Consider the following 72,089-nt stretch of genomic DNA (forward strand, 5'->3'; position numbering starts at 1 on the left):
CTACACTAGTAATTCTACAATCTTTCATGCTAAAGATATCACTAGTACCTAAGTTCAACAACATAAGATGTGCTTTTACAAAAGCTAAAACTTCACTACAAATAATTAAACCGACTAGCTACTCAAACTGGCTAGTGAGAAAAACCTGATTTGACCAAAGTTATCCGTTTTAACAAACTTCATTAGCACTTACATTGACATTCAGAGGGTCTGGATTAAATTAACTCATACAAATGTGCCTTCACACCTCCTAATTGGGACCGCCCCTGCTTCGTCCCCTACAAGACATTGCTTTCTTATCCAAAACACACACACATACATACAAATGGACATTTAAGTATTGATTGACGATTCACATTTTAGTATTTGAAATTTTGACTCAATTACTCAAAATCTCAAATGGACATTTAAGTATTAGACAATGGACAGTTAGTGTTGGATTTCAATTCTAATTACTTAAATGAGCTCTATTTGGATCTTGGACCAAACATTGTTGATGTTGGTCTAGAGTCATTTCATTAAAAATGATACACACACAAATATATATACATATTAAAAAATAAACCGAGCCAACCGAACTGAGCGGACCTTTGCTCGTGTTCGGTTCGTTTACAAACCGAATCGATCCGAACCGGGCAATTTTTCAATCGAGCTGAATCGAACGGGCAAATTCCGAGCATCTTTCGAGCGAGTATCGAACGAGCGTCGAGCGCCAATCAATATGAACAGCCCTACTCACCCCCCACACCCGATGACGTGGCCGCCTACGTGGTGGATCATCCCCAAAGGACTACCCTTCTCCACACCCACTACCTTATTGATTAAGTAAAAATAGAATTACAAGACCCTATATATAAATGACACCCCTCTATAAACTAAACAATTTTACTATTAAATATATACCCTGATAAAAAAAATGCAAACTTAGTCATCTCAGCCGTCTTACTAAAGTAGACAAAATAACAGTCATATTAGTCGTCTCACTAAAAATGTAGACTACATTCTATCCGTCTTAGCTGATAGTTGACAAAGCTCATACACCAGCTTCTGATTTTATGAAAATAAGGTTTGAGTATTTTAGTGAAGACTAAAAAAGGACGTGTTTATCAAAAACCTTTTTTTTCAATAATTTAGTGAAGACTAAAGAAGGATGTGTGTATCATTTTTTTCATTTTTTTTCAATAATGTCACTTTGTTATTTCCTATATTATGATTTTATTGTATTGTAATAAATTTAGTATTATAATCTTCTATTATATATAATAAATGAAAGTTATTTGGGCCATGTGTCACTTAATTAGGGCATCCTCAGTTCTCTTTTCCCGTCCAACAGTACCACTGTCCTTATCCTTATATATCTATCTTCTCATTTCTCCTTTTTCTTTACAAACTAGGTTTTTACAAATGCCCATGGTTCCTTCTCTCTCTATATTCCGGCGATTCAAATTTCACAAACGCTGTAAATTAGATTTGGCGTACATCCTTCATTTGTTCATCCATTACTTCATCAAAAGGTTTGTTCTTCTTTTTTTATTGAAATACTTTCATGATTTCCTCTTATTTACAGTAATCCTTTGTGTTTTGGGTCTTTTCATGTAACCATTGCTAGGGTTTCGTTCGAGAGTTACATCAAGAGATGGGGCACCGGCTAATGGTTTTGCGGTGTTTCTCTTACAAGATTGTTTCATCTTCAGGTTTTATTTGTATGTTTATAGATCTGTGTTGATTTTTCTTAATGGTTATGATATGAGTACAACATCTGTTGATTATTGATCTGTGAATATGTTCACCGATTATTCTTTTTGAAATTAGGGTTTCATCTGTTGATTTTTATTAAAGTTTTGTTATCTGAGTTCTGACTAAATGATGATTGTCAATGATCTGTTGCAGATGATAATGATGATGATTGTTCTACGGTTGTTTCCAGTATTATTGTTCCAACATCGTTTAAAGTATGTGTTTTTTGCTACTCCGATTTTCAAATTTGAGTTTTTAATTTTGAAGTGATATACTCTAATTCTCGGTTTATATTTCAGTCTAATCACAGTTGTTTGAAATTCATACAATCTGCTGCGGGTTATTATAGGTTTGTATTCAAAGAAACATAAAGTTTAATTAAACACAAAGAAAGATTATTAAATTTATAGGTAAAATAATTTTTGCTTATGACTAAATGATGATTATAATTGACTTGTGCAGAAGATGATGATGTAGAACCCACAGTAGTTCCTACTAAACGCAAGAAAGGATCTGCTATTGTTTTAAAATAAGATTTTATCTTACTAGAGTAATGGTGTTTCCTGTCTTTTTTGTATTAAAAGAAGCATAAAGTTTGTTTTAAAGGAGCTCTTTATGAACAAAGTTAAGGATTAAGTATATGAGGAAAGGGCTACTCTTCAACAGCTAAAGAAGCGTTTTCATGTACTACATTTTGATTATCTGATTATTGCAGATGATGATGTTTTGTTTCATGTTGTAAGAATCAGTGAATTCTCATATAATCGATTGCTTTGCCCGATTAGATTATGTGTTAAATTATAGTTCTTTAAGTCATTGTTTCATTTTCTTGAATTCTATGTAATTTGGTAAAGAAGTACAATAACAAACAGTGGTTTTAACATCTGTTTGCAATTTTGTCAATAGTTAATGGAAACACATGTTAGGTAGAATAGTTTTTGTCACACCCCAACCGATGGCGGAATCATCGGGGCATGGCACTGAGCGAAACAGATTGTTCAGAAGTTTCCACAACAACTATTCATATAATCCAGTTAAAGATACGTCCCATACCGTATCCTAAATAAATAAATACATTATTACAGATAACATCTAAACAAGTAATTCTGTTCCGACAACTCAGATTTAAACATTACAAAACTAAATATTGTTTTAATTGCTTCTAAGACCCAGCCTGACAGGATCTACAGACAACTATGCTCTAGTTGCTTGTTCCTAACAGACAACTATTTGTTGGGGGCCTCTAAAGCTTTATTCTAGCTTCACTTCCCTAGCAAGCAATTATCTTAGACACCTGTCACATACGTTAAAATAAAGTCAATACATATAATGTAAAGGTGAGCATACAAGTTTGATAATAGCATATAGAGTTTGAATAGTTTACGCATAACCAGCACGTACACAGAGGTAAACGAAGCATGTTAATTATCGACATGGATCTATCGATACCAACGACTGCGGGTTGATTGTCCGAGACAGTTCGCAATACATGATTACCACCGTAATCCATGCAAGTAATTGTCCTTAACAACCCCCGTGTGAACGGGTGCTGAGTCCAAACTATAGTACTACGTTGCTAAGGAAGGTAGACAGCATTCCACGTGTAAACATAACAACAAGCATTCATTTAGTCACATAATACATGCAATCGGTTAGCGTTCAATAGTTTGAATAGTGTGTTCGATTGTGATTTGATAAGTAGCGTATGTAACACCCAAAAGTGCTAAAAGCAAAAAGGGATCGAGTATACTCACAGCGGTTTGATTGAAATGGATTGAAGGGAGCGCTTAAAAGTAGAGTTAGCCTGAATAGTTCAATAGCATAGCGATGAATATACGTAAAATGGAAACAAGTGCAAATGGAACGAATAGCCTGGTCGATCGAACAGCAGGTTCGATCGAATGGGTTGTTCGTTCGGTTTGAAAGTCCGTTTGAACAGTCCTGTTCGATCGGCCGGTAGGCTCGATCGGCTGGACCATTCGAGTGGATTGTTTCTTCCTCTGATGTGTTTGCGTATGATGGTTTGAACTTTTGAAGTTTTCGTTGTAGTATTTGAGAACACTGAAGTGTTCTTACCTTTCAGGTCGATCGATCGAATGGTCTATTCGATCGGCCGGCTTAACCGATCGGTTATACACTTCAATAGTGGGTCCTCAGTTGGGTGTCACTCGGTTGAGTAGCAGGCTCGAGCGGGTGGTACTCCATACTACGAACGAGTTGTAAAATCGGCTAAGTGTTGAAGCATAGTATCTCATGATCCGATGAGTAATGTTAACAAACAGTTGTTCGATCGAACAGTACCTCGTTCAATACCATACTTCATGGAATTGTCAAAGTGTGGGACCACATGCTAGCCAATCGGCTGGCTCGGTCGACCGGCTGGTGTGTTCGATCGGTTGGGCTGTTCGTTCGAACAGCCTAACCGTTCGGCCAGCATTCTGACCTGGTCGGCCTTTCGTCTAACACTTGGCTGTTTTGGTTATTGACGTCATTTCGATATTCCTTGACAACGAGTTTAAACAATGGAACCTTCGTCCTTATCCATTTATCCCGTTCGGACAGGAATCACCCAAGTCCGGCCGGTGAACGGCTCGGAATGTCGGTTTGATGTTCAACCCGAAATCGGTGAATCTCGTAGGTGGAATCCGAATCTTGAACCATCCAACTATTAGAGTGACTAGTGGGTTGGTTCAAGCTCCGATTCTTCCGGTTCTTAAGGCATTAAGTGTAAAAGAGTTGAAAGAAAGTTAAGAATCTTTCTTCCAATCCTTCACACCATGAAAAGGTTAAGATCTATTATGGATCTTTGTTTGTTTATGTGGAAATCGGTTAGATCTAAGCCATTCACGTTTGAATGAGGCCAAAACATGATGTTCTTCAAGAACACCATGATGACATCACCCAAGAACACTTAGATCTTGGTGATTTCACGGTTAAAATTCAAGATTCGAAAGATAGAAAGGTGTAGAATCATACATTGATCAAAAACGTATAAGAATTAGGATGAAAAATTACCGGAGTTGAGAGAAATCTGAGAAAAGGTGAAGAATAAGGCTGGTTCGGTCAGAGCTTTCCAAAAGTAGAAAGAGTGACAATGACAGCCCTATTTATAGGCTCCAAAAGAGGAAAGTGTCAACCGATCGGCCAGGATCTCTGGTCGTGTGGCCTGCTCGATCGAACAACATGTTCGATCGGTTGGCCTGTTCGATCAGGGCTTCCTGTTCGATCAGCAACCCTTTTCGAGTGTTCTGCGATGATTTTTGATAGTTCGATTTCGATTGAAGATGATACGAGTACGATAGAGTTTCTAGTCAAATTACTTTCGGTCCCAACTACTATATCTAACATACAATCATCTATAATTCACCCAACCTTTCGTTACCATTAGTCGTTAGTCGATCTTGCTTGCATTCTATTTGAGATTCGAGTTTTGATTCGATTGAATACCACACAAAACATAAAGTAAACACGCACAAGTAACACATAAGGTACACACACACACAAGCATTAATACACCATTTTCGTATAGTTCGAGCCTCGAGTTCGATTGATGAGTCGATTAGCTTGATTATTGATTGATTAACTTTATCGCATTGTTACTTCCTACTATTCACAGTCGTAAATCGGTCGCATTGATTAAACATTCGATCATTTTATTTAGACAACACTTACTCCACATAATACCAAAAAGCAAAAAGAAACGTTAACAGTCAAAGAAATCAAAGTTGACTTGGACTTTGACTTTGACTTGACATTTGAAAACATGGGGTGTTACAGCCTCCCCTTGTTTAGGGAATTTCGTCCCGAAATTAGGCTTGAAGCTGCACATCACCGTGTGTTATTTTTACCAATTGACGTTTCAGATCTTTATTCAAACAGTTGCGGATACTTGGCCTTCATGTCGCTTTCGAGTTCCCAAGTGAACTCCGCGCCTCGTTTTCCTTCCCGTCGGACTTTCACGATAGGGATGCGTGAGCGCCTGAGTTGCTTGGTTTGGCGATCCATGATTTCGACAGGTTTTTCCACGAAGTGTAAGGTTTCGTTGACCTGGAGATCGTCGAGAGATACGATTAGATCATGATCAGCTAGGCATTTTCGGAGGTTAGACACATGGAAAGTCGGGTGGACGTTACTGAGTTCTTCCGGTAGTTCGAGTCTGTAGGCGACTTTTCCGATCCTTTCCAGAATCTTAAAAGGTCCAACATATCGAGGCGCTAGTTTCCCTTTCTTGCCGAATCTGACTACACCCTTCCAAGGGGATACCTTTAGGAGTACGTAGTCGCCAACGTCAGACTCGAGGGGCTTGCGTCTTCTATCGGCGTAAGTTTTCTGTCTACTTCGAGCCTTTACCAAGTTGTCTCGAATCTGGAGGATTTTGTAAGTCGTTTCTTGTAGTATCTCAGGACCGGTTAATTGCGAATGACCGATATCGTGCCACACAATAGGCGATCGACATCTTCTTCCATACAAAGCCTCGAATGGTGCCATTTGAATGCTGGCATGATAGTTGTTATTATACGAGAATTCGACTACCGGCAGATGTTTGTTCCAACTACCACCGAAATCTATAACACACGCGCGGAGCATGTCTTCAAGAGTACGGATCGTTCTTTCAGTCTGTCCGTCAGTTTGGGGATGGAATGCAGTACTCAGATTAAGCGACGTACCAAGGGCCGCTTGAAACGTTTCCCACAATCTCGAAGTAAACCGAGCGTCACGTCTGAAATGATGTCACGAGGCGTATCATGATTACAGATGATCTCGCCGGTGTAGATTTGGGCTAGTCGTTCCACCTTGTAGTCTTCCCGTATTGGCAGAAAGTGGGCTGATTTGGTCAAACGATCAACTATCACCCAAATACTGTCGTGACCTGAGGGCGTGGGCGGAAGTTTGGTTATGAAATCCATAGCTATACTCTCCCACTTCCAGATGGGAATTGGAGGTTGTTCGAGTAAGCCAGAGGGTCGTTGATGTTCCGCCTTAACTTTTGCACAAGTCAGGCAATTTCCAACATAAAGAGCGATATCCCGTTTCATACCCGGCCACCAGTATTTGTAATGAAGGTCCTGGTACATTTTGTCGGCACCGGGATGAATAGAGTATCGGGACTTGTGGGCTTCGGTCATTATAATCCTTCGCAAATCAGTCCGCTTAGGAATCCAAATTCGATCCAGATAATAGAAAATCCCATCTGCTTTGCTTACAAGCTGAGCTCCATCGTGATAGATTCTCTCCTTCTTCAAGGTGCGTTCATTAAAACAAGCATGATGGGCTTCGCGGATGAGGGCTTCGAGATTATGCTGGGCTTGGGTATTACGAATGCTGAGCATGTAACTTCGCCTGCTGAGCGCGTCTGCAACAACATTTGCCTTGCCTGGGTGATAACGAATCTCGCAGTCGTAGTCGTTAAGAAGTTCTACCCATCGGCGTTGACGCATATTGAGTTCCCTCTGATTAAAGATGTGTTGTAAACTCCTGTGATCAGTAAAGATCGTACACTTAGTGCCATACAGGTAGTGTCACCAAATCTTTAATGCAAAGACAACTGCGCCTTGCTCGAGGTCATGGGTTGTATAGTTCTTCTCGTGGATCTTGAACTGTCGAGATGCGTAAGCTATAACCTTGTCTCGCTGCATAAGAACACAACCAAGACCGAGGTTGGAAGCATCACAGTAGACAATGAAATCGTCGTTTCCGTCGGGCAGCGTGAGAATAGGAGCATTGCAAAGCATACGCTTGAGGGTTTGGAAGGCAGTCTCTTGTGCAGTTCCCCAAACAAAAGACTTGTCTTTATGGGTAAGAGCGGTAAGCGGCACAGCGATCTTAGAGAATCCTTCGATAAATCCTCGATAATAGCCCGCGAGTCCGAGAAAAGAACGAACTTCAGACGGGTTCTTAGGCGTAATCCAACTCTTAACTGCCTCAATCTTCGCGGGATCGACATGGATACCTTGACTATTCATGATGTGACCCAGAAACTGAACCTCCTCCAACCATAATTCACACTTGGAGAACTTGGCGTAGAGTTGATTCCCCTGAAGTAACTCGAGAACCAAACGTAGATGTTGTGCGTGTTCGGTTTTCGACTTGGAATAGATCAGGACATCGTCGATGAACACAATGACGAAACGGTCTAGAAATGGCTTACACACGCGATTCATCAGATCCATGAAAACCGCGGGTGCGTTGGTTAAACCAAAGGGCATAACAACGAATTCATAGTGGCCATAGTGAGTTCGAAAAGCGGTTTTGGGGATGTCTTCCTCTTGAATGCGCAACTGATGATAGCCTGAACGTAGATCGATCTTCGAAAAACACTTGGCACCTTGTTGCTGATCAAATAAGTCGTCGATTCGAGGCAAAGGGTATCGGTTCTTAATGGTTAACTTATTCAACTCCCGATAGTCGATGCACATCCTGAACGACCCATCCTTCTTTTTGACGAAAAGGACTGGTGCGCCCCAAGGAGAGGTGCTCGGGCGAATAAAACCTTTTTCAAGTAACTCCTGGAGTTGGTTTGAGAGTTCCCGCATTTCGGATGGAGCGAGTCGATACGGGGCTTTGGCAACAGGGTTAGCTCCCGGAATAAGGTCGATACGAAAGTCGATATCACGACTTGGCGGCAGTCCAGGAAGATCATCAGGGAACACCTGAGGAAATTCACGAACCACTGGAACGTCTCCGACTTTAGCTTTCTTTTTCTTTCCCTTTTCCGCTACTACTATGTTGGCCAAGAAAGCCCTGTATTCCTTGCGGAGATACTTATTGGCTTGTACACATGACATTAGCTTGAGACCTTTCGAAGCTGTCTCACCGTATACACATAACAAATCACCATTCGCAAGTGAGAATCGAATCATCTTTTCAAAGCACACAACTTCAGCATGGTTTTTGCGAAGAAAATCCATGCCTACTATGACGTCGAAACTTACGAGTTGCATTGGAATAAGGTCGATAGGGAAGATATGGTTGTTGAGCTCAAGGGTATAATCATGGAGAACAGAGTTGACGGTGACAGTTCTTCCAGTAGCGACTTCAACTTCGATCGATGAGGGAAGATAAGAGCGCTTACGACTAAGAAGCTTCTCGAATTCAAATGATACAAAGCAGTTATCGGCTCCAGTATCAAACAAACATGACGCATAAATACCATTCACAAGGAACATACCATTAACCACGTTGTTGTCAGTCTGAGCCTGGCGAGCATTGATGTTGAAGGTTCGGGCACAGGCTGTTTGCTGTTGTTGCTGGGGCTGCTGCTGCTGGGGTTCCTGCTTAACCACCCTGTTCGGGCACATATTTGCGAAGTGGTTAGGGTCACCGCATGCAAAACAGACCCTGGCATTGACTGCAGGTGCTTGAGCTGCTGACTGGCCTTGAGGGGCTGGAACTAGAGCTTGATGAGCGGCGACTTGAGCTGGGGCTTAACGGGGACCATAGCGACAGTTCGTAGTGAAATGGCCGTAAAGGTTGCAGTGAGCACAGAAACGACAGGCGAGTCCCACCAGATGATGATATGAGCATGTCGGGCAGAGCGGGTGGGGACCTGTGTAAGCGCGCTTTGCTGGCGGCGCATTAACCACTGGAGCTTGTCGGTGGTGCGACTGCTGCTGAGCCGGTACGGCTTGCAGAGGAGCAGCAGTTGTTGTCACAGCACAGTTCTTGCTGCTGGTGTAACAACTGTCACTAAAATCCATAATTAGGATGGTAATTAGCTATTAAGGAAACCCTAATTAAGAAACCCAAGTAATTCTGCACTAACCCTAAAATTTCCAAAACAATCAGAATCAGGATCAGGGCCCCTAAAACTCAGGGGGGGATAAACCCTAGCCAACGATTATCTTAATAACTATCTGTCAAAATCGAATTTTAAGAAACTGTCGACTCATCCAGCCTACATGCACGAAGGGCTACCCTATGAAGTAGGGTGACCCCTCGCGTAGCGCGACGTCCATGGGGGTACCCCTCGCGCTACGCGACGGGGGTCAAATTTCGTATATAAATAGGGGTGTCTGGACTTGAATTTGAGAGTTGAAACGACATAAAACGTCAAAATACACGCTGAGTTATCAGCTATATACTACACAAACACACACAGATCTCGAATCGCTGCCGCAATCAGGGTAATAACTCGATCGCTATTACGATTCAACATCCGATCGATTATAACTATCCAACGATAGTCCAGGTGCTGCTCAATTGAGCTTGTACTTTGATTATTCGTCGTGATTTCGACTTGAATATTAGAGTGCTGTTCGAATTCGGACTATGCTCTGTTATTCGTTGTGAATCCGATTGAATTATCGAGTATTGCACTGATTAATCGGTGTGAAGGTTTAATCTCGTGAATTGACGTAATTGCTATATTAGTTACTAACCTGTGTGTGTGCATTATGTTAAATTAGGTTTAATCAAGGCTAATCAGTAGGCATTATCTATTTGCTCGTTAATCTGCAATGTGAGTCATTCTTCTTTTTAAACTATTTTCTCACAGTTTGTGAGTAAGTATTATAATACCTCAAATTACTTTCAAAGGTTATAATTACAGGGATTAAGTCTTTGTAATCACCAAATTACAGCTGGTATGTGGGGTATTGTGCACATTACTATTTTTATCACTCTATGTGAGTGAATATTACTCTATGTGAGTAATTATTACTCTGTGTGAGTAAACCGTCATTATTGGGGCGACGGGACCCAATAGTGGTATGACCACAGTCACAGATCCGGTCGAGTGACAAATACCCATTCTTGATAATTGGTTGATAGAAACATTGTAATCGCTCTTAATACTGTGATTTATAACTAACGGGTCGTTTTAGAAAACAGAATGATTCACTCAGTATTTCCCCGCTGATAAAACCTTTTTCAAACATGTTTCAGGTGATCTGTGTGATCTAGGAAAAGTGCAGTAAAGCACTACAAGCTCAGAGAAGTGGCTCATTGTGAATAAATAAATAAAACATGTTTTGGAAAATAATGATTTCTGTGTGAAATCAACTGATTGTAAATGATGGGATTTTATCCCTAAAAACTTTGTGTAATATATTAAAACGAGCATATTTTTACGGTGAAAAGATCCTGTAATAAAAGACTTCCGCTGCCATTAGATACCACGGGTACCACACTGAAATCTGCTCGCAGACCCCGACTCCGTCCAGGGTGGGTCGGAGGTCGCGACAGCTGGTGTTGCTATTCTTCTTCCTTCTTCTTGACGACTTGGAGGGTTGAGCCGATGAGTCGGTGGTTGCTGCTGTAGTGGCTTGGTGCAGAGACTTTGATGGCTTATCCCAAAAACTAGACTTTACCCGCTTATCATTGATCTCAGCGGCAAGTAGATAAGTCTCTTCGATTGATGCTGGCTTGGACAAAATCGGCTACACAATCTGGCAGCGCTCGAATGTACTTCTTGATGGTCTGATCTGGAGTCTTGACCTGATCGGGGCAAATGATACTAAGCTGCTTGAAGCGAGCGGTCAAAGCAGCGTTGTCTCCGTCTTTCTGCTTGATGGTCCAAAACTCGTCCTCCAGCTTTTGGCGTTCATGGGGAGGGCAAAATTCGTCGATCATGATTGCCTTCAATTCCTCCCACGTCAGCTCATAAGCTGCATCATTCTCGCGCTTGTTTCGTTCGGCCGTCCACCAGTCTAGAGCACGGGACTGGAAGACGCCTGTTGCGTTGAGGGTGCAGAGATTCTCAGGACAGCCGCTTTGGCGCAGAGTGACTTCAACTGAGTCGAACCAGTGAAACATGGCGGTAGGGCCATCCTCGCCAGTGAACTCTTTGGGTCCGCATGCTTTGAACTGCTTGAAGCTGAAAGCAGCCTTGCTGGCATCTTTGGGAGCGTCTGTTCGTGATTCATCGGTCGACTTGCTGACGTTTTCATAAACATTACTCACGGCCTTTGCCACGCTTTTGGCGATGATAGCGGCGAGACGCTTGTCTCTCTTCTCTTGGCGAGTCAAGTGGCGTCGGGATCCAGATGACGACATGGTCTGCAACAGACATCGTCACAGGACTCAACACAACGTAATCGGATCTCACCCCACACGTCTAGATTACTAAAGCTCAGGAACACGAGTAAGACATGAATCATATAGGCACACAGTCATCAAAGGCACAAAATTCACATAACCACAGAAGCACATAAGGAAGTAGGCACGTAGGGCACAGAGACACGTAAGCACAGAAGCACCTAACACATACATATTTATCACAGAGTCAGTCAGAATACAGAAACCTATTCTTTCAAGCTCGCGTGTCGTTCGTATAGCGATCGCGTATAACATATCGAGTAGCATAGTATCGTATAGCATAACTTAGTCGTATAGCATAGCTTAGTATAATGTCGTCTAGACTGCAACAACTGGATATCGAATTGAGATAGAACAGCGATGCGAGTCGTGTGTGTTGATCGAAACGATAGCAAAATCGAGTAATATTCAAAAGTGTAAACACATAAACAGATAAAGCACACATAAACACATGAAATCAACGAGTCATCAGAGTACACGGTTGCGGTTCACAGGATCAAAACACATAATATTGAGAGATAGATTGTCTGCGGCTACTAGACATCGACTACCCAAAACAACTCAACTATTCACAGTAGACTTGTCGTCACTTTCGACTCTAAGGGTCGTGTTTCTGCCTCGATTCTTGGGCATCCAACACATATTCCTTAGGTTATACTCGCGAGTTCAGGTCGTTTGAGTCCGTGAAGCTTTGGTGAGATGAAATAAGTCCGGAACAAACTGCCTAGGTTAGGGTTTCACCCCTGGCTTAGCAATTTCTTCCTTGTTTTTAGCAAAAATTGAGGAGATTGAGCGAGTAATTCTGTCGAGAGTTTGAGGTTTTCACACCTATTCCCGATGAATAGCCCCCTCATTTGTTATTGAAAGTAATGAGATAAGCATGAACAAATGGTTAAAATCAGCACTGATCAAGCAATTCAGTCGAGAATTTGCGGCTTTCACACCTAATCCTGACCAAATCGCTTAACTTTAATTGAAAATTCGAGTGCAGTGATAGCGAATAATTGCAGAATAGAGCACATAAGCTTGGTCTGTTGGTTCTTAACTATAGTCTAGGTCTCTATGACAGCGACCCGGACTAGGTCATGTTTCACCTAATTCCCTATAGTTATGGCTTTGATACCAATCTGTCACACCCCAACCGATGGCGGAATCATCGGGGCATGGCACTGAGCGAAACAGATTGTTCGGAAATTTCCGCAACAACTATTCATGCAATCCAGTTAAAGATACGTCCCATACCGTATCCTAAATAAATAAATACATTATTACAGATAACATCTAAACAAGTAATTCTGTTCCGACAACTCAGATTTAAACATTACAAAACTAAATATTGTTTTAATTGCTTCTAAGACCCAACCTGACAAGATCTACAGACAACTATGCTCTAGTTGCTTGTTCCTGACAGACAACTATTTGTTGGGGGCCCCCTAAAGCTTTATTCTAGCTTCACTTCCCTAGCAAGCAATTATCTTAGACACCTGTCACATACGTTAAAATAAAGTCAATACATATAATGTAAATGTGAGCATATAAGTTTGAGAATAACATATAGAGTTTAAATAGTTTACGCATAACCAGCACGTACACAGAGGAAAACGAAGCATGTTAATTATCGACATGGATCTATCGATACCAACGACTGCGGGTTGACTGTCCGAGACAGTTCGCAATACATGATTACCACCGTAATCCATGCAAGTAATTGTCCTTAACAACCCCCGTGTGAACGGGTGCTAAGTCCAAACTATAGTACTACGTTGCTAAGGCAGGTAGACAGCATTCCATGTGTAAACATAACAACAAACATTCATTTAGTCACGTAATACATGCAATCGGTTAACGTTCAATAGTTCGAATAGTGTGTTCGATTGTGATTTGATAAGTAACGTATGTAACACCCAAAAGTGCTAAAAGCAAAAAGGGATCGAGTATACTCACAGCGGTTTGATTGAAATGGATTGAAGGGAGCGCTTGAAAGTAGAGTTAGCCTGAATAGTTCGATAGCATAGCGATGAATATACGTAAAATGGAAACAAGTGCAAATAGATCGAATAGCCTGGTCGATCGAACAGCAGTTCGATCGAACGGGCTGTTCGTTCGGTTTGAAAGTCCGTTTGAACTGTCCTGTTCGATCGGCCGGTAGGCTCGATCGCCTGGACCATTCGAGTGGATTGTTTCTTCCTCTAATGTGTTTGTGTATGATGGTTTGAACTTTTGAAGTTTTCGTTGTAGTATTTGAGAACACTAAAGTGTTTTTACCTTTCAGGTCGATTGATCGAACGGTATGTTCGATCGGCCGGCTTAACCGATCGGTTATACACTTCAATAGTGGGTCCTCAGTTGGGTGTCACTCGGTCGAGTAGCAGGCTCGAGCGGGTGGTACTCCATACTACGAACGAGTTGTAAAATCGGCTAAGTGTTGAAGCATAGTATCTCATGATCCGATGAGTAATGTTGACAAACAGTTGTTCGATCGAACAGTACCTCGTTCAATAGCATACTTCATGAAATTGTCAAAGTGTGGGACCACATGCTAGCCGATCGGCTGGCCCGGTCGACCGGCTGGTGTGTCCGATCGGTTGGGCTGTTCGTTCGAACAGCCTAACCGTTCGGCCAACATTCTGACCTGGTCGGCCTTTCGTCTAACACTTGGCTGTTTTGGTTATTGACGTCATTTCGATATTCCTTGACAACGAGTTTAAACAATGGAACCTTCGTCCTTATCCATTTATCTCGTTCAGACAGGAATCACCCAAGTCCGGCCGGTGAACGGCTCGGAACGTCGGTTTGATGTTCAACCCGAAATCGGTGAATCTCGTAGGTGGAATCCGAATCTTGAACCATCCAACTATTAGAGTGACTAGTGGGTTGGTTCAAGCTCTATTTCTTCCGGTGTTTAAGGCATTGAGTGTAAAAGAGTTGAAAGAAAGTTAAGAATCCTTCTTCCAATCCTTCACACCATGAAAAGGTTAAGATCTATTATGGATCTTTGTTTGTTTATGTGGAAATCGGTTAGATCTAAGCCATTCAGGGTTGAATGAGGCCAAAACATGATGTTCTTCAAGAACACCATGATGACATCACCCAAGAACACTTAGATCTTGGTGATTCCACGGTTAGAATTCAAGATTCGAAAGATAGAAAGGTGTAGAATCATGCATTGATAAAAAAACGTACAAGAATTAGGATGAAAACTTACCGGAGTTGAGAGAAATCTGAGAAAAGGTGAAGAATAAGGCTGGTTCGGTAAAGAGCTTTCCAAAAGTAGAAAGAGTGACAATGACAGCCCTATTTATAGGCTCCAAAAGAGGAAAGTGTCAACCGATCGGCCAGGATCTCTGGTCGTGTGGCCTGCTCGATCGAACAGCATGTTCGATCGGTTGGCCTGTTTGATCAGGGCTTCCTGTTCGATCAGCAACCCTTTTCGAGTGTTCTGCGATGATTTTCGATATTTCGATTTCGATTGAAGACGATACGAGCACGATAGAGTTCCTAGTCAAATTACTTTCGGTCCCAACTACTATATCTAACATACAATCATCTATAATTCACCCTAAACTTTCGTTACCACTAGTCGTTATTCGATCTTGCTTGCATTCGATTTGAGATTCGAGTTTTGATTCAATTGAATACCACACAAAACATAAAGTAAATACGCACAAGTAACACATAAGGTACACACACACATAAGCATTAATACACCATTTTCGTATAGTTCGAGCCTCGAGTTCGATTGATGAGTCGATTAGCTTGATTATTGATTGATTAACTTTATCGCATTGTTACTTCCTACTATTCACAATCGTAAATCGGTCGCATTGATTAAACATTCGATCATTTTATTTAGACAACACTTACTCCACATAATACCAAAAAGCAAAAAGAAACATTAACAGTCAAAGAAATCAAAGTTGACTTGGACTTTGACTTTGACTTGACATTTGAAAACACGGGGTGTTACAGTTTTAACCGAACAGTGGTTTTAAACCACCATTTTAAGCATGTTCCTTCTCCAAAAAAACAATATTTTAACCCAACCGTCGTTTCAATCCCCTTCAACCTCCACAAAAACAATTTTAACCCAATAGTGGTTTTCAACCAGTAGATAAACATTTCTTTATGGGCAAACACCTGTTTATGGTCAAACTTCTGTTTATGGGCAAACATCTGTTTAAGGTCAAACTTCTGTTTAAGTCCAGACAACTGATATATAAGGCGAAACATATGTTTCTTCAAAATCTGTTGCCCATTAACTGTCCAAACATCAGTGTTTAAAAAACTGTTGGGTATCATCTGATAGGAAAAATAGCCACTGCTCACTTTTTTATTGTTGACATCTATTGATATTGACCATCAGTGGTTTTCCTAAAAAAAACAGCCACTGCTCACTTTTTTGTTATTGATGGTGTTAATTAGTGATAGATTGAAATTATCAAATAAAAACTAGAATTACAATGAAATTACCATTTTACGTCATCGTTACATACCAATGAGGTAAGATTTCCTCCAACATTGTTTTGATCATAAAATTTAAAATTATATTAAAAAATAAAAAAAAAATTCTTGATGACTATTTGTTGCAAATCAAATCAGTAATTAATGCTAATTTCTTGAGCTTTGGACATTTAAAATATGCAAAATGTGAATTTCAAACTGACGGTTATTATGTTTTAAAAATTAGAAAAGTCATCATGACAGTTGCTTTCAAATCAGATTAGTAATTACTGATAATATCAGTAATTACAGAAAAGTCATCATGACAATTGACCTTTCTCTCTCTTTTTTCCTACTTTGCATAACAATTCAAATATTTAATATTTAATATTTAATATTTTAATAAAGGAGGATATAAGGATATATACTACTGTCGATTACCAATAAACATCTGTTCCCAATAAACATCAGTTCCCAATAAATAAGATAATTTAATAATTATCAGTTCCCACATTCAAAATTCAAAATTCAAACCGTATATTCTAATCCTATAAATAAGATATAATTATCTGCTATCACATTCAAATCTCGCTCGCTCATATATGTGTGTGTATCTCTCTCTCTCGAATGTATTTTTCTCGTGATTTAGGCGGTAATCTTCGATTACACTTCTTTGTTCCAATGTTTGTTGAACATGTTATCGTTCCAGTATCATTGTTCCAACATCGTCGTTTTAATGAAGCTTCCCATCACACATCAACCTTTCAATATCGATGTTGCAGTATCATTGTTGCAACATCGTGAAAAGTTGCGTTGTTCGATTTTCGTTAAATCGAAAGTCAGGTTTTCTTGCGTCAGGTTTGTCATTGGGATTTCTTCTTTTATAGAAAGTATGGATAGATTCGTGCAATATCTTGAAAACTTAGATGTGCTACAACAGTTGAGAAGAGACCTTTGCATTTTAGGTTTGTTTGTTATTTGTGTTGTCAGTAATATAGAGTGCGGTGATAGAGACGTGCAGTTCTTGGCGATGCTGAAGTACATACATCTAGAGGTTCAACAATCGATGGAGTTGAAACTAAAGTTTCTTAATTCTTGCTGTTATTCTTAGATTTGAACTTTAATATTGTTCTGTATGTCATGTAATTATTGGACTTTTAGTTTTAAGGTCATGAATAAATGAATAAATTTAATTTTATGAATCTATGTTGTATTTTATTTTTATTTATTATTTAGTGTTTGAGTAAGATTTAAATTATGTTGATGTTGAATTGTGTCTGAATATCTGTTTGGTAAGACAACAGAGGTTTAATAGTGTCAATGCTTCCTCTCAAAGGGTTATGTTGTGGTTATAACAGCTGATCATTCTAAGGACTGTTATAATTAACCACTGCTCTTTATAAAGACTGATGTTCTTAAAGGCTGATGAGGCCTATCCACTGTTGAAGACAAGCACTTATGTACCTAAAGCCTGATCAATCCGTATAAGGAAAACCACTGCTCAGTAGCAGCAGTGCTTCATCATCTACAGTGGATTCAACTTTAGTATTTATGTACCAGTGTTTCTTTTGTAACAGTGTTTACTGTAGCAGTGGTTAGCTATATTTTATCTTTTGAGGCAAATCCTATTCAAACTCAAAGACGAACCACTGCCCAACAACAAAAGTGGTTCAAATTAAAAGCAGATATTGTACCTTTGTTTATGTTAACAGTATTTATATGTAACAGTATTTATCACATCAGTGTTTTATACTATGTTAGATTGTTAGATTTCATATCACTGAGATGTTTATATATAACGGTACTAGGTTTTTACTCGGGATTGCTTCCCGGGATCGGAAAAGTTATTTAGATTAATTACTATTTGTTATTAATACGACCACATTACATCAACTATCTTATTCTATTCAACAACATTGTCTTAAAATCACCGAATTAGATCATGAACCCATATTATAGATCTTACAAAAGCACATCACGATAAGATGTTGAGGACAAAGCCCTGTTAAAGACAACCACTTATGTTAAAGACAACCATATTCAACCGAATTAGATCATGAACCCATATTCAGATGTTCAATAAAGACTGATGTACTTAAAGATTGATGAGAGCGTTCCACTGTTGAGGACAAAGCCCTGTTAAAGACAACCACTTATGTACCTAAAGCCTAATGAACGAAAGGAAAGCCACTGCTCAGTAGCAGCTGCGTTTCAGCAACTACAGCGGATTCAACTTTATTATTTATTTATCAGTGTTTCTTATGTAACAGTGTTTAGTGTAGCAGTGGTTCATAAAGTTTATCTCTGGAGACAAACGCTATACAAACTCAAATACGAACCACTGCCCAATAACAAAAGTGGTTCAAATTAAAAGCAGATATTCTACCTTTGTTTATGTTAACATATTTATCACGTTAGTGTTTTATACTCTGTTAGATTGTTAAATTTCATATCACTGGGTTGTTTATATATAACGGTATTTATCACATCACCCCAGCATGCTAACTGATTATATGTAATACTTTATTTTAAAAATCTCAACATTCATCTTAAATATAGTTAAAATGAGAATTTTTTTATGAATTATAAGCATTAAAATGTTTTCAGGCTATCCACTGATAACTTAAAGTCTCCCACTGTTTTCATTGTAATTATTGCAACCACTATTATTATTCCATCAGTGTCTTTATAAAACAACTGTGTTCCATTACTCATCAGGGGTTGGCTCGTGGACAATTCATAGTCGTCAGATCTTTTGTAACCACTGCCACGTCAGCATTCACTTTTAAAGTTCAAAAACCCTGATCAAAACCCCCAAACAGCTTTTTAACTATCGAATCAAATTCATTTTTCCTTTTTCAAAGCAGTTATCCTCCATTTCTCTCAAAATTCCTCATCGTCCTTCTTCCTCAAATGGCAAAATCAAGGTCTTCATCAGTTAAAAGGAAATCCAGTCAGAAGGTCATAGAAAATCGATACAAAGTTCCCCATAACTACTTGGGTCTGTTGACAAAACCAAGTAACACTGAAACGTTCAATTCCGTCATAGATGCCCTTTCGTCTTCAAAGTACAAAACTTTGTTGACTTCTGATGCTCCGATTTACTTGGCAACGCAGAGGGAATTTTGGAAAAATGCAAAAGTTGAATATCAAGATAAAACATCCATAGCGATCAATTCCTCGATAAAGGGTGTTGATGTTAAAATCACACCACAAACCATCTCTGAGGTGTTTGAACTCAATGATCTTGAAGATAAGACTTCTTTCCCTAAAATAGAGTATCAAACAGATTTTTTAGAAAGAGGGTATGCAAAGCAAATGAAAAAAGACACTTTGCAAAAAGGCAGTTTTCCCCTTGCCCCAAGGTTTTTGTTTCATACCCTCTTAATGTGTGTTTCTAATAAGACTACTTCTTTCAATGAAATTCCATTAAAGATCCAATACTTGGCATATGTTATCTTGCATGGGGAAAACTTTAACTATTCACAGGAGATCTTTAATGACTTGGTAAAAAATGTTGATAGCAAATCTTTTTTACTATTTCCAAGGTTCCTAAGCTTTTATTTTCAAAAGAAATTTGGAAAGGATGATGCTCATGTACTCAATCAGGGTGAATCTTTTCAAATAAATGGTCTTACACCCTTAACATTTACAAAGCTATCAAAAGTGTCCAAAACACAAGCAGAGGCTCCTGAGCAGACTTTAGCAGCTACCACTGCTCCTCAGGCACCTGCTGCTGAGCCCACTGCTCAAGGTGATCACAGCAGCAAAACAACTGCTGTGAAACCCACACCTAAATCCACCAAAAGACCAAGACAAAAGAAAACACAAAAGCCCCTCAAACCAAAAAGAAATCCATTGAAGATGAGACCCCAGAGCAACTGCCGGTGAAAACACAAAAGTCACCAGAAACCACTGCTGCTACTTTCTCACAACAGATGGTAGAAATATCTTAACCTGAGCCTCAAGCTCCTCCTGTTTCTTTTAAAAAAGAACAGGTTGTAAGAATAGGGACATCAAATTATGTTGCTTTGGACTCAGTTGAATCCATCATCCCCAGCCCACTGCCCGGGGCAAATCCTCTTTCCACTCCCAAACTCACTGTTACAATTCCACCACAAACAAAACTTTTGTTGGATGCAGTTGATATAACTCAAATAGCAATCAGTTCCTCTCAACCACCTATCACTGAGAGCATGCCACAGAAAGTGACTGAGTCTGAGCTTCCTATCATTGCTAACCCACCAACAACACCTGAGGAGGTTACACTGCAGGATGTTCAAGTACTTCCTGTCAGTAGTTCAAGTGAAGCAGCTACTACAAGTGTTGAACCCACTGGTTTACACTTGGACAGTAGTTTCATCAATCAGACTTCCTTGAAGGCAATTTTTTCTATGGGAACCTTTCCAAATACTAGTGTGTATCCTGTATACACTGGTGAGCTTAGATTGGTAACCTCTGCTGAGGAAAGAAGTCCCCATTTCCAAGAAAAAGGGACAACAGGGGATGACTTTTGGGAAAGTCTCCCTCAGTCAACCACTGTTACAACCACCTCTGGTGGGAAATCAAATGATCCCATTAAATTGGATGATGGTTTAATGTATCGAAAATTGATGGGGAGGGTTAACAAACTGGATACATCTGTTGCAGAAATCAAAACCATACTACAACAGTTGTTACAAAAACAGCAGGCACCACCTGCTCCCACTGACCTTTGGGCATTATTTCAACCTCTGCTTCACCAACAAAGAGCAAATGCTAATCAGCAACATGAAATTCAGCTTCAAAATATCAGAAATATCATGGAAGCCAGGTTCAAAGACACCTAGGAAGATATCAACAGGTGTTGCTTCTTCAGTGGTTTCAACATCTGTTATCCAAACAACTTTCACCGCTACCACTTCAACACACACTACATCCACTGCCTTATCCCCATTACCAAAAATCCCTTCACCACCACCAATACCACCTGCTAAAAGGCAGAAGACAAGAGTTGACACATCATCCGTGGTAATTGCAACAGTGGTTGAAACCCTAGTTGTTTCAACAGCTGTTAGTCAAACACACACCATCACTACTTAAACACCACAAACAAAACCATCATCACAAAACTCACCACCTGCCTTAAAGCAAAAGACAACTGTTGATACATCAACAGTTGTAGTGACAACAGTGGTTGAGACACCAGTTGTTTCGACAACTGTTAGTCAATTACCTACCACTTTTAACAATCCTTCCCAAGCCATAATTCTGTTTGCTCCAAAACCTCAAATAGAAACACCTCCTCCTGAAAGTGTGTTTACTAGAAGAAAAAATCTTCAAGTGCATGATGATGACATACCAGCACCTGATCCTGTTTCATCTGTACCTTCTAAAATCACCAAACCTGAATCTTTCATTCCTCCAAAATTGGTCAATCCAATCAAAGATCCAATAACTCTTCAAGGATAAGACTCTGCAGATACTACCCCAGCAGCTGCTAGTTATCCACTGGAAGTCCATGCAGTAAAGAATGAAATGAGGCAGTTCTACACAGTGGATGATCCTTCAAAAAGGATATTCCCTTCTCTGCTTGGTTTTAGAAATCCAAAAAACATAGATAAATATCTAAAACTAAAAGCTAAACAAGCTCAAATAATAGCTAGGGTTGAATGCGAAGGAGAAAATGACAATGTGTATTCAAGTCATTATCAGTTTTTACTCACGAAGTCAAGCTCATGGAAGACTATGCTAGAGATTTGAGTAAAGAAATGTCAAATGTACCCCCAGAACCTGGCCTGCAAAAAGATGTGAGAAAAGACATTCTGGCACTGATCATGAGTGAGAAGTTCTACCCTGCCAAGGAAGAACAATTCCAAGATTGGCCACTTGTTGGTCTCAAAACAATACTCAATAGAATTGAAAAAGTAAAAAGAGACCCAAGCATGAAAATGTCAGCACCAAACTGGCGTAAATACAAAAAACCCATTGATGATCTTACCTTGGAGTATAAAAGAAAGAACCAAGAGTTGGTTGATGCAAAGGTTGCACCTGCCAAGGCCATAGCAAAATGGACAAGGCAGTACACTGATGAAGCTTATGAAAGGCTGAGAAAAAGGAGAGAAACAGATCCTAGCCTTCCAAAGAAGCCTGATTACAAAACTATTAATATGTCAAAGAAGCAGGTCAAAAATTCTGAACCACTATTCACATCATCAGATACCTCTGTCATTATGTTAAACCAAAGAAAGAGGCAAAAGTTGACTGATGCAGAAGAGAAAGAGCAAGAAGCTGTATATTTTAAAGAGGCTATGAAGAAAATGGCACTTGAAGATGACAGCTTAGCAAAGCTTCAACATACATTGGAATCCAACCACTGATGAAGTATAAAAATTGAAGCTCAAACTACTGATGGGATCCAAGCATTGTTGAAGATCAAAGCACTATCATTCAATGTCTGATCACCCTTTGAAGATAGCACAATTCAGTGTTTATGTTGAACATTTGATTTACTTTTGGTCAACATCTGTTTGAATTTTGGTGAAAATCTTATTTTGTTAAAAAGTACAAGAACAAACATTTTTACAAAATCCCAAATCACCCGATCATTTAAGTGCGTTGAAGTAAAATTGGAAATGATGTTATTCATGTGGTCCTGTTGTGCTTTTGTTTGATCTATAATATCGGTTCATGATTTATTTCCGTGATTTTAAGACAATGTTGTTGAATAGAATAAGATGGTTGATGTAATGTGGTCGTATTAATAACAAATAGTAATTAATTAATCTAAATAATTTTCCTGAGTCCGGGAAGCAATCCCGGGTAAAAACCTAGTTTCACAACATATACGAAGATATTCTGGTTCTGATTCCACTAGGACCCACTTTGGAATCACCAAGCTAAATTAATCAATTAGATCCTACAGCTTGATCCTTGCATCTCTTATTGTTTGACTTTGTATCTTCCTATCGTCCTTTATCTCTATCACTATACTTCACTCTCATTTTTTTCATATCACACACACATATGGCCACTTGTCCCCCCTTTGATTTTTCCGACAAATACTACCACACTTCCGGCAACAGTTGTGTCCGGCAGACCAGTTTCTTCGCCGGCAAAGCCGTCCTAAACCAAAGTGTCGGGTACTCCGTTATTCTCGGCTTCGGTGCCTTCTTCGCCTTCTTCACCTCTTTCCTGGTACGTACATACATGTTATGTGCAGGGTGGGCGGCCGAACATGCCCATATCCTATAGGCTATAGGTTCTTTTTTTTTCTTTAGCTACCGTAAGTCGATTTATATAAAAAAATTATAAAGCTGACTTTATATATATAAATTTCTGTTTTAAAGAACTGGACTGTATTTACTTGTCGCACAGGGTATGGGTTATTAAAATTGACATTTATTATTACTACAGGTTTGGTTAGAAAAACGTTATGTTGGAGCACGTCATACGTCGGAGTGGTTCAACACCGCCGGAAGAAACGTTAAAACCGGACTCATAGCAAGTGTTATTGTATCTCAGGTATTGTTTTCCGGTGGTTCCTTTTCGTTATGATCGGAATATTGACTTGACTTTGTTACGTTGACTTTTCTGATCCCAACGGAAAAGGCTTCAGCCAGACTGACCATAGTTTGTTTGCTTCAGTTTTAAAATATTTACTACATAATTTTATATTGCAAGCAAAGTTAAATAACTTTATTACAAAACCTATATGACCCGGCCCGGCCCGCCCTGGCCCATATTGAACATAGGGCCCGTTTAGCTCAGAGAGTTCATTGTAATGAACAGAAATGAAAGGAAACAAAAAACCAACCCGCGAAAACGTGTCACTATTACTGGTCCGGGTCATAATTTTGTTACAACACGTCAACTAGTTTAATATGTTTAGATAAATGGGTTAGATGGGCCGTGTCCGGGTCATAATTTTCTTACAACACGTCAACTAGTTTAATAGGATTGATCTGTTTAACCCATTTATTACAACCACCAACCCCATTAAACTCTTTACTACTTTATTACTATCGGCTAACCCATCAACTAGTTTGGCACATGTAGATAATTAGTTAGCCGTCACTTAGGTTATAGCCTAGTGGTCAAGAGGAATTATCTCTTGTGGGGAGACCAAGGTTCAATCCTTGGGATGTGTAAGTATTTAAGGGGAAAAATTAGCTGTTAAAAAAAAAGATAATTGGTTAGAAGCGTAGAGTTCAGGTTAAAAGATTTTAAGTGTGTCCAAGTTAGGGTTAATATTTTTACACGATTAAATATATATGGGTCATGTCCGATTTGAACAATTCAACCCGTCAACCCGACACTCCTAATTTTATGCATATTTTTAATTGATATTTTGAAGTCACTTCTCTATTAATCTATCATGTATGATCTAACACTAAAAATGTCTTGAAAGTGGACTTGGGCTGCAACTATATTACAAAGTTCAAATGTAGCCTGGCAGTATGGAGTCAGTGGCCCATTCTGGTACGCCAGTGGTGCCACCATCCAGGTTTGTATCTTGTACCATTTCTCATGCTTTGTATCTTGTACTCTAGGCATTAACACTTGTACCTTTGCATGAACAGGTACTCCTGTTTGGTGTAATGGCCATAGAGATCAAACGAAAGGCCCCTCATGCTCATACTGTTTGCGAAATCGTTAAAGCTCGGTACGTTTAACTGTTTAAGTTTACATTGCTTCGTCTTGAGGTCATGAGTTCGAATCCTCATTACGTTTATTTGTTAGATGGGGGACGGCTGCACATCTCGTGTTTTTGGTGTTCTGTTTCATGACAAATATCATAGTTACGGCAATGCTGCTTCTTGGTGGCTCTGCGGTGGTCAATGCACTCACCGGAGTCAATATTTATGCCGCCAGTTTTCTTATACCTCTAGGAGTGATTGTATATACCCTTGCTGGAGGATTAAAGGCCACTTTCTTGGCTAGTTATATACATTCTGTTATAGGTAACCTTGCATTTTTTTAGTGGTTGACTTTTAAAGTCAAACATATTACATCTCAACATAGATTGACAATTTATGACACGGCCCATTAACATGCCATGACTCGACATGAAATTAAATGGATTAGTGTCGTGTAACCCGTTTGTTAAACATGTAAATGTTAGTGTTTAACAAAAATGACACGTATAGTTAAACATGACATGTTCGGGCGTGTTAACGTGTTGTATGAACACGACACGTTTTGCCAGCTCTATCTCAACATAAGTCCTAACTTTTATCTGCTGTTTTTGTTGGTTTCGTTGTCAGTGCACTTGGTGCTAGTCATCTTCGTCTACTTAGTCTACACGTCTAGCAGCGAGCTTGGTAGCCCAAGTGTCGTTTATAGACGTCTAGCAGAAGTCTCAAGCCGATCTCGAATATGTCAAGAACCCATATCCCACAATGGGCAAGCTTGCGGCCCGGTTTCTGGAAACTACCAAGGATCTTACCTAACAATGTTGAGCTCGGGCGGACTAGTTTTTGGTATAATCAACATTGTCGGTAACTTTGGTACTGTTTTCGTCGACAATGTAAGTTTCTACTTTCCATCATAAAATCTAGTTAAAAGGCTTTCGACTTTGTAATGCTTGTGTTTTTATATTTTTAGGGGTACTGGGTGAGTGCCATTGCGGCTAGACCATCGTCGACTCATAAAGGGTACTTGTTAGGCGGGCTCGTGTGGTTCGCTGTGCCGTTTTCATTGGCTACATCACTTGGTTTAGGAGCTCTAGCCCTTGACCTTCCATTAACCGCAAGTGAAGCGAGCCATGGGCTTGTTCCTCCTGCTACAGCTATGGCTTTGATGGGCAAAGGGGGTTCTGTTCTTCTTCTCACCATGCTTTTCATGTGAGTTACACATAGGGGTGTCGTTCGTGTTGGGTTGATGGGTTTCGGGTTGGAGGGTTGAAATGTAAAACCTGAACACGACCCGTATTTTAATTCGTGTCAAAATAGTGCAAGAGCGCACACGACCCATTTAACCCATTTATGTCAACATTCAAACAGGTTGACGGGTGGTAATCTAGTTGTAAACGTGATCAGGTTGGTGGATTTCAAATGTTGGGTTTAAAGGGTTAGCGGGCCGACCTATTTAATTAATGGGGTCAAAGAGTTAAAGGTCAAACTGAAAATGATTCATTTATTTATTGTGTTAAAAATGACGGCAAAAAAACTAATTATTCTCCTGCGTGTTGGAAATTGTCACCTCTAGTTACAATCTTGATCAGGAAACAGACCAACGGGCCCTTATAGAAAGCATCTGATTGACCCGACCCATTAACCCAAAATCCCCAACCCGCCCATCTTGCCGCCACAAAGAAAAAGGATCAAAACTACCAAATTCTGACTTGTTCTTAATGTTTTTGCATCAGGGCTGTAACATCTGCTGGTTCTTCCGAATTAATCGCAGTTTCATCACTATGCACATACGACATCTACCGCACATACATCAACCCTGACGCCACGGGCAAACAAATCCTGAAAGTTTCTCGAACAGTCGTGTTCTCGTTCGGATGTTTCATGGGAATCCTAGCAGTCATACTAAACAAAGCCGGGGTGTCCCTCGGCTGGATGTACTTAGCCATGGGCGTGTTCATCGGGTCAGCTGTTATCCCAATCGCCTTCTTGCTCCTATGGCGAAAAGCCAATGCGTTTGGAGCCATCCTAGGCACCATAGTCGGGTGTGTTCTTGGGATCATAACTTGGTTATTGGTTACTAGCGTTGAATATGGTCGGGTCAACTTAGATACGACAGGAAGAAATGCACCTATGCTTGCTGGGAATCTAGTTTCGATCCTCACCGGTGGTGCGGTTCATGCTATATGCAGTTTCTTGAGACCTCAAAACTATGACTGGGAAACCACGAAGCAGATCACGATTGTTGAGAAGGAAAAGAGTGAACTTGCAGTTGACGAGTTTAAGGAGGAGAAGCTCATTAGCGCGAAGAAATGGATTGTTAAATGGGGCGTCGGTTTTACCTTCGTCATCGTCGTATTATGGCCATTATTTTCACTTCCGGCAAGTAAGTATCTTTGACGGAACCATAACTTTTAGCCAACTAGAGGGCCCAGTTTAGGGGGTTTAAACGAGCCAAGCCAAGCCAAGTAACTTACGAGAGCTCGAGTTTGGCTTGTTTCAAGCTCTGTTTCAAAGCTTGAGTTGGGCTCATGACTAGTTTTTCAAGCTTGAGCTGGCTGGTTTATTATATATACCTTTACAATTATTCTTTTCATATATTTATTTTAATGATAATTTATATATATACCATAATATATATTATATAGTTATATAAATAATATATATTATTTAGTTATATAAATTATGAACTCCTTTAGGCTTGCAAGCCTGCTAATGCTCGATAAGTGGAGCTCAAGCTAAGGTAGTGGTGTTCAAAATTTCACTATATCCGAAATTTCGGATACGGATTCGGATATCCGAAAATCCAACTTTTTATTTAATTTTTATTTTTTATTATTTTTTTCATATTCGGAAACTGATATTTTGGATAGTTTCGGATATCCGAAGATAAGTTTTCGGATATTTCGGATATTTTTCGGATATTTTCGGATACTTCGGATATTTTCGGATATTTGGATATCTGAAAAAAATGAAAATTAAATTTTCGGATATTTCGGATATCCGAAATATCCGAAAATTTTGAAAATCACTATCCGAATCCGAATCCGAAAAATTCGGATATCCGAAATTTCGGATATCCGATTTTCGGATATCCGATTTTTCGGATATTTCGGATCGGATATTTCGGATCGGATTTTCGGATACGGATAGTTTTGAACACAGGCTTATTTTAGGCTCAAGCGCTGGCTCGACCTTGTATAAGCTCGGCTCGATTCGAGCATTTTGCGAGCCGATCTCAAGTTATTCACGAGCGGCTAGGCTTGTTCGCACCCCTGATCCCGCTCATGTATTTTTTTTTCTTTCTAAAACTCAGATTTTATATATAAAATTTCAACATATTCTAGTGACCGGTGGGTAAGCATACCCTCTTGACACCCCCCTTAACCCGTTCAACCCATTTGGCCCGTCACGATCATAGTTAACATGTTATAGTTTACTCATTTAATATTTTTATCATCTTGTAAATGCAGAGGAATTTAGCAAAGGATACTTCACCTTTTGGGCTGTTGTAGCAATAGCATGGGGTACAATCGGGTCGGCTGTGATCATCATTCTACCACTAGCCGAAAGCTGGCAGACGATTCAAAGTGTGATGATGGGAATGTTTACAAATGATAAACTTGTTGAGAAGATTGATGAACTTAATTTGAAGCTGGAAACCATCATCAAAGCTGTACCTGATGCTGAGAGGATCTATTTGCTTGAAAAGGGGAAGATCAAGAAGGATGAAACATCTATGCAAACGGGCCACATTTCTTAACAAGAATAAAGATTGATGTTTGATCAATTATGTTTCATTTTGAAGCACAGTTTATAGGTTATATACTTATATCATTTTAATTCTGTCATGTTTGTATTTATCCTCACATAAAGTAAATAAGAACCCGAAATTGATAATCACCATCTTGATGCCAATCAGAAAAAAAATATAAGAACCCAATATCCACTTGTATCGCTGCTTATGGTTTGACGTGATCGAGTCATTCTTTGGGGTCTAAGTTTTAGAAGTTGTAAATTTAGATTATGCGGTTTTAGTTTTTCAAGAAGTTTGAGATCTGACGCTAACTTTAGTTGATTCTCTCTCTTCGTTGACGGGGTTTCTCTGCTGTTAGGATCTCGGACCACTCCAATTGATTGAAACATAACGACTGAAACAAAAGGAGAGATCGGGAGGAGGCATCAGTGTGGGTGGGTCGGGTCAAAACAAACCAATTTAAAATAGGTCTAATTGGGTTCGTTCGAAATGGGTTGTAATCAAAGTTGCTTCAGTCAAAACGGATTCTAGCCAAAATAGATTTGGGTCAAAATAGGCTATGACCAAAATATGTTCGGGTCAGTTAAAAAAAGATGACCATGATAATAAAATAACTAGAAAATGTATAAAAATTAGCAATAAACTGAATCAAAGATAAAAAACAACACTATCAAAAATTAAACTTCACAGTCATGTTTCACAAATTTGGTGATGTGCACTTACTGTGAAGATTAATCTTTTTTGGATTGATAGGGTTAAAACGAAACAACCACAGGGGCTAAAATCGTAATTTACTCTATCATATTTAATTGTGAAGATACCATACGTGGACAAAAGTAAATTAACGCTTTCAAACCCTGTTGTATTTAAGTAAAAAAAAAAAAACAAAAAGAAAATACTGTAACATGACAAGAAATAAGCTATAGTAACTCAAAGTTGTTCTTTTATATATGTAACATGACAAGAAATAAGCTACACTAACTCAAAGTTGTTCTTTTATATATATTTGTAATGTAATAATGAGTTGGATGTAATCGAAAATCCAGTATGTGGAATGTTTAAAAGTATGTAAGAGAGAGCACCCAGACATTGCATAACTTGATTTGTGTGAGTTTATCATTGTTACATGTCGTTATCAAGGAGAGACCATTTTGGTAGAAAGTTTATTCAGTAATATGATTGGTGGTCACGTAAACATGCACTCTATACAGCTTGCCATGTAAGTAGAGTACCGTGCCACCATGGGTGTACCCCACACACTCTGGATCCCTCAATCCGGACACCTTGAGTTATATTAACTCTGGTTTAAGTTTAAGGGTTATTATTCGACCCGTATTACTAGGTTTGGTACCATATATGTAATTATTTACTTATAATTACTAAAAATGTATTAAAAAATTGAGCACATGTATTTTTATATGCTTGTTGTCAACTGGCCCACATTAGATTTATGTAAAAATTGATGAACAAACATTCTGATTTGGAGGATACGCTATCAGATATTGACATTCCCATAATCTAAAGTAAAAGAAATTTGGTTATTAATTTGTAAAAGTAGTTGTTTTCTAAGTGATCACATGCTTCTGTTTGAATTCACACTTTATGTAATCATCACTCAATTAATCCTGCTTCCAAAAACCATAGTTTTCATCAACTTTTTGATAGGGAATTGATATTGATTGAAGCTTAAAAGAGATAACAATGGTGGAAATGATGAAGATGATCCAAAAGGATCTACAAGAAGAAGAAAATAACCACAAGTGGTCCCAGGGTTATGCCCTTATAGCCCTTCCCATGCACATGGCAATGAGCCTTAACAACTAACTAATTCTCTTCCTACTTTCTATAATGACTAATGCCTTATTTATAAGAGTAGTAATTACACTAACCCCCTTCACATTTACAATATACTAATAAATGTGCAATTTCTATCAAGTGCCTATCACTTTTCCACTACATTATACTTCAGAATTAAACACACATTTTATTTTATTTAAACTTCATACAATATAATTAACTATTGCTGTTAATTAATTGTGGGAGAACATATATCCATCACATCCTCCTATAAAATTAATAGTACTTATTTCATCCATGGGGTGGAAACAAGATTCTAGTTGGTGTAAACACCAACAAAATCAGTCTGGCTCGAACCAACGTAAAGCGCATCGTTCATCTCCTGAACCACACCAACCGTCGTATCTGAGAATTGGGTAAGGGGCACGGTTTGGAGCACCATTGCGGACCCATTGATCCTTAGCCCTTGAGCCTGCTTCTCAACCGCCACCCAAAACTCTCCATCATTCACTGCTCTCTTAATATTCTTTGGGCTCCCAAAGTTGGTCATGAAAACCTCATTTGTGCCCCTTTTTGGTCCCTGCAGCCAATATCTTTGAATTTTCTTGTTTACAAAGTCTGGAACCAACACATACTTTCGGTCACTACTAACCGCTGGACCACCTGCCCCTGCAAGCCCACTCATCAAAACAGTTACCCGTTGAGTTCGTGGATCGTATTTCAACAGTTTTCCAGTCGAGTCAGCTGTCAAGCTAGCATCAGTCATATAAACATTTCCGGTATATGATTCAACGTCAATGCCTGATAAGTACTTGTAACCACCGGAAAGTTGAGTCGCAAGACCGCCATTGAATCCTACAACCAGGAGACCGAAGAAAGCATCGGTGATATAAAGATCACTAGTTTTATAGTTAAAGCTAAGAGCCACTGGTCTTCCACATGTTGGTCCCAATTCAAGATCATTTGTACCATCACATAACTTCTTGGTCCTGATCATAATAGAAAACAAAAAAAATATATAAGCAAACTGATAACATTCTGGCCACTACTCATATAAATTTAAAAATTAAGTGCATCAAATGTAACTTATTTCATTTATCATGTAATAGATTTAAAAATTAAGTGCATTTTTTTCCCAGAGATATGTGTAACTTATTTCATTTTTTCAGTATATGTAGTGTACTTTCATATATAGTCACATTTATCATGTAATAGCTTGCAACATTTTTGCATTAAGTGGTAAAAAATGCACTAGGGAAGAAGTATAAGCAGCACAACCTGTTAGGTGAAATGTAAGCGAAATCAACGAACCCAATGGCGGGACCTTTCCATTTTAGGATCCTACCGTCCGCGACTGTCACGTATGGACCTTCACCAGCACGGTCGAAAGCAGCAGATTCAGGACCTGTGACACTTGGAGGCAACACAAGTTTCTTAAAAGTTTTATAATCATTAGATAAAACACTTCCAAGAAGCAAGAACCAAACAATGAGTTTGACAACTAAAAGGCTGATTGTTTTCATGGTTATGTTGTTGTAAGTAAACACACTTTTCTTTATCTGTCGTTTGCAATATGCATTTTTCGTTATGCATCGTCTTCTTATATAGAAACTAAAACACACACACCTACTGTGCATATGTAGCAACAACTTGTTGATAGTTGACCTATGCTATTCCTTCTTTGGGATAAAGATAGTTGCTTTAACTTGATGGAAAGAAAGCATGCCGACTTCAAGATATTCATTTATATATATGTTCATAAATCTACGTTTTCTTGCATGGAATTACTTAGTCAACAGTGTTTTTGATTTTACTGTAACTAATCATGTTATATTGTTATATAAAAGTAATTTCCATTGTCCTTAAAAATTCAATCAAGCAATGAAGTATATGATCTAAGTAGACAAAAGTTAAAAAGGAAAATGCAACCAATTAAATGAACAAACAACTAACAAGTAATACGTAATTTCAAGTGTATAAAACTTTCAAGCATTTAAACATAGGGATATTGGATTCAAATAATCCAAACTTTCACCAATTGGTCCATAGCACTCCCAACTTTTGATTTGTACCACACCACTCCCAACTTTCAACTTATTTTCCTTTGACATTCACAATGAGAACTTGAATAATTTCCAAGATACTAATTTCATTGATAACAAAGAACATATATGCACAAGTAATTTACATATAAATGGAAATACAATATTTACTAATGAATACAATAATAAATGAGAATAAATCAAGGATATTGGAATCCTTGATTTACGTCTTGCTGTTACCCCCCGTCAATCGAACAGGTGGAGGACCAACACGTAACATGTTGCGGAACTTTTCGAACAAGGGTCGTGAGAGACTTTTGGTGAAGATATCAGCCACTGAAGATTGGAAGGAACAAACTTAGTGTATAGACGCCCAGAGGAGACCAATTCTCGAACAAAATGATAATCAATATCTATGTGCTTGGCTCTTTTATGAGACACCGGATTCTGACTGAGGAAAATAGCAGTTTTGTTATCACATAAAAGAGTTGGACGATCCATAGGAAGAGCATGAAGCTCACGAAGTAGATGAGTGAGCCAAATAATCTCCGTTGCAGTGTTAGCCATTGCACAGTATTCAGACTCGCAGCTAGACCGAGCAACTGTAGGTTGTTTCTTAGCACTCCAAGACACTAGGTTACCACCTAAATAAATAGAGTAACCGTAAGTAGAGCGGCGAGTTTCAATGCAACGAGCCCAATCAGGGTCCGAGTAGCCAAGTAAGGTAGAGGTAGACTGTTTAGAGAAATGTAGACCAAAGGCGAGAGTGCCTTTGACATATCGGAGGATTCGTTTAACAGATTGAAAATGAGAAATTGTGGGCGACTGAAGATGTTGACTGGCTTGATTCACAGCATAAGACAGATCTGGACGTGTGATAGTCAAGTACCGAAGAGCTCCAACTAATGATCTGTAAAGAGTCAGATCATGAAACAGCTCCCCTTTGGAAAGAAAGACTTCTGTTGAGGACAAAGGGGTAAAGACAGGCTTTGCATCCACCAGACCTGCACGAGCTAAAATATCATAGGCATACTTTGTTTGAGTCAAAAATATACTATGATTTTTGTGAGTAACTTCAAGTCCTAAAAAATCCCAATGCTCCCAAATCTTTAATGGAGAATTCCTGATGTAGTTTGGCCACAAACGTATTGATGAAGGATGTGTCATTATCCGTAAGGATAATATCATCGACATAGACAAGAAGATAAACCAGCACCTGTCCCTGCAAATAAAACCATTGTTAGTGAGAAAACTACTAAGACGTTGAAACCACACGCGTGGGGCTTGTTTGAGGCCATAAAGAGCTTTCTTTAAACAACAAACATGAGTAGGAAAACGATCATCTATAAACCCGGGTGGTTGTTCCATAAAGACAGTCTCAGTGAGATTTCCATTTAAGAATGCATTGCGAACATCAAGCTGGCGTAACGGCCAGTCTTACATTGTGGCAAGAGCAAGGACAACACGAACTGTAGATGCCTTGACTACGAGACTGAAAGTATGAGAGAAATCAAGCCCTGGAACCTGGGTATAGCCTTGAGCAACTAATCGTGCTTTATATCGATCCACTGTCCCATCCGACTTATATTTGGTCCTAAAAACCCATTTGGAGCCTACAATATTTGTGTGAGCTGGTCGAGGGACCAGCACCCAAGTATTGTTTGCTCGCAAAGCAGTTATTTCCTATTCCATTGCCTTAACCCATCGGGGATGTTTGGACGCAGTTTTGAAACCACGAGGATCATTTGCAGCTAGTAAGGTGGTGTGTAAGGTACCGGAAAACTGAGACAAATCGACATGATGCTTTGGTTTGAAGATGTCGTTTTTGGAACGGGTAGTCATAGGATGAGAATGATTAGATGGTTGGGTATGTGCGGGTTGGTGTTGGGCTGAGAGAGGTGAGTGAGAAGTGTTTTGGGTCGAGGAGCTGGAAACAAAGAGATTGGGTTGGGCCGATGAGGTGGGAACGGACAGATTGGGTTGGACCGATGAGGTGGGAACGGACAGATTGGGTTGGACCGATGAGGTGGGAGTGGAGTGGTTGGGTTGGGCCGATGAGGTGGAAACGGATTGATTGGGTTGGGCCGAGTGAGTAGGAACAGTAGGAATGGGACCGATTGGGTTTGTAGGGCCGAGAGATGGGTTAGAAAGAGATATAGAAGTGGGCTGTCGAGATTGGGCCAAGGGAGTTTGGTGTGAGCCAAGAGATGGAGGCATAGATGAATGGGTTGGACATAAGGTGCAAGGTGGTGAAAAAATTGCATTTGAAGGCGATAGAGATGGAACAGTAAGTATAGGAGGTTGGTTTGGGAGAGGCGGAACGGGAATAGATTCATCAAAGTTTGAGAAGACGAGAGTGGATTCGTCAACGGGAGAGACATGGCCACTGAAAGGAAAGGTTTCCTCATCAAATTGAGCGTGCCGAGTGATATAAATCCAGTTTATCTGAGGATCCAGACACCGGTATCCTTTGTATTGAGCATCATAGCCAATAAAAATGCACTCAGCACTGCGAGGGGATAGTTTGTGTTTAGCATAATCTCTTAAGTAAGGAAAGACGCGACAACCAAAAATGCGAAAACTAGAATAGGTTGGGGCGTGGCCATAGAGGACCTTAAAGGGGGATTTATAGTCTAACACATGAGTGGGTAGGCAATTGATGATAAAAGTGGCAGATGAAAAAGCATCAATCCAAAGGGTAGCAGGCGAGTGCGAGTTAAATAACATGGCTAAGCCGATCTCAGTGATGTGCCGATGTTTTCGTTCGGCAAGACCGTTTTGCAGTGGAGTGTGGGGACAAGATAGGCGGTGATGAATACCTTTTTCACGAAAGAAATTTCGTACTCGATTGTTTGTAAATTCAGTGCCCCCATCACTTTGAAATATTTTAGTTGTGCAAGATAGTTGATTTTCAACATAAGCAGTAAAAGCAATTAATACATCATAAAAATCAGATTTATGTTTAAGAGGGTAAAACTAACTAAAACGAGAATAATTGTAGGATCGTTGTGACGACCAAAAGAGTCGTTCAGAAGAGATCTCGTCCAATACGAAAGGAGGAATCAGACGTATCGGAGTTATTTCAGCTTGATACACACTAGAATCACTTTAACTATCTCTTGTATTGATTTGATGAGGATTTACAGCATGGAGATACTTCGGCAGAGCTTCGCTACCGGAACCAGGAATGTTACAAATGAAAGACTCAAGCTCTCTCTATATATAGGCAGACCCAGTTTGCATGGAATGGACTCATGCGACCTGACCAGTGTCAGTTCGTATGAACTGGCCTAGCCAGTTCGTATGAACTGGCCTAGCCAGTTCGTGCGAACTGGACATCCATCTCTAAAACACTATTTTCTAAGTTACCGAGCTTTGTTCTTTCTAATCTATCTACAAGACTCGATACAAGACGAAGTCGACAGACATATGCACCAACAGACTCCCCTTGGATGTTGACGAAGTCTTCGGTGTCGAGTCTTCAATATGACAAGTCTTCAGTCTTGATCAGTCTTCTTGCTCTTTCCAAAATATCTTTCGCTGTACGCATCCTTCAATCTCTATCTCTATCTTCTCTTCCAGAATCTCAATCCTGGCTCTATCCTTTTTCAGCATCAGCAGCTTCTGGCTTTAATGTCTTCAGACTCCCCCTTTCGATAAGCTGGAATCGCAGTCTAGAATTCACAATCTACAGGCTTTGTATCGGAAACCTGGCACAATCTCTACTCATCATGCTTTGCAGCTTTCACAGATTCAGGACCGATTCCTAGCTCTCCGTAGCCACAGGATCTGGTACCTGGCTCGAATCTGCATATCCTTAGGAGTCGTAACCTGGCTGCTTCTACCTGCACAATCTCTACCAAAAAGTAAGATTTTTATTTATAACAATATTAATCTCTTTTTACCACTTATAAAATTAAACTCAAACCATCACTAGTAGATATCATTCAAAATGATTTAACATTTATAATCTCTAATGGCCACTTGTAAGAATATCATTTTTATAAACAAACTCTCCCAAACCTGTTGTTCATCATGTTTAGCACTTGGAATTTTGAAAAACAGCTTTTCAACATCAGTTGTCGAAAATAAGATGAAATAAAATCTTTTTGGATTTTCAAAATTTTCTGGTAAAAACACAATCTTTTTGGGTTTTTGTTTTTAATGAAATGCAATAAAGAAATATTTACAGACAATATTTTTGTGAGTTTGTGTAAGAGGATCATATCAGTTTTTTAGACGAATCACAAATACTGTTAAGCTTTAAACATTTTAAGTTCTAAACGATTCACGTACATTGTCAGTATACTGATCCACTTAAATTTTTACACAAAGTTCAACTGTTTCGAGATACGAGATTAGTGTTTTAAGGACTTAAACTTATTCGCGTGTACCACCTCAGAATATACTCCCGTATCTAGACTTCTATATTCAGTCTTACAGGTGAATGTACACTAATGATATCTATAAACGGGTAATGCGAGACCATGAGAGCTTAGGTTAGAACTCCCGTTTGGGGATCTTTTCTTCAACAGCACATGATTAGCATTTTTCAATGTTTCATCATTTTTTATGCTGAGGGTGGGCTTTATGATTAAAGTTGTGCAAAGTATTATACGAGGACTAGGCTATTGCTTCCACAAAATCAGAAGTCCTGGTATAATACCCTAGATATCATCACGCACAAAGACCTAGTATGTCAGAAATAGAAAATCTTTCAAACAAGATTTCAGGGGTTACCTATATATCCGAGAGATGTTCCCCACGAGATAAGTAAGCTATTGATATTTAGGTTTATATCTCGAAAATAATCTACTGAATGTATACAAACCTACCGGCATATCATCAGTAAGATCGTTTATCACATATTTAACATTCCATTTCTTTAGCGTGCTGTGATAGTCCACTGATGTACTATCATTTCCTCTTTTTCACAACAAAACTCGTTTTTGAATTTTTCGATCTTTTTGGCTTTTTAGATTTTATCATGTTTTTGGATTTTTCAAAATTTTGAAATTTCTAAATTTTTTACTCCCCCTAAAATCAAAAATATGTTTCAATTTTTGATTTTCAAGGAAAATTTGAAAATAAATGCAATAAACTGTACAAACAACGTGACAAACTGATTTAAATTGCTTCAATTCGCCATCCACTTGGCATAAACAATCAGAACTCCCCCTGACAACAAACTATTTTCCCATTATGATTTCAAAACACTTAAGTTTGTTTTAAATCAAAATGGTTTTTCCGGAAAATTAATTTTGTTGATTTCACTTGTAAGATCGGGGTTTTCATCACATTGTTTTCCAATTACCACTTGTATGAAAGTTAAATCAAGTTCAACTTAATGACCTTGATTAACCACTTGTAGGTTCACTTAACAACAATACCATTTGTAAATTGAAATATGACAGATTTCAATTTCTCAAGAAAGATGCCAATTCATGCTCCACGATTACTAACTTGGGAGCTCCGGCAAGTCAGGATTTTTATTCATAGAGATTCTCCCAAGCCTGACGGTCCTTGGGAGATTCCGAGTTATCGTCACTCGGTTTCTTACCTTTATTTTTCTTTTCATAAAATTCCTTTACCTCTTTGACTTTCCCGTCAATCATTTTTCCAAAAATATTTTGAACTGTGGGGTTAAAGGCTTTTTCAACATCAAATTCTTTTTTTTCAGAAAAGAATTGATTTGAAATCTCAACTTTGCCAACTTTTTGTTTATTATTTTCAGTCCGCAATGGTGGAAAGTTTGCGTCATCCATTGGCGGAACAGAATTTTCACTTTTTAGCTCAACTTGTGGCTCCTCTGACTTTGACGAGTCAGACTCATCGCCAGAACTAACATCTGAGTTCTTAACAACCCACTTTTGGTTGTTAAGCTTCACTTTTCTTTTATAAAAACTTTTTGAACACTCACCAACCTCAAATTTTGAATTTTTGAAAACTTTAAATTGTTTGGTTGGTGGTTCATTTTCAACCATCTTTTCTTTCAGTTTTTCAGACACTCCCTGTTTTGTGTTGGTTGCCTTTGGACAGTTCAAGGCAATGTGACCAACTACTTTGCATTGATAACAGGTTCTCGTCTCCTTTTTCTGGACAGCATCATTCTTCATTCCTTCTTGCTTCTTAGCAAGGAATTCTTTGTTTGATTGCTTCCAGAATGAGCTCTTTTCCTCTTCTTCCGAACTTGATCCTGAAACAAATACAGTTTTTGATTTATAAGTTTTCTCATTTTTATGATTTTCTGATGGAATAAAACCTAAACCTTTCTTTTTGAAATTACCGTTATGGTTTGGTTTCTTTTGATAACCAGAACCAGAACTGTAACTTTTTTTCTTGTTAAACCGTTGTTGAACTCTTGAGGTGTACTTTTTAGGTTTTTCAGTAAGATTTACATCTTTTATTTCAGAAATATTAATTTCTGTTAATTTGAAAACCTTTTTAATCATTTCAGTTTTGACACCTCTTATTGGAAATTCTTCATCAGAATATAATTTGTCAGAATCATTCAAAGTATATGCTACTTTGAATGTTTCATCATTCAAATTATTTTGTGATAACAGAAAATCTTTATTGTAAACTCTTTTAACCGGTGATTTTGAACTGTTGACTGATGAACGTGGACTTTCAGATTCAGATTTTGACTCTGACTCCTCATCCTTATCCAACACCTGATCGACCACTTTCTTTATTAACTCAGACTCATGATCAGTGCCGGACGATGTGAATGTGACATCAATGTTGTCTGGCAATCCATCTGAAGGTTCATTTTCCTACTTTAAATTGGTTGCCTTTTTGACTCTTTCTGAATTAGGATTTCGTGGAGAATATCCATTTTCAAGCGGGGTGGACACTTTGTATAATTGACACTTTGTTTTTACTAGAATTCTTTACTTCAGATATCTCTTCTTCAAACGCTTTCATGCCTTCCACTGTAGGATAAATCCTGTCAATCACATAAGAAGAACATGAATAACTTTTCAATAACCTGTTTACTCTCTCAGTTTCTATCCTCTGATTTTCCAATTTTTGTTCAAGCTCAGCACATCTCTCAATGTAATTATTGACGACTTTCTGCTTTGTCATGAAAGCTCCCTTGAGTGTCTTCATAGTTGTTGCTTGTTCACTGCTTGACTCGTTATATTGATTCATGGCTTTGTTTAAAACATCATACGATTCTTTCAGTCTGTTCATGTTATGAATCAACTTGTTGTTGTGTCTTTTCATAGTCTCACAATTTTCACATTTCCCAGACACCTCTTCTGCATCAGCTTCCTTTTCAATCTTGAAAGCTGGAATTTCTTTGACTTGCTTCTTTATCACTCAGACATCTTCATCATCACTCTCATCTTGTTTTTTAACCTGCTTTTTTATTACTCGAACATCTTCATCCTCACTGTCAACTTTTTCTGCTTGCATTCCTTTTATGTGCTCTTTCATTTTTCTTTCATAATACGAATAATCATCATCACTATCATCTTTTTCTTTAATAGTTGCCGCTTTATGATTCTTCTTTTTCGCAGCTTGTTTTTCTTTGATCTTTTCTGTTTTACCTGCAAAAAACAAATTATCATCATCATGATCAGGTGAAAATTTTCTTGCATAATATTCAAGCTTTCGAATCTCTTCACTGTCATCATCATCATTCTTTTCATCTGATGAGTGATCAAAGATTGGTGCTCTTTCTGAAGCTTCTTTTGTTGCAACTGGCTCTTCTTTGATCTTTTTAGGACTGTACTGCTGAGATTCGTAGTAAAAATACGCCGCCATTTCTTCTTCATAATCCATGTTTCGGTTTTATGAAAGTTCACAAAATTAGATTGTTCAAACGAATTGATGATGTCTCACACGATCTGGGATTGTTCCACACAACCTGGTCTTTGATTTTCAAACGATCTGACAAGGTTCAAACAAGCTGGATCTAATACAAACAATTTGTGCGAACTGTTTACCTTTCAAACAATGTTGAACTCAGTTCGTGCGAACTGATAACCTTTCAAGCAAACTGAGGTCTAATTAACCAATGCGTATGAACTGGCTTGGTGCGAATTGACTTGATGCGAACTGAGGTGTTGTTTCAAGCGAACTGGGTTAACTTTCAAACGAATTGGCCCAAATTGGTGCGACCTGGACGACTTGGTGTGAATTCGGGTCCACTTCGTGCGAATTGGAAGACCAACTCAAACGAACTGAGCCAATTAAGTTCAATTCGTGTGAAATGGAACCAAGTTTCACACGACCTGACTTATCTCGAACGAACTGAACATGTTCTCGGTTGATTTTTTACGAAATTGATCAAGTTATAAGTCGATTTTAGGTCTGATTCTTTCAAGGGTTTGCTAAAACAGTGTTTCGCGTATTATATGAGAAAATCAAGCCATTTTATCCGTGAAAACTCAGTTAATTTTGAAAAATGAGAAGAAAGTAAGTAGAAATCAGAATTTTTGATGAAATCAAGCTGAAAATGGTAAGAACTCTTCCTCCTGAGCTCTGATACCACTTGTAGGATCGTTGTGACGACCAAACGAGTCGTTCAGAAGAGATCTCGTCCAATACGAAAGGCTGAATCAGACATATCGAAGTCATTTCAGCTTGATACACACTAGAATCACTTTAACTATCTCTTATATTGATTTGATGACGATTTACAGCCTGGAGATACTTCAGCAGAGCTTCGCTACCGGAATCAGGAATGTTACAAATGAAAGACTCAAGCTCTCTATATATAGACAGACCCAGTTCGCATGGAATGGACTCATGCGACCTGGCCAGTGTCAGTTCGTACGAACTGGCCTAGCCAGTTCATGCAAACTGGACATCCTTCTCTAAAACACTATTTTCTAAGTTACCGAGCTTTGTTGTTTCTAATCTATCTACAAGACTCGATACAAGACGAAGTCGACAGACATATGCACCAACAATAATCATCAATGAATATAGCATAAAAACGATATCCATTTATGGACATAACAGGTGCGGGTCCCCAAAGATCACAGTGTATTAAGTCCAAAGCATGTAATGAACGTTTGATATTTAAATCAAATGGCAAACGATGTGATTTAGATAACTGACAATGAGAACAAAGTTTCGGTTTAGGTAATAAAGAAGTAACAAACAAAGAACCATTTTTATGTAACTTAGAAATAGCATAAAACGAAACATGACCAAGACGACCATGCCATTTCTCAAAAGAGGCTTTAAGATGTTGGGAGGAATAAGATGCCACGAACGCATGATGTCCTTCTCTCAAAATGTAAAGACCGTTTTCACACGTGCCGCTTGCAAGGATTTGCTTTTCTTTTGCGATCCTGAATATTAAAAAAAAAAATTGTTAGAGAAAAGCACGTAAACAGGTGAATCATGTGTAAGTCTACTTATAGAGAGAAGACGTTCCGTGAGGTGAGGAACAACAAGAACATTTTTCAAGGGAATTTTGTTTTGTATGGTGGCGGATCCGATTTTGGTGACAGGTAAAGTTTTACCTGGATTGCCATAAGGAGCAGTGACATCATCATCATTTGGAGTCATATGTGTATCAGCACCTGTGTCACCCGTCCAATCAGGATAGTTATCAGTAACATGACATTGGGCATGGAATGCCTGGGCAAGATTAGCATCAAGCGAGGAGGCACGGGTGGCATATGAAGCAAGATTCGGACAAGCACTTGCATAATGACCATCTTTTCTGCACAATTGACAATGGGGTGGTCTCCTGGCGCGACCACGACCATAGGGACGGCCGCGACCACGATTATTTGAGGAAAAATTAGACGAGGGTTTGGAGGAATTACCGGATATGTTATGTTGCGCAACAAAGGAGACCTGCGGAGTGGAAGGACCATGGATGGATTTTAGAAAAAGCTCCTGATTTTTAAGCTTTTGAAAGAAGGTCACAGAAGGTGAGACTGGCTGAAAGAGCACGGTGAGTGGTGAAGAAGTTTTCATAGGTGGGACCGAGGCCACAGAGGAACCAGTGGCACTTGTCGCATTCAGAGACAGGGTGACCTATGGCTGTCAATTCGTCACAGAAGGACTTAAATTTTCGGCCATATTCACTGACCGATGAAGAACCTTTTTGCTGCTGGCGAAGAGTGTCCTGAAGGATATGAACACAATCGATTGAACGATGACTAAAAGTTGCTTCGAGAGCGAGCCAAACTTGTCGAGCGGTTGATAAACCGATGATCTCGGACATGGCCTCTTCAGAAAGAGAGGACTGAATGAGAAGACAGACAGATTGTTCGGCTTCTAACCAGGAAGAATATGCCGGATTTGGGATGGTTTTGTCGTCAGCGGTGAGGGTGGTAGGCGGAGGTTCGACAGATCCATCAACATGGTCGTAAAGTTTGACCATGGAGAGGACTGGGGTGATTGGGTGAGACCATTGGAGATAGTTTGCAGAGGTTAACTTGAGAGGATTAGAGTGGAGAAGACCGTGAAGAGGGATTTGGCTGTTTGTGCTACAAGTTGACATGGGTGCAGGGGAGAACAAATTAGGGCAGAAGGAAAAAAAAGATGGAGAAGGCAATAGGGAGGTGGGGCCGTAAATAAGGGATCAAGGAAAGGGATCGGCTATTTTGGCTGATACCATGAGAACTTGAATAATTTCCAAGATACTAATTTCATTCATAACAAAGAACATATATACACAAGTAATTTAGATATAAATGGAAATACAATATTTACTAATGAATACAGTAATAAATGAGAATAAATCAAGGATATTGGAATCCTTGATTTACGTTTTGCTATTACACAACCTACCTGAACCCTAACCCACTTAGCTGATGTCAGATATCACGTCATTAAAAAGAGCATACATCATCAAAAATGCCATGTCAGCTACCATGTCACTAAATAAAGTATCACATCAGAAACCATGTCAGCAAAAAACGCCACATCAATTTCCACATCACCAAACAAAGTGCCACATCAGCAAAAAACTAACTGGGTTAGGGTTAAGTTAGTAGTAACAGAGGAAAAAAAGTTGAAAGCTGGGAGTGGTGTGGTACAAATCGAAAGTTGAGAGTACTATCGGCCAATTATTAAAAGTTGAGGTAATTTAAATCCAATAACCCCTAAACATATTATAAACACCCTCAATTTAAATTTAAATCAATGCATTCAAAGTAGCTACTACCAGTACATTGTGTAGAATCAAAGATCTTAATATATGCCATTTCAAACCAAACAAGTTACTATAAACAACGAACAAGTTCATCAGATGTCCGTCGGTGAAGGTGGATGTTGAAGACAATGTGTCATTGATAGTCCATCGGAACTCAAGGAGCGGTTAATGTGATCTTTGATGAATTACTGGTGGTTATTGATGAGGGACCACAACCAGGATATTTAGCAAAGAAATGTTGATGGAGAGCAGCGACTATATTCCACTAACAGTATTAATCTACACTTCATCGCTAATCCGCAGGTATTTTGTTTCTGAAAGATTTATATATGTAGGGTAAAAATTAAATACAAATTGGTCTTAACATACTACCAAGTAAACATGAGAAGTGAAGGAATATATATATATATATATATATATATATATATTAAATTTATTTTCCCATCTACTTAAGCATTATGTTTAGTTGAAAAATATAAAAAATAAGTTTTTTCGTGTATTTACTCTAGTAGAGTAATTATATTACTCAACTAGTGTAAATACAAAATTGTATATTATTTTTTTAGATTCTGGAATAAAATATGTACTAAACAAGATGGAAAAACAATAAATAAAAAAAAACTGATGCAGGCCCAAGCGTAGAAGATCGAGCCATGACATTTCTGGAGGCCCATGATAGAGCTTCCATGGGTGATTTATGAAAATGAGCATAACTTCGGCTACGGGTCTCCGTTTTAGGCATTCGACCACATGCGGACAGTATGAGGTGAGCCATGCGGTTCGCATGAGCTTCTAGCGCCCACAAATTTTAAAAGCCTTGTGGACCATAAGTCTTATGGCTTGCGGTCCGCAGGGGATGTCCAGAAGCCAAAAATTTGGCATTTTCCCATATTTGACCCCTCCACATCCATACTTCCACATATTTACGCATTTGGTCCCTCTCGTCCAACTTACCGGGAATATTTGAGAGTTGATTAGACACGTGTTGCCATATTATTCGTCTTGAATTTTCGAGGTGTTACATCCTCACCCCCTTAAAAGAAATCGCGTCCTCGAGATTTATTTAAATAGATAGGGGTACTTTTCTCTAATATTTGCTTCAACCTCCCATGTATTTTCTAGGCCACGATGGGAATCCCATTTGACTTTCACGATGGGGATCCATTTCTTACGGAGCTTTTTAACCTGTCGATCCTCGATCAAAATCTTTTTCTCAATGAACCTCAAGTTTCATCAATTTGCACATCGTGGTGCGGCATTTGCTAGCGACGCATCAGCTAGACGTTTCTTTAAATTTGAGATGTGGAACACATCATGGATTCCACTGAGTTCCTTAGGTAGCTTAAGTTTATAAGCTACAGAACCGACACATTCAGTTATCTTGAATGGTCCAATATATCTCGGGCTCAACTTGCCCTTCTTTCCGAACCTCCTGACACCTTTCCAAGGTGACACTTTCAATAAAACCTTGTCCCCAATTTGGAACTTAAGAGGTTTCCGCCTCTTATCAGCATAACTCTTATGCCTATCACAGGAAACTTTGAGTCCATTGCAGATCTGTACAATCTTATCCGTGGTTTCAAGAACTATCTCAGGTCTTGATAGTTGGCTTTCTGCAACTTCAGCCCAACAAATGGGCGTTCTGCACTTTCTCCCATACAAAGCTTCAAATTGAGCAGCCTTAATACTTGTATGGTAACTGTTGTTATAGGAAAATTCAGTTAATGGTGGGCGGTAATCCCAACTACCACCTAGATCAATGAGCCATGCTCTCAGCATGTCCTCTAACGTTTGAATTGGACGCCCACTCTAACCATCAGTCTGTGGATGGTAAGCCGTACTGAAATTTAAACGCGTACCTAAAGATTGTTGGAAACTTTTTCAGAAATTGTCCACATACAATTGTGCCAGTTTTTCAGAAATTGTCCAGTATCCCTATCAGTTTCGCCCCGTGAAGCGAGGTCATATGTGCTACATAACCCAATAACACGATTAACACAAAAGGAGATGAGCGATGGCGATAGCGATAGCGATAAACAACAAGCGATATAGTGATTCACACAATAAGCGGTTAGCGATCCACATAATAACCATATATGCTCTTTTTAGTGACGTGATATCTGACATCAGCTAAGTGGGTTAGGGTTCAGATAGGTTGTGTAACAGCAAGACGTAAATCAAGGATTCCAATATCCTTGATTTATTCTCATTTATTATTGTATTCATTAGTAAATATTGTATTTCCATTTATATAAAAATTACTTATGTATATACGTTCTTTGTTATCAATGAAATTAGTATCTTGGAAATTATTCAAGTTCTCATGGTATCAGCTAGAATAGCCAATCCATTTCCTTGATCCCTTATTTACGGCCCCACCTTCCTATTGCCTTCTCCATCTTTTGTTTTCCTTCTGCCCTAATTTGTTCTCCCCTGCACCCATGTCAACTTGTAGCACAAACAGCCAAATCCCTCTTCATGGTCTTCTCCACTTTATTCCTCTCAAGTTAACCTCTGCAAACTATCTCCCATGGTCTCACCCAATCACCCCAGTCCTCTCCATGGTCAAACTGTACGACCATGTTGATGGATCTGTCGAACCTCTGCCTACCACCCTCACCGCTGACGATAAAACCATCCCAAATCCTGCATATTCTTCCTGGTTAGAAGCCGAACAATCTGTCTGTCTTCTCATTTAGTCCTCTCTTTCTGAAGAGGCCATGTCCGAGATCATCGGTTTATCAACCGCTCGGCAAGTTTGGCTCGCTCTCGAAGCAACTTTTAGTCATCGTTCAATCGATCGTGTTCATACCCTTCAGGACACTCTTCGCCAGCTGCAAAAAGGTTCTTCATCGGTCAGTGAATATGGCCGAAAATTTAAGTCCTTCTGTGACGAATTGGCAGCCATAGGTCACCCTGTCTCTGAATGTGACAAGTGCCACTGGTTCCTCTGTGGCCTCGATCCCACCTATGAAAACTTCTTCACCACTCACCGTGCTCTTTCAGCCAGTCTCACCTTCCGTGACATTCTTTCAAAAGCTTGAAAATCAGGAGCTTTTTCTAGACTTCCTATGTGACTAATTATAATAAATATATGAATGCGTGTATGGAAATGTGTAATCCAACTATCGCAACGCTTAACGCTCGAAACGAAACGCCAAAACTCAATTCGCCGGAGGCGTTTGATCGAATGATAATTCGATCGGATGGCCATCCGATCGGATTGCCACCCGATCGGATTGCCACCCGATCGGATTGCCACCCGATCGGATTGCCACCCGATCCGACACCTTGCACCGCCTTCCATCCCCTTTGCCTATAAATACCCCACTTGTCACATCAACAACAGTTGATGTTACGGCTCCCACTCGACCAGCACGCTCCAGACCACTTTTCATCTGATTTCTCGTGATTCTCGTAAGTTTCTACCTCAAATCTTGTACTTCTATGATCTACACACACTTCTTCATCTTTTCCACCATTAAATCTCACTTTTTCACCGTAAAATCCTCTGGTTTGGGGCGTTCTAAGATGATGTCATCATAGAGTTCTTAGGAACAAGGAAGTGTGACCTCATCTCATCAAGAACAGTCTAGATCTGATGGATTTCATGGTGTGTAAGCACTAAAATCACCTAGATCTAAGCCAAATCTAAGTATCTCAAGTTTCTTTCAAACTTTCTTAACCTTCTACTCAAAAACCGATAGAATCGGAGCTTGTTCTGACCTTCTACTCTTCTTAGTGATGTGTCGGTTCAAGATCTGAGTTCTATCAACGAGACCACCGACCTCGGGTTAAGCACGAACCATTGTCTCGAACAGCTGATCGATCGGGCTAGGGTGATTCCTGCCCGATCGGGTCACCTGGGTGTTGATGGGGTTCTATTGTTTGACACGTTGTCACATCGTCTCGAGAAAACCCGCAAAACTTTCAAAACAACCAAGTGTCAAGACGATCAGGCCGCCGAGACGGATTGCCGTCCGTTCGAATTGCCATCCGATCGGATTACTACCCGATCGGACAGCCGTCCGATCGGCTAGCACTTGTTTCCGCACTTAAAACATTATTTCAACCTTTCAGAGTTTGAATGTCGAACGGATTGTCATCCGATCGGATTGCCATCCGATCGAACGACCACCCGGACCATGTGATGTTTGAACTTCAACACTTAAACAATTTTCAACATGTTCAATACATAGACAGTTCCAACGGATTGCCACCCGATCGGATTGTCATCCGATCGAGTGACAAGCTGCTGTGAACTTGTTCCCACTAAGTGTCCCACCAATCGGATCGTTACCCGATCGAACCGTCGTTTGATCGACCGACCTGAAGGGTAGAGATACTTCTCTGTTTTCAAAATGCTACAACGAAAACTTCAAAAGACAACCATCATACACAAACACATCCTTACCAAACAAGATGACAGCCCAATCGAATGACCACCCGATCGGATGACCATCCGAATGGATTGTCATCCGATCGACTGGCCATCTGATCGGATTGCCATCCGATCGGATTACCATCCGACACTTGGTACACTGCTACCGTTTAACGCACTGCTCAACGTTTATGCTATCAATCTGCAATCAGGCTAATCTCAGACGTGTTCACTTCAATCCAACCAAGTTGTGTTTACTTGCTGAGCACCAACTGTGAGTATACTTGAACCCCTTTTATCGCATTTTGGGTGTAACATACGTTCGTATCACATCGAACTTATCAAAACGAATTATACAAATTAAACTGTTATCACTTGCGAATAACTGTTATGCAAATTTACACGTGATGCTAGTTACATATGTGTTAGGACTTATACTCGCAAGGTCCCGCCTTAACTAGTATAGTACTATAGAACCCGACGGGGTCTAGTTAGGATGAATAGCAATCACAATCGCAACTCGAGAGACTTAGCTGGTAGTATATGTCTTGTACGCATGTATGTTGAGGTATCTTGTTTATGTATTTGGTAATTCGCAGTACTTTTAACTATTTACGCTATTCTATCAAAACTTGTATACTCGTCAATACTTTTGTATTGACGTTGTTTTAACGTATGTTGCAGGTTTAGTAGCAGTCTACATCAAATCAAGCTAGGAAGTCTAGAAACTCACCTAAAATCTAGGTTGTCGGATTTATATTATTCAAGAGGAAAAGAAATATGTGATAACTATGTGGATGTATTGATTGTTAGTATAGGATAACAAATGTGATAAATACTGTCGCTTTATAGTTGTTGTGGATTTTCTTGAGCAATCTGATTCGCCTAGTGTCGCGCCCCGATGATTCCGCCATCGGTTGGGGTGTGACATAAGATAACAGCGGTTGAGACACCAGTTGTGTCAACAGTTGTTAGTCAATCCACTGATTCTAGCCAATTTCAATTCCCATCACAATCAACCCTTACACTCATAGCACGTTCTTCTTCCCAAACTCTTCCTTCTCCAAAATCTGTTTACACAAAAAAGAGAAAATTCATGGTGCATGAAGAAGAGAAGGAAGAAAAAGATATACCCACACCAATTCCGTTATCAGCTACTCCATTCATTCAAACTTCACCCAAACCATTTGTTTCACCTCCATCAACAAAAATCAACCCATTGGCAGTAAATTTCCCTCTAGAACTGCTTGCAGTTCAAGATGAAATGACTCAAGTTTACACAGAGGATGATCCATCCAAAAGAGCCTTCCCATCTCTTCATGGATTCAAAACTCCAAAGAATATTGATGAATATCTGAAACTAAAGGCAAGCAAGCAGAATATCTTAAGTTATTAGGTCGCATGCAACATTGGCTTAGTCAAGTCAAGAAGTTAGAAGATTTTGCTAGAGACCTGAGTAAAAATATGTCAAATCTGTCACCAAATGTTCAGCTACAAAAGACATTAAGGAATGATTTCTTGAACATTATCATGGATACCAAGCCCTACGAAGCCTACATGTCTGATTTCAAATACTAGCCCCTTGAAGCTCTTAAAGAGGAAGTTAATAGAATTGAAAAGATGAATAAAGATCCCTAAATGCAAAAATCTGCTCCCAACTGGAAACAATACAAAAAGGTTGAAGTGTTGAAGTACAAGAGAATGAGGGCAGAACTTGTAGCAGCTAAGTATGGGACTACTAGACAAATTGGAAAATGGTCTAGGTAGTATATTGATCGAGCTTACAATAAGCTAGAAGAGCGAAGAAAGACAGATCCGTCGCTTCTTAAAAAGCTAGTAGGCAAAGATGAAACCATTGTTAGACGTCATCAGGCCATTACATCTAAAAAGTTGTTCTCATCAGCAGATGTATCCATCGCTGCCTTGAACCAAAGAAAAAGAAAACAACTGATGGATGAGGAAAAGATGAAAAGAGAGAAGCTGAACTAAAAAAAAAGAGTCTATCAGAAATCAGTTACGATATGGATTGGATGATGCTTCGTTGCAATTACAAGCTCAAGTTGCACTTCAGAAGTTGGCAAGCAGGCCTCAATCGCCAAACTCCTCTCAAATAAAACTTCTACCAAGAAACCCATCAAACCCAAAAATACTAAAGTGGAGTCTGACAAACAGACCCATGTCTGATGGTAGTGTTGAAGAGATATTAAGGGAGAATGCACTTGGTCTGAATCCAGTTGACCTCCAAGATCTTTTTAAGCTTCAGCTTGATAGGGATGAAGATGATACTGATTCCTTGGATTTTGAGCTCCAATTCAAAGGGCAAATCCGGGAAAGGATGAGAGAATAAAGATCTGCTGATTTCTAAAGTCTGCTGATTTCTTGATTTAGCTTTGCTGAAAGTTGTTGAGGCAGGTGATTGTGTGTTTGTAGTTAATGTTTGTTGAAACTTAAGTTATATTCAAGTTTTATTAAGTTTTGTTAGACGTCTTTTATACGTACTTGTGTATATAAACAGGTTATATTGTCTTTTTGGGTAAACAGTTTACATTGTCAATGGGTGGATACACGCTTTTTTTGGATAACAAAATGGAAATAATCGTTGTAACATATATATTAACCGCTAATCTATGATTATCGTTGCCTTTTAGCTATAATAGATAACACGTTTTGGTACAATATCTATATACCTATCTATACTTTCTATTAATATTTGTTATGCATGGTTTTCTAAGAAACCACCCGTGTTTGCACACGGGTCTTACCGCTAGTACATATAATAAAGTAAATCAATGGTGGACACGTGTCATTCATTGGAGGTATCTGTTTTGTTGTTTTCCGCCTCTTTCTCCTCCTTAATTATCTCTTACTTAATTAACAACATATATTTTTAGATAATTAAAGATATTCATTATCCCCTCCTTAATTATCTCCTATTTAATTATAAATACTTATTTTTATAATAAAAAATATTCATTATATATATAGATATTAATAAATGATAAGATTAAAAATCAAAGATATATAAAAATAATCTACTCACTTCAGGTAAAATTGTCTTTAAATTATATAAATAAAATATTAATACATTCGATTTTCATTATTCTCCACCGACTTTTTTTAATTCCTCTCATTCTCAATTATCTACATAACATATATTATTCCTACATATTTTTGTGTGTTCTTTTAGATAAGAAACATCTGAATAATATATCCATATAATTAATACAAATAGATTGTTTTGTCAATCAATATATTGATTAATACAACGGGTTATTTATTAATAATAATTTCAATGATACAGAAGCATCTAACTTAATAATAAATAAATAAAAAAACAAAGTAAAATGTTACATCAAAGTTCATTTTTTTTTCCAAAACATATTGATAATTGTGTGTGCTAATTGCTTACATTATTTGTATTTAAGCCATGTAATACACGTGTTTATTCAATTTTGCAATGTACAAGTTTTTAAAGATGTTAACTTTTTTATTACTTAGTATATAAAATTATATTTATTCAGTGCGTGTAATACACAGGGTTTTAAACTAGTATTATATAGCAAATTAATATAATTCCATAAATGGTTAGAACATGACATCATCTAAAGAAAACAAAATCTTAATAACCTAGTGATAATTGTAAAGTTTTTCAAATCATCTAACACTTTTCAACCAATGGTGTTTTGTTATTATTTGTTTGACTAAGTAACTCCATGTAAGAAAACGTAGATTTATGAAGATATAAATTATGAATATCTAGAAGTCGGCATGCTTTCTTTCCATGAAGTTAAAGCAACTATCTTTATCCCAAAGAAGGAATAGCATAGGTCAACTATTAACAACTTGTTAATACATTCATAGTAGGTGTGTGGAAGGTGTAAGTGTGTGTTTCGATGTGTATATAAGAGGATGATGTATAATGAAAGATGCATTGCAATTGACAGATAAATAAGAGAGTACATTTACAACCATGAAAACAATCAGCCTTTTAGTTGTCAAACTCATTGTTTGGTTCTTGCTTCTGGGAAGTGTGTTCTCTAATGATTATAAAACTTCTAACAAACTTGTGTTGCCTCCAAGTGTCACAGGCCCTGAATCTGCTGCTTTCGACCGTGCTGGTGAAGGTCCATACGTGACAGTCGCAGACGGTAGGATCCTAAAATGGAAAGGTCCTGCCATTGGGTTCGTTGATTTCGCTTACACTTCACCTAACAGGTTGGTGCTTAATCTTCTTTCTTAGCTACTCCATTTACTAGAGTTCAATGCATCTAAATGTTGTATATTTTCATACATGGTCATTGCATACAACTTAATTAACATACATTTTTTATTTTCATAACATACTTCCATTTTTACCACTAGTTAATATAACAATGTTACATTTACATGAAAATGTAAAAATATGCACAATATTGGGTATTTAGGTTTCACATAATTACTAATTACTTGGTTAAACTTTATTTTGTTTCAGGACCAAGAAATTATGCGATGGTACAAATGATATTAAATTGGGATCAACATGTGGAAGACCAGTGGCTCTAAGCTTTAACTATAAAACTAGTGATCTTTATATCACCGATGCTTTCTTCGGTCTCATGGTTGTAGGATTCAATGGTGGTCTTGCAACTCAACTTTCTGGTGGTTACAACTACTTATCAGGCATTGACGTTGAATCATATACCGGAAATGTTTACATGACTGATGCTAGCTTGACACCTGACTCGACTGGAAGGCTGTTGAAATACGATCCACGAACTCAATGGGTAACCGTTTTGATGAGCGGGCTTGCAGGTGCAGGTGGTCCAGCAGTTAGTAGTGACCGAAAGTATATTTTGGTTCCGGATTACGTAAACAAGAAAATCCAAAAATATTGGTTGCAAGGACCAAAAAGTGGCACAACTGAGGTTTTCATGACCAACTTTGGGAGCCCAAAGAATATTAAGAGAGCACTGAATGATGGAGAATTTTGGGTGGCGGTAGAGAAGCAAGCTCAAGGGCTAAGGATCAATGGGTCTGCAATGGTGCTCCAAACTGTACCCCTTACCCAGTTGTTCGACACGAGTGTTGCTGTGGTTCAGGAGATGAACGATGCGCTTTACGTTGGTTCGAGCCAGACTGACTTTGTTGGTGTCTACACGAACTAGAATCTTACTACTCAACTACCCCATGAATGACGATAAAAACTTACTATTATTGACATTGTATTGGAGGATATATGTTCTCCCATAATTGATTAACAGCAATAATCTTTGGATTGAAATAAATTGGACCCTTACTTCTCTTGTATGTAATTTCAATAAAATAAAATTTGTGTTTAAGTCTGAAGTATGCAGTGGAAAAGTTGATGAAAACTATGGCTTTTTGGAAGCGGGATAAATGAGTGATGATTACATAAAGTCTGAATTCAAACATAAGCATGTGATCAACTACTTTTACAAATTAATAACCAAATTTCTTTAACTTTGAATTATGGAAATGTCAATATGTCATAGCGTATTAGCCAAATCAGAATGTTTGTTCATCAATCTGACACAAATCTAAATGTCGGTATGCAATCACTTGTTCATTATGGATGCTATATTTTAAATACATATCTAGTAACAAGTTTTCTTTAATGCATCTTTAGTTAAAAAGGTATTCAATTGCATTACAAGTTTTTTTTTTTAATACATCTTTAGTAATAAGTATTCAATTGCATTACATATGTATTTCAATGTATTTTAATTTCTGTAACCACCCTCCTGCGTGAGAATACGTATTCGTTTATGGGAGAGAAAGTATTTGAGAGAGAAAGAGAGAGTTGTGTGTTACCTCATGATGCAACGCGAACTTAGCATGGGGTCTGTTGAAGTATAAAGTCAAAATTGTCTCATAAGCTGGTGCAGGGGAGTTAGAGGGGCCTTCTGGTCATTTCTCAAAGTTTAGTAGTCTTTAGTTTACATTTGAATAAGTGATGAAAGATCAGGGACTGAAAGTGCTAAAAACAAACGATGGTTGTTACTGGTAGTTAGGGTTAGAGATTTGGGGCTTTATAAGCTGAGCAACTGATCATACTTGGTACTTGGTTGGTTTTGATTACATTGAAATTTCTCATTCAATTCTTTTCTGTTTTCAATTTGTTGTACTTCGTTTCATATTCAATAAAGTAATCAGTGAGATTGGAGTTGAATTGTGTGATTGTTCTTTGTGCGATTGTGATTTCTTTGGTGTTTAATTACAACAATTGGTATTATGTGCTAGATGATTAATTTCTCGTATTTATACTTTTGTATTTAAATCCTTAAACCCTAGTGTAAACATCCCTTAAACTCCAAATCGAACACATTCATTCTTCTAGTCTCGACAACTTCGCCACAATGGATAATCGGAAAGCGTATGCAATTTGTGAGTATACCTGAAACCCTTTTTTTTGTTTACCACTTTTGGGGTGTAACATGTTATCTAATTAACTTACACTTAAACTTTATTCATAATGCACAAACATTCCTTATACATGCATGCATACTTGATTACTTGATACTTTAAACTTGGGGTTATACTTCTTGTGTTAGACTTATCATTAACCTCGTACGAGCCTATCCTTGACATATATAGCGCTATAGGATTAACGCACCACCCGTATTCTTGAGGTTATGTCATGAGCTTATTGCGTTTCATCATTGGGTTGATTAGTCGAACACATGCCGATTTTATTGTTTATCTTGTATCAATAGCTTGCCATGTGGAATTGTTTAAACAACTTATTTTTTTTATGCTATGTACGAAAACTTGTATACTCGCCTTTGCTTTTGCATTGAACTTTATTTTAAACATGTTACAGGTTGAGAACGATGATGCTTTGAAATTGAAGTAGTGATGATGCTTAGATACACACTTAGACGTCTTAAGTTTTAATATGTTGTATCAATTTTGTACTTGTTTGTTGTATTGTCATTCTTGTATTTCAAGTTGTTGTATTTGATTCAAACCTTTGAAATTGACTTTTAGAAATGAAATGAAATGAAATTCATTATTTAATTATTGTCACCGATAGTGTTATGAAGTCTCTTGCAATCTCGTTTTCGTCTCACTCCGATGTTTCCGCCATCGGTTGGGGTGTGACAACCGCTGAGTCCATCGTTACCCTACCTTCTTGACTATCAGAAACTGGAACGATGCATATTGCTATAGTACTCGTGTTCGAACCACTTATCATGGTAATGGATTCTCACTATTTCAGGTCCCATGGATGGCGCCAATGTAGAAATGTCACGTGAGATACGTCCCTTGGCTTGGTGATCCAGTTGGAAGTGGCTTGGACTCCGATCTACAAAACAGAACACCGTTAGGACTCGTCAGAGGAATGGGTTATTCCTGTAACCACCCTCCAGCGTGAGAATAAGTATTCGTTTATGGGAGAGAAAGTATTTGAGAGAGAGAGAGAGAGTTGTGTGCGTTACCTCATGATGTATCCTCTATTTATACTTTTTGGTGGATTAGGGTTTCCTCTTAAATCGGGAAGTTGGTTGTATGATAATTCCCACTTTCTAGGAGATATTGTCAATCTTCTATTTGCATGAGAATATAACGATAATATTCTCCTTAATATATCGCATTTAATGACGGTCTACCCGACCCGGGATGACCGAGCCGGGTCAATCCTCCACACCATGGCACTGCCACATACAGTCATACAGATCAACAACCAAATATTCACCGAAAACTTCAACGAAATAATACCACATTATTATCATGTGTTACTGTGTTAGTTTTGGATACACAAAGTCAAGTTAGGTTTTAACAAGTCATTTTGATGTTAAAAGATATGTGTATCATTAAGTTTAAACTTATGGACCTTAGTCAGCCTTTTCAAGTGTTAGGGGCTGTTTGGCAACTTTTGAATGGTTAAGTGAAGAGCGAGTAAGAGGTCTGAACCATTAAGTGTTGACCACTTTAGATTAGAGGTATTAACCATTCAGACTCAATATAATGCTTAACCATTCAGAGGCAAATGTCGGAACCATTCAGACGTTTGCTCGTGAAACAAACAGTCTGAACCATTAATTGTTGAACCAGTAAGAGGTCTGAACCGTTAAGAGTCTCGTTAAGAGGTAAACAAATAGCGGATAATTTAACTTACACAAAACCACATATGATTGTAACAAGTCATTTCACTTTAATAATATATGACTAAATGTACACTTTTGGACCTTCATAGATGACATAGGCCATTCCGTTAACTCACTAATTAAGTTTAATCAAAGTAAATGAATGTTGATTATGCTCCAAAATGAAATAGAAAATATTTTGATCAACATAACCAGCATACTAGACTTAATTAAAACAAAAAATAAAAACCCAAACATTTAAAATAAAAACTAAAGTATTGAAAATTTATTGTGGTTATTTTGCGAGTTATGGATCGTTTTTTCACCCTTCTTCCGCTCTCTCATTAGTTCACAAACGAGTCACTCATTCTAGTTATCGGCTCCGCGTCATTCGCCCTTGAGTTCTTAGATCAGCGAGTCCTAGTTAGTGAGTTGCTTTGCTTCTCCACTTCCATAAGTTTCTCTAGTGTCACAGTTTACTTTGGTTTCATATTTTCATTTATTGTGAACTAGTTGGATGCACCCAAGCTTCATGGCAGGGGGCGATTTCTAACAAAACTTAAATTGAAACATAGACGCAATGGTAAAAAATAGTGTTTTTACATAAATCGAAAACCAATACGAATACCAATAGTACTGATGCGGTTCAGTCAGTATCGGTTCGGTTTATCATGATACTGGGGTCTCTCTTTCTCACTCACTTTTTCCATAGACTTATTGTCACCACCACTCACCGCCCTCGGTCTCTCTTAAGTATATTCTTACAATTTTAATGATTACAAAACCAGGAGAGAAAGCGGGTAGAGTTAGAGTGTATTATGAAGAAAAGAGAAGAATTGAGCACTTGAATGAGGAAGACACGCTTGGTATTTATAGGCAGAGCTGGTGACCGGGCATGGCCCGTGCCTGCAGCGTATCTTGTAAAATCTGAGTGGGTGACGAGGTGTGGTACTGAGGCACGGAGCTTGGTCCGCTCTTGTGGGTCCCATGGGATCTTCAGAAGTCATGGTTGTAGGATTCAATGGTGGTCTTGCCACTCAACTTTCTGGTGGTTACAACTACTTATCAGGCATTGACATTGAATCATATACCGGAAATGTTTACATGACTGATGCTAGCTTGACACATGACTCAACTGGAAGGTTGTTTAAATACGATCCACGAACTCAAAACGGGTAACCGTTTTGATGAGCGGGCTTGCAGGTGCAGGTGGTCCAGCAGTTAGTAGTGACCGAAAGTATATTTTGGTTCCGGATTAGGTAAACTAGAAAATCCAAAGATATTGGTTGTAAGGACCAAAAAGGGGCACAAATGAGGTTCTCATGACCAACTCTGGGAGCCCAAAGAATATTAAGAGAGCACTGAATGATGGAGAATTTTGGGTGGCGGTAGAGAAGCAAGCTCAAGGGCTAAGGATCAATGGGTCCGCATTGGTGCTCCAAACTGTACCCCTTATACCCAGTTCTTCGACACGAGTGTTGCTGTGGTTCAGGAGATGAACGATGCGCTTTACGTTGGTTCGAGCCAGACTGACTTTGTTGGTGTTTACACGAACTAGAATCTTGTTATCACTCTATGAGTGACGATATAAACTTAAGCATTATTATTTATGTATTTGAGGATGTGATGGATTTATGTTTTCCTACGATTAATCAACAACGTTAACTTTTATTGTATGAAGTTTATGAAATTAAATGTGTTTAATTCTGAAGCATAATGCAGTGGAAAAGTTGATGAAAACTATGGTTTTTTTGGAAGTAGGATAATTGAGTGATCATTACATAAAGTCTGAATTCAAACACAAGATTGATAACAAACAAACAAACATTTGTGCTCGGTTGACATCTATATATCAGATTGATGAAATATGGTACCAAATCTGGTAATACTGGTCGAATAATAACCCTTAAGCTTAAACCATAATTAACATAACCCCCATGGTGCTCTGCTTCCATGACCACCAATGACCAATCATAGTGCAAAATAAACTTTCTACGAAAACGGTCTCTCCTTGATAGCGACATGTGTGTATACTGATAAACTCACACAAATCAAGTTATGCAATCTCTCAATGTTCTCTCTGGCATACTGTTTTTCCGATTACATCCAGATACTTACTCTCACACCGAAGAGTAGTCAATATTTTCATATCGATCACCAATGTCTGCAACTGAGCTTTATGAATGTTTCTATTGGTGGGTTCTTGAAACTGTGGTTTGAATATTTTCCTTGTATGATGTCTAAGCTTTGTGCCAATCACTTTCAAGTCTCTGTACAGTATTGGAAATTCATGAACTAGCCATATTAATTTTAGAAAAAAAAAAAAAAAAATGGGCAAACTTGGAAGAATAGAACTCGTCATTAGGTTTGAATTTTAAATGTCAAGAGCTCATCACACCAAATTTGTGAAACATGACTGAAGTTTGATTTTTGGTAGTGTGGTTTTTTTAATCTTTGATTTTGTTTATTGCTGTTTTTATACAGTTTCTAGTTATTTTATTATCGGGGTCAATTTCCGAACATATTTTGGTCATAGCATGTTTTGACCCGAATCTTTTTTCACTGGAACCATGTTAACCAATTGACCCGAACATATTTTGGTCATAGCATGTTTTGACCCAAACCTGTTTTGACCCTAAGTGATTTTGATTAGACCCGTTTTGACCCAAACCCAAGTGGACCTGTTATGAATCGGCCTGTTCTGACCCGAACCACCCGATTTTCCCAGGCCTATGGTTGACCATTGATTCCTCCTCTCAATCTCTCCTTTCGATTGGGGCGGTAGGAGATCATAAGAGCAGAGAACCCAAATACATATCGGGCATTGACGTTGAATCATATACAGAAAATGTTTATATGACTGATGCTAGCTTGACTTACAACATAAGGTAAGATTTGAGAAACTAGAACCCGTACTTTAAAACCATATGATGCATTTCTCAAGAGTATGTTGCGCAGAAACATGGCACAACCAGGGTTTACACCCGACTCAACTGGAAGGCTGTTGAAAACTTGAAATACTATCCAAGAACTCAACGGGTAAATCTTAGTAACAAGTAATTACTTGCATATAGTTATGTGCTATTAAAAAATTAATTGTAACTTTTCCTCATGTCGAAAAAAATGTTTGGTGAATGAAAACATCCCAAGAGGTGATAACATCTAAAACCTTAAAACAAAACAACATTCAAAACTGTTCAGAGCACAAAATATAACCATGCAGCTAAAACTCCTTAGTCGTTACCTATTTCTTTTCTTCTTTCTCGGCCTCTGCCGCTCTCTTCAGCCTCGCACCCAAATGGCGTTTGTTTGTTCTCTCGACACGTAGTTTTGCGTATGCATTAAATGACTTCATCTCTTCGGTAACCTTCACAAGTTCAACAGCTGGCTTCTCCCTGATGATGGGCAATACCGGACCTTGAACCTGAGTAGCAGTAGCAAGCTCCTCTGGTGTAGAGTCACCCGCCTGATTAAACCAAATAATTAAACCACCATTAACTATAAAGGTCCCATAAGTACAGGTGTCAATGTTAGGTATTAAATAGAAGAGGAGTTAAACTGTAAATGTCTAATACTCTAGGGTTATATTTGTAATATGTTTATAATTAATGCATTTGATTCGTATCGATAATTGATTTGTATCAATTATTGATACGAAACAAATTGGTAAAGAGGCTAACTGAAGAAGAATAGAAGAAACTCAGAGAGGAAGGAATTCATGCAAACAATTAGCTGCTCCTCATTCACAGGTCCAGCATATGTATATGAGCATATTACAAATATAACCCTAGAGTTTTAGACATTTACAGTTTAACCCCTCTACTAATTTAATACCTAACCGTCCACATAGCAGATTGTGACGTTGTGTAACAGGCCCAAAAATAAGTAATTCTAATTTGGGTCGAAACGCTTACAGCAATAAAACTAAATAGATTTTACCTTGGTTTTCCTTGCGCGTCTTGGGAAGATAACTAACTTAGCCTTGAAGGTTTTAAGCCTCTGAACATTGGCTTGCAAGCCTTCTAATGACCGATTCCTGCGCCTATGGTCCACAGCTATTCCAATGGTTGGAGCAAGTTTCTTTGGAATACCCGCAGCCTGTTTTTACAAATATAATCAGTTTCACAAAACTAAAACACAACGCGGGACCGTATAAAATAAGCTAGATTTAAAACTTCATGTGTTAATATCGTCACATAGTTCTGCATGACCTCATGTTGTAGCAATGGTATACAAGATTTTGTCCCAGAAAACGTGATGTGTTTTAAAATTGCTTAGTAAAAGTTGGCAGTACATCAACTTTTCTACAAACAAACTCATGACAAAGATACTACAATCTTATATACTATGTAGTTAATATCGCGATATATCACCAATATATAGGTGATATATCGGTTATCGGTCCCGTGGTAAAATATCGGTGCAAAATATCAGTCAGAATAACGGTACCGATATTATCGGCGATATTGACCAATATTTGACCGATATTCGACCAATATATGACCGATATATCACCGATTTTCCCGACATCAGTACCTTTCTTCTTAGTTCTACCATTCGTCTTTCTTCTTATGAGTGTTTTAAATCTTAATTGTTAATTTTTAGTGTTTTAAGTCTTAATCAGTTCCTACTTGCTACAATTGTTAGTGTTTTGCAAGTTGCGAAAGGTTAATTTGTTAATGGTATGAGAGTATGCTGAATTGTTAGTGTTAAATTGCTATGTATATAAATTCTGCATGATATTAAAATTAGGGATATCCCACTGCAATAACCTATATCTCGAATACCGGTCCTTAACCGATATCCGATATTTTACGGCATTAACTAGTTATATAATACTGATAAGTGAATAGTCTTACTTTCAACTCTTCAAGAGAGAATCCACGACCCTCTCTAAGTTTCATGTTGTATTTCAAGGTTTGTCCGTGAACCTGGGGACGAAGTTTTCCAGCAGGCCTCGGGAAAACTTTAACAGCCTTCGCTTGCCTAGCTGTAAATAAAAACATAAATAACATGAGTAGTATATTGAGATGAAACAGTCAGACAAATAAAAACAGGCGGACTAATGATTCAACTAGAAGTAATATATATACCATTCCGTCTTCTTGTTTTGCGGGCGGGTTGGTTGAACCATGTCTTGACATAGTTCTGCCAATGCTTCTTAAAGTGCCCATTTGGGATAACATTGTTATGCTTAACCATGGCTCCTCTGTAAAAAGAAACACACCACTTTTATTAAGTTATAAGTATAGTTGATTAACTAAATTCTTAATATTAAGATCTTTACAATTGGATATATAATTAACTTAGTTTTGCAAAGCGCGTCTCAACACAAAGCAACCTCAAACGCAGGCCCTTTCGCTTTAGGTGTAAGTTAATGTGATGTCGCAATCTACACAAAAGGCTTATAAAGCACAAGAAAAAACGTCTTAAACGCAGGTCCTTTCGCGCTAGTGAAGAGTCTGTAGACACGCGCCTCATGGACATGGTGACTTTTTGCGCAGCAAGATGTTGTACATCAGGCTTCTTAGGTTGTACACGTAGATAAGTTATAAATTAAATCACGTATAAAGCTTATTTATAGCTAAATTTTCAGTTAAGGACGCTAAAATCCTACGATAAATATATAAAAGAATATATACAACCACCGTAAACCTAGCGTACGAAAACGGGTGCACTTTGCATCCATTCTAACAAGTGAAGCATAAGGATCACCACAACATGTGAATCGGACAACAATATAACATCAAAATTCAACCAACAAACTGTTAAAAACAACGCAACATGAGCAAATCAAGGCATCTACGTATCAAAACTCACAAGTATCAAAACTCTCTAATCACGTACATCATCCACATCTCCTTTTCACTCATTCAAACTAAGTAGAAACAATAAATACCTAAACAGATCAATCTCCTATCACATGTTCATAAATTATCTAATATACAGCCAAATCTTACCAAAACTTGCAATATATTCGTAATGAATAACGATCTATATTGAAGTATTTTGTGATGTTTGTGGAAATTATATTATGTTACAGTTTTAATTGAAGCGTACCTGAGATTGAGACGGTAACCTCAGCTTAGAGAGTTGGATAAATGGTGGAATCAGGATTAATTTGGGGATTTAGGGTTTTAGGTTGGGGATGATGATTATTAACTAGATCTGACGGCTCAGATCAATCTTAGATGACAAAATTCTTTTTGTTAAACCAAATAATACCCCAGCATGGGCGTTTTACGACACGTGGCAGTCCATAGGGCATTATTGCAAAAGTGGCGTAGTGGGAATAATGTCCACCATGGGGCGTTTTGCGACACGTGGCAGTCCGTTTTTTTTAATTTAAAACATAAAAAACTTCATTAATTTAAAATAAAAATTACACTACTTGAAATAAAAAAAAACCCAAAAAAAACGGAAAATAAAAAAACCGAAAAAAAAAATAAAGTTAAAAAAAAAGAAGATGATCTAGAGTCCATATTTTTCTCGAATTTTTTGGCGATGCATTTGCGCAAGGATCAACGCGTCGCATTGGAGGTGCTCGATCGGTTTGGACAAAAACTCAATGTCATTTTCCATTTGCCTCGCCTCTTGCATCTCGTTAAACTTTTTTGTTTCGGCCACTCGTTCTTTCATAATCTCATAACGTTGGTGGCCGAGGTCGCGAATGTCTTGGAGACGACGGTTCATCTCCTCGAAATCTTCCTTCAACTCGAGATCGGAAGACAACTCCACTGTTTTTTCCCGGTTCGCTTATCCTTTCTTCTACCGGGCGGTCAGGTCAACTCTTCTTCAAGTTCCTCGTCAACGTCCACCACCTCATTTAGATCGACATTGCGGGCATCCGATGTCGGTGTTTCAAGATCAACGGAGGATGATGTTTTTGACCGTTTAGCTCGACGTCTACTACTAGACGACATCGTACCTACTAGCGCCCACTTTGGACTTTTTCGTAGTAGATCCCAACACTTATAGTACGGGAAAGCGCATTTCGTTTTCTCGAACTCGTCCAAAGTCTTCGTTAGAACCCCGACGTCACCTTCACCGCTCGGGCGACTATCGTAGTTACGTTGGTACACTTCTTGGAAGGCATGACACTTGTTGTTGATGTCGGTCCATTTGCTAGAAATGGAATCTTTGTCCCGATGTTCGCCTTGACCCCACGTGCTATAAAAGAGTGCACGAACCCTATCCCAAAAAATGGGGCCCTTTTGAAAGTTTGCTACAAATTGAAAAAATAAAAGTAAAAATATAAGTTGTATGTTAAAAATAAAAGTAAAAATATAAGTAAAAAAAATATAAAAGTTACCAATTTCGTAGTCCTCCGACACATCGAGCCACGCCCGAGTCAACGTGAATTCCTCCTCCTTCGACCATTTAAGGTGAGTATTTTTACGTCGAGGTTCGTCCTTTTCCTTCTTCTTATGGGACCTTATGCCGCGTTTCGATTTGTCCGGCACCAGTTCGGGTTGCGTCTCCGGCACGACATCGACTTCGGGTTCGGCTTGTTCTTGTGAAGGTTGCGACCCGCCGGCTTGACCATAGCCGAATGTGGGAGGCACGAACGAAGTGGCGCCACTCAAGTAACCCGCGTACGTTAACACGCTCGGGTCCATGTCTTTAAGGTTATACGGGTGTTGCGGTTGGGTTGTGTTCGGGTTCATGGGTCTTGCGGGGACACCAAAGGGGGGTCGGAATGGATGCATATTTGTATAAAATATAGAAGAAGTAGGAGAGAAAGTGTGAGTTTTTTTATAAAAAATAGGAAGAAGTGGGTATTATTTATATAGTGGATAAATTTTTGAATTAAAAAAAAATAAACAAAATGACCGTTGGCAACGGTCATATCTCGCGCCTCTATGCAATTTCAGCGTTTTATATAAAACGGCACCTTCATTGTTTTCAAAAAAAAGCCGAGCAACGCCTACCGGGGGGCGTTTTTTAGCGTTTTTTTATTTTTTTTTTAAACCGCCCCACTACGGGTGGTCTAATAAAAAGCCTACGGACTATTTATTTAGCTAGCTCTTAACGAGACTCTTAATGGTTCCGACCTCTTACTGTTTCACCAATTAATGGTTCAGATTGTTTGTTTTCCGAGCAGATGTCTGAATGATTCAGACATTTGTCTCTAAATGGTTAAGCATTATACTGAGTCTGAATGGTTAAGACCTCTAATCTGAATTGGTCATACATTTGCCTCTGAACAGTTAAGCATTATACTGGCTCTTAATGATTCAAACTTATTATTGGTTCAGCACTTAATGATTTAGACCTCTTACTGATTCAGTACTTAATCATTCAGAAGTTGCCAAATAGCCCCTTAATTTGATTTTACAATAAAATGCCAAAATGGAATCGTTTAAACTATTTTGTCACTTCAGTCTAAAAATGAAACTTGTTTTTATCTGGGTTATAAGGTTTCATTTTAGAGTTGCGTCTTTTTTTCTAAAGCTTGTTCTTTATTTGGTATATATTATGTTAGTATATAGGGTAAAATTAAAAGCTAAAACAAATATTGAAATGATGATATGAATAGTGAATCTATAAGTCTTTAATGGCCTATGGTTTATTAGTATAAAAATTAGTAATATTAAAATTCATATATAAAATTAATATATTTTTTTTTTCATTTACTAATTATCACACGATAATTCTAACCGAATTCCAAACTGAAACTATATGAAGATCTATTGTTGTTATTATTATTATTTATATAAATTGTAATAAAGAAAATAATTTATAGTTTTGCAGAGCAAAAAGTCCAAACGAAGCATATAGTGTTTAGGTAAAGTAATTTACTCAAAGGAAATCAAGGTGTATTAGATGCAAGTCTCCACATATGCTTCAATGAAAAAGAGAAAAAACAACAAAAACTAAAATACTGAATGGGAATCGAACGACTAACCTATTGCTTAGAGGAAAAGGAATTTACCAAGTTGGTGTGGTATTCTTTTTAAGATTAGATGGCATATATTTTTATATAAACTGTGTCATCGAAATTGCTAATTATTAAATAGAATTTTAAAAATCAGAGGCCCTTATTTTTAGGGGCCCTAGGCCCGTGCCTAGCCTAAAAGGACTATTGGGTCGGCCCTGGGTCTAATCATCATTTTATGCCATAATATATTTTAATTAAATGAGGAAAATGATTAAAAAATGAGAAGTTAATAGAAATTCTAATCTAATTTGCCAATTGGATGAAAATGACAATAAAAATGAAAGCTTAAGAACCCACATACAAAAAGTTTCATTTTTTTTTACCAAAGTGGCCTAAACTCGGGGATCATTTTGGCATTTTACTCTTTATTTTAAATCCATGCTATATCATTAATATTTTTTTAAATAATATGAAAATCAGTTTTTAAACAGAACTAGTTTTATGTCCCGCCTGCATTGCGGGGCGCTAAGCCGAATATTTCTCAGTTTTATAACATGTGTGTATGTGTTTCGATTACTTGTACATGTGATGTGTGTAAAATGCAACATATAAATCACATCAATTAAGGCATAAAACTAACCCTTTTTAAGTACTAATGTTGGAAAAAGAGTGTTTTTGTCTTCCTTTTGTATTTTCAGGATGAAATGAGCTCAAAATCACAAAAGAAGCAAAAAGACAGCTAATTCTACCATAAATACAAGAAAAGGAACAAAAGTGGACTGCCCGGACCCTCAACGGCATCTCCCAAGGCAAAGGAGAAGAAACAGAGTCTGAACACGCCCCGTGTCCAGCGGACACGGGGGCGTGCCCAGGAAGCAGCAGAAAAGACAAACCAGTAGAAGCTTCCATTGCCCACCACGGGGCCGTGTCCAGCGGGCACGGGGGCGTGGTGAAAGTACAGCAGGCGCATTAATTGTAATTCGCAATTACAATTAATGAGGAGAGAGAGTGTCAGGCGGGCACGGGGCCGTGTCCAGCGGACACGGAGCCGTGTCCAGCCTTCTGTTCAGCCTATAAATAGAGGAGCTTGGCTTCATTCTCTCTCATCCCTTGGCACACCACCTCTCTCACACTTCATCCACCACCCACCACCACCATAACACCATCATCCACCACCATCATCCATTGTCCATCGTAGAGTGTGTGAGTCGTCTCGGGATCCAAGATTGATCGTAAGAGTTCTTGACAATCAAGGCCATGTTTGCCTAAGTCTCTTACATCACTTGGTGAAGACAAGTGTTTAGTATAATACTTTTTATTTTTAATCTTTTGCACTTTTTATTTGGTTTTGTATTAATGACTTTAATAACTAGTTGCTTATGTTGAAGGTGATCTTTCCTTATCGTTTGTCCGTGGTGTCTTGGCATTATTTTACTGTCTATATAAAATAAAAGATTTTCACCATTCATATCTCCATGGTCTATATGGAGGTATGTTGGCTACCTGGTCGGGGGTTAAGGGAACGGTTTGGTAAAGGTCTTGCCCTTGTTCAGCGTTTAGAGGTCCTGCTTGGGACCTGGGTCAAATTTAGTAGGATCTCCTTCAATGCCCATAGGTATTGGATGGCGGGGATCCAAACTCTTTGACCCCCCTCATAAGTTAACTACTATTAATACTATAACCCGGCTATTTAGGACTGTATCCCTGCTGACTCAGACTACTTAGCCGAGGGTAACGTCACCGCCAGAAGCGGGGCCTACCACAATTTGCATTAATAACTTAATTCATTATCTTTCAATAATCCGACCCTTTAGGATTGTATCCTTGCTGACTCAAACTACTGGGTTGAGGGTAACGTCGCCTTCAAAAGAGGGGCCTACTACAATAACTAAGATAATCTCTTAAACAAGTGCAAAAGTGCGAAAATAATCAAAGGTTATACTAATACACGTGTCGGATCCAAGTGATTCATCTTGTCTATCTGTTTTTATTTTTATTTTTATTTTCAGCATTTAGTTAGTTTTTATTTTTCTTAGTTTAAAACATTTTTCTAACTTTTTGATTTGATTAGACGTTGAGGATAAACCGGTATTAAAAGCTCTTGTGTCCTTGGACGACCTCGGTATCTTACCAACACTATACTACGTCCACGATGGGTGCACTTGCCCATATGTGTGTTTAGTGTTAGTGAATATCGTGTTTTATAAATTTAAAACTTGGCTAAAAGTGTAAAAAGGGGCTTAAATATATATCTAAAAACATATATACACTGACACGCATCAAGTTTTTGGCGCCGTTGCCGGGGACACAAGGATTTTAAGAAAGTTAGGAATCAACGGCCTAATCATATTTTTTTATTTTTCTTTAATTTTTTAGGATTTTTCTTAGATTTTTAGCTTCTGCAGAGCTCAACACGGGGCCGTGCCTGCTGAACACGCCCCGTGCTCAATCATTGGAACTGGCAATCCTGTTTTAAGTCAGACAGTAGGCTGAACACGGGGCCGTGTCCACTCAACACGCCCCCGTGCCCAAGATTCAGTTGCTGAAAACAGAACCGTTAGATCCCGGCGGTTGGTAACTTCTGACACAAACATGAGTAATAGTAATTCTTTTTACTTTCGGCACTCTTATGGTTTGTGGTGTCGAATATGTGGAGGCGAACATGAGGAATTAAAATGTTTTTTCCTCACTTATAGGCCCCACTATATAGACCCACCGATTCCTTGTAACCTTAAGAGGGGCGAAAGTAAAAATAAGCACTATTTCTCCCTCGAATGCGCCCAGCCAGATATTCTAGGAGAAATGCTCCTTGACGAGCTATTTCAACTAGAAGAACTACTTCTCAATTGGTCAAAAGAACTTAGGAAGGATTTTTTAGATCCGTCCCAAGATGATGACCATGAGGAAATGTTGGAACCGCATTCCGACAACCTCGTTGCTCCCGAAAATACCTTCTTACCTAGAAAAGACGCGGACGATAGTCGTCCCTGTGTCGATTGTGCCGTGAAGGACTCCCCATCGACTTCGTTCGATGCATACATAGACCTGAGCGATTCGGCATACACCTTCTTTAACGAGAGCCCGGGAAAGGGTTGGACTTGTCCACCTAGAATGAAAATAGGAATTACCCTCACCGACAACCTCTTGCGTTCTCGCCTTAGTATAGGACAATTAAGGTATCTTAGGCACTTTGGGGTTGTTCCAACAAGTCAAGAACCACCCGATATAGATTAGCTCCTTAGTAAGAAACAAAACTCCATAAAACAGCCTGCCGACACGGGGCCGTGCCCGGTCAACACGCCCCCGTGTTCACTCAGAAGATTCTCTGCTGATTCTGTCAGAATACGGACAAAATGTGTCAGGATTTTCTCTGCACACGGGGCCGTGTCCAGCGGACACGGGGCCGTGTCCAGTGTGCTGTCGTTTTCTTTAAATGCAACCTGAATCCTGCTCACTTTTGACCACTTCACCAAGCAGAGATTCCTGGGATCTTCACATATACCATCCTAGGTAAGTGCTAAAAGAAGGTTCCTAAGGACCATCTTGTCTTTTCCACTTTTGTTCATTTCTCCTTCTTCCAAAAATTTTTCAAACCTTACCTCCATGGAAGCTTGGAAACCCATGATTCCAACCTTCTATGAAAGGTTTGTAGGAATTTGTGCTAAGGATTCTTGTCTAAAGTTAGTTCTATAACTTTGTTTTAAATTATCTAAGCTTAAAACACAATAAAAGTGTATTAAAATAATTTAAAAACCTGGAATCGTTAGACAAAAATCCTGCAGATAGATGAACACGGGGCCGTGCTCACTGAGCACGGGGCCGTGTTCGAGGTACTGTTTTGCAAAAGTTTAGTTATCTTCGGATTATTTCGCAGAAAATGGCCAGCAGAAACAGCGGAACATCTTCGAGAAATAACCGAAATGGAAGGAGGTCTTCTACGGCAGAGGATTCCCTAGTAAACTACGTTTACGCTTTGAGGGAAGCCATAGACGAGATGACGGGAGTAGAGGAAGCTTTGGTGGATCGTATTAATCATCTGACGGTAGGTTTGGAGGGATGCCTACGAGAAGTAAATCTCCTGCACCAGAGATTAAACCTTCTCGCTTCCCCGCCTTTGGTCCCAGTGATAACCCAAAGGGCGTGGAATGTAGTACCCGAGGTTATCATTCCAGCAGAATGGCACGCCATGCACCAAGTACCTCAACCGAGGGTGGTGCAAGGAATCCCGGTGAGCGTTCCTCCTCGAGACACCGAAGAGAATGAAGCTACCTTTTACCTCCCAAGGGAGATAGAAGAATGGCTTTGAATAACAACCGAGGAGCCATCGGCTAGAGAGAGTTACTACATCGGGAAGCTATTCCCGAAATTTTCTTAAATAAGTAGAACCCTTAGGATAACCTTATGTATCCCCTAGTTATTTAGCTAACTTAATGTAATGTCTCTCTATGATTTGCAATGTTATGATGGTTTTTATGATTGATGGTTGTTTTGAGTATAAAACACACTCATGGTGGTAATGGATGAAAAAGGGAACGAGAAAAATGGAACCATGCACGAAGAACAGAGCAACCCGACAAAAATCTCCATCACAGAAGGCTCAACACGGGTCGTGCCCAACCAACACGGCCCCATGCTGAGCCCCTGCAGAAAAATCACCCAGTTCAGGTAACTGGACACGGGCCGTGTTCAGCGGACACGCCCCCCGTGTCCAGGCTTCTGTTTCAATTCTGTAATTTTTGTTACTGGCACTTGACCACGGGGCCGTGCCCGGTGAACACGGGGCCGTGTCCAGGATGCCAGTAACATAAATCTTTGCTCTTTAACCCACTTTTATACATTCTAATCAACCAAAAACATTATTTTTGGACACATTGAGGACAATGTGTAATTTAAGTGTGGGGGGGATGCTAAAACCTTGAAATTTTGCAAAATCCTAAACACAAGCCTTACACAAAACTCTATTGGAACCGCTAAACACCCCAATTTTTTTTTTTTTTCAAAAACTTTTTCATTTTTTTATTTACTTGTCTTAGTTTAAGTTGGGAATAACAAGTTCTAAAAAGGTTATATTTTTACAAGTTTACAACCGATAGTGTCGTGATAAAAAAGGAACCAACATAAGAAAATTATGAAACGGCATAACAAGTCTAGTTTAAAAATTCGATTATATATGCTAAGTCACATTAAAAACCCATTCCCACAAAAGTGAGTTTTGAGCCTTTATTGAGCATAAAAATACACATATTTAGATTAAATGCTCATTTTTCGTTTCTTGTGTGAATAGCCACTCGGTCCTTACAAATCTAGAACTTGCCACGACGATACATTCCCGGTCCTTACCAACTTAAACCCAAGTAAGTAAATGATGGAGGCATTAGGACTAACCAATTTTTCTTTCAAAACCATTATTTTTCATTTTTTTTTACTTACCCAAAATCCCCCTAGATAGCCCCTTTGAGCCTAAACCTTTCATTTCATTACCCCAAAACCCTTTTTACCCACCAAAAACCTTTTTATTTATTTTTTTTAGTAACAAGTTCACTTTTTCGTAAACTCACCTTTTTATGTGACGATCAAAAAAAAAAAAAAAATTTATGATGAAGTCAAAAACAAACAAAAGCTACAAAAGCTTGTTTGAAGAAATACTTCAAAATAAAAAGTCACTAAAAATAAGGTACTTCACGAAAACCGACGCTTGTTACGATTTTCGCCCTTTTTACTAACCACTAACCAACCACCCACCTTTAAACCCAAGCCTTCACCCAAAAAGTCCTCTTGATATTTACAAAGGTAAAAAGTTAAAAAGGAGGAGAATTGATTGCTTGGCAAGCCTATGGAAGACGTAAGTTCCGTGCCGCTCTCGAGTGATTCACTAAAATATACACCTTCGGCCGAGTGTTGAGTGATCTCCCGTGAGGTATGTGAACTTGTATATAAATGGAATTTTAATAAGGCATGCTATGCCCAAATAAGTAATTTATCTTATGAAAAGTTCAAAATAAATCATAACGAATAGGATTGTAAATAAATAAAAATAAAACCGATAAAAACCTTGGATTCCCGACACTCTAGGACAAGCTAAAAAACTTCTCTTCTACCTATTCCATTTGGGAGTGTAAGCCACATTTAAAGAGTTTTGCTTGAGGACAAGCAAAAGTTCAAGTGTGGGGGTATTTGATGTGTGTAAAATGCAACATATAAATCACATCAATTAAGGCATAAAACTAACCCTTTTTAAGTACTAATGTTGGAAAAAGAGTGTTTTTGTCTTCCTTTTGTATTTTCAGGATGAAATGAGCTCAAAATCACAAAAGAAGCAAAAAGACAACTAATTCTACCATAAATACAAGAAAAGGAACAAAAGTGGACTGCCCGGACCCTCAACGGCATCTCCCAAGGCAAAGGAGAAGAAACAGAGTCTGAACACGCCCCGTGTCCAGCGGACACGGGGGCGTGCCCAGGAAGCAGCAGAAAAGACAAACCAGTAGAAGCTTCCATTGCCCACCACGGGGCCGTGTCCAGCGGGCACGGGGGCGTGGTGAAAGTACAGCAGGCGCATTAATTGTAATTCGCAATTACAATTAATGAGGAGAGAGAGTGTCAGGCGGGCACGGGGCCGTGTCCAGCGGACACGGGGCCGTGTCCAGCCTTCTGTTCAGCCTATAAATAGAGGAGCTTGGCTTCATTCTCTCTCATCCCTTGGCACACCACCTCTCTCACACTTCATCCACCACCCACCACCACCATAACACCATCATCCACCACCATCATCCATTGTCCATCGTAGAGTGTGTGAGTCGTCTCGGGATCCAAGATTGATCGTAAGTGTTCTTGACAATCAAGGCCATGTTTGCCTAAGTCTCTTACATCACTTGGTGAAGACAAGTGTTTAGTATAATACTATTTATTTTTAATCTTTTGCACTTTTTATTTGGTTTTGTATTAATGACTTTAATAACTAGTTGCTTATGTTGAAGGTGATCTTTCCTTATCGTTTGTCCGTGGTGTCTTGGCATTATTTTACTGTCTATATAAAATAAAAGATTTTCACCATTCATATCTCCACGGTCTATATGGAGGTATGTTGGCTACCTGGTCGGGGGTTAAGGGAACGGTTTGGTAAAGGTCTTGCCCTTGTTCAGCGTTTAGAGGTCCTGCTTGGGACCTGGGTCAAATTTAGTAGGATCTC

The 72,089-nt window shown here is 38.7% G+C and overlaps 5 protein-coding genes across 7 annotated transcripts; 2 read left to right on the top strand and 3 right to left on the bottom strand.

Annotated features, from left to right (window-relative positions):
* The first annotated feature begins 23,125 nt into the window (after positions 1-23,125).
* LOC110899228 (urea-proton symporter DUR3) lies at positions 23,126-28,727 on the top strand. Its single transcript, XM_022146109.2, has 9 exons — positions 23,126-23,388; positions 23,608-23,715; positions 24,602-24,697; positions 24,774-24,856; positions 24,934-25,154; positions 25,458-25,720; positions 25,798-26,036; positions 26,561-27,210; positions 28,298-28,727. Exons 1-9 carry the CDS (start codon positions 23,218-23,220, stop codon positions 28,585-28,587), a joined length of 2,121 nt encoding a protein of 706 aa, XP_022001801.1. The 5' UTR covers positions 23,126-23,217; the 3' UTR covers positions 28,588-28,727.
* A 1,758-nt stretch (positions 28,728-30,485) lies between these two features.
* On the bottom strand, positions 30,486-31,939 carry LOC110903198 (protein STRICTOSIDINE SYNTHASE-LIKE 12). The gene is made up of 2 exons (XM_022149315.2): positions 31,657-31,939; positions 30,486-31,367 (listed from the first exon to the last, which is right to left on the bottom strand). Exons 1-2 carry the CDS (start codon positions 31,899-31,901, stop codon positions 30,695-30,697), a joined length of 918 nt encoding a protein of 305 aa, XP_022005007.1. The 5' UTR covers positions 31,902-31,939; the 3' UTR covers positions 30,486-30,694.
* A 7,807-nt stretch (positions 31,940-39,746) lies between these two features.
* Positions 39,747-40,211, bottom strand: LOC110901624 (histone H2A.Z-specific chaperone CHZ1-like). Its single transcript, XM_022148435.1, has one exon. The coding sequence runs from the start codon at positions 40,209-40,211 to the stop codon at positions 39,747-39,749; it is 465 nt and encodes a 154-aa protein (XP_022004127.1).
* An 11,669-nt stretch (positions 40,212-51,880) lies between these two features.
* LOC110903197 (protein STRICTOSIDINE SYNTHASE-LIKE 12) lies at positions 51,881-53,213 on the top strand. Its single transcript, XM_022149314.2, has 2 exons — positions 51,881-52,147; positions 52,404-53,213. The coding sequence occupies exons 1-2, from the start codon at positions 51,903-51,905 to the stop codon at positions 53,074-53,076; spliced, it is 918 nt and encodes a 305-aa protein (XP_022005006.1). The 5' UTR covers positions 51,881-51,902; the 3' UTR covers positions 53,077-53,213.
* Positions 53,214-59,059: 5,846 nt separating this feature from the next.
* LOC110899227 (60S ribosomal protein L13-1) lies at positions 59,060-62,216 on the bottom strand. 3 transcript variants are annotated; one of them, XM_022146107.2, is made up of 6 exons: positions 62,080-62,216; positions 61,113-61,228; positions 60,879-61,009; positions 59,959-60,117; positions 59,236-59,485; positions 59,060-59,196 (listed from the first exon to the last, which is right to left on the bottom strand). In XM_022146107.2, the coding sequence occupies exons 2-5, from the start codon at positions 61,219-61,221 to the stop codon at positions 59,264-59,266; spliced, it is 621 nt and encodes a 206-aa protein (XP_022001799.1). In that variant the 5' UTR covers positions 61,222-61,228; positions 62,080-62,216; the 3' UTR covers positions 59,060-59,196; positions 59,236-59,263. The 3 variants fall into 3 exon arrangements, with proteins under 3 accessions (XP_022001799.1, XP_022001798.1, XP_022001800.1); XM_022146106.2 differs by having other exon boundaries at positions 59,102-59,485; XM_022146108.2 differs by having other exon boundaries at positions 59,102-59,485; positions 61,980-62,081.
* Between the last annotated feature and the right edge of the window lie 9,873 nt (positions 62,217-72,089).

The sequence above is a fragment of the Helianthus annuus genome, chromosome 13 (genome assembly GCF_002127325.2).
Source record: "Helianthus annuus cultivar XRQ/B chromosome 13, HanXRQr2.0-SUNRISE, whole genome shotgun sequence".
NCBI classification, from domain to species: Eukaryota; Viridiplantae; Streptophyta; class Magnoliopsida; order Asterales; family Asteraceae; genus Helianthus; species Helianthus annuus.

Excerpts from the sequence above, each read along its gene's own strand:
- LOC110899227 (XM_022146107.2), bottom strand. The coding sequence starts at position 61,221 with ATGGTTAAGCATAACAATGTTATCCCAAATGGGCACTTTAAGAAGCAT. Across the intron at positions 61,010-61,112 it reads CAAAACAAGAAGACGGAATG|CTAGGCAAGCGAAGGCTGTT; the intron begins GTATATATATTA and ends TTTTATTTACAG. Across the intron at positions 60,118-60,878 it reads TCTCTCTTGAAGAGTTGAAA|GCTGCGGGTATTCCAAAGAA; the intron begins GTAAGACTATTC and ends TTGTAAAAACAG.
- LOC110901624 (XM_022148435.1), bottom strand. The coding sequence starts at position 40,211 with ATGGATTATGAAGAAGAAATGGCGGCGTATTTTTACTACGAATCTCAG.
- LOC110903198 (XM_022149315.2), bottom strand. The coding sequence starts at position 31,901 with ATGAAAACAATCAGCCTTTTAGTTGTCAAACTCATTGTTTGGTTCTTG. Across the intron at positions 31,368-31,656 it reads GCTTACATTTCACCTAACAG|GACCAAGAAGTTATGTGATG; the intron begins GTTGTGCTGCTT and ends TATTATGATCAG.
- LOC110899228 (XM_022146109.2), top strand. The coding sequence starts at position 23,218 with ATGGCCACTTGTCCCCCCTTTGATTTTTCCGACAAATACTACCACACT. Across the intron at positions 23,389-23,607 it reads CCTTCTTCACCTCTTTCCTG|GTTTGGTTAGAAAAACGTTA; the intron begins GTACGTACATAC and ends TTATTACTACAG. Across the intron at positions 25,155-25,457 it reads TTATATACATTCTGTTATAG|TGCACTTGGTGCTAGTCATC; the intron begins GTAACCTTGCAT and ends TTTCGTTGTCAG.
- LOC110903197 (XM_022149314.2), top strand. The coding sequence starts at position 51,903 with ATGAAAACAATCAGCCTTTTAGTTGTCAAACTCATTGTTTGGTTCTTG. Across the intron at positions 52,148-52,403 it reads GCTTACACTTCACCTAACAG|GACCAAGAAATTATGCGATG; the intron begins GTTGGTGCTTAA and ends ATTTTGTTTCAG.